Source organism: Ranitomeya variabilis, chromosome 5 (assembly GCF_051348905.1).
Source record: "Ranitomeya variabilis isolate aRanVar5 chromosome 5, aRanVar5.hap1, whole genome shotgun sequence".
Lineage (NCBI taxonomy): Eukaryota > Metazoa > Chordata > Amphibia > Anura > Dendrobatidae > Ranitomeya > Ranitomeya variabilis.
The window spans coordinates 428,536,609-428,608,697 of NC_135236.1; the positions used below are offsets into that span (position 1 = coordinate 428,536,609).

Consider the following 72,089-nt stretch of genomic DNA (forward strand, 5'->3'; position numbering starts at 1 on the left):
AGATGTTTTAGCAAGCAATTTTTTATTTTCACAAGGGTAACAGGAGAATTTGGACCCCAATATTTGTTGCCCAGTTTGTTGTGAGTGTGCTGGTACCCCAAATGTGGGGGTAAACCACTGTTTGGGCACATGTCAGGGCTCGGAAGGGAAGTAGTGACATTTGAAATGCCGACTTTGATGGAATGGTCTGCGGGCGTCACATTGCATTTGCAGAGCCCCTGATGTGCCTAAACAGTAGAAACACCCCACAAGTGACCCCATTTGGAAACTAGACCCCCGAAGGAACTTATCTAGATGTGTGGTGAGCACTTTCAACCCCCAAGTGCTTCACAGAAGTTTATAACGCAGAGCCGTGAAAATAAAAAATAATTGTTCTTTCCTCAAAAATTATGTTTTAGCAAGTAATTTTTTATTTTTGCAAGGGTAACAGGAGAAATTGGACCCCAACAGTTGTTGCCCAGTTTGTCCTGAGTATGCTGGTACCCCAAATGTGGGGGTAAACCACTGTTTGGGCGCACGTCGGGGCTTGGAAGGGCGGGAGCACCATTTGACTTTTTGAACGCAAGATTGGCTGGAATCAATGGTGGCGCCATGTTGCGTTTGGAGACCCCTGATGTGCCCAAACAGTGGAATCCCCTCAATTCTAACTTCAACACTAACCCCAACACACCCCTAATCCTAATCCCAACTGTAGCCATAACCCTAATCACAACCCTAACCCCAACACACCCCTAACCACAACCCTAACCGCAACACACCCGTAACCCTAATTCCAACCCTAACCCTAATCCTAACCCTAATCCCAACCGTAACCACAACTGTAACCCCAACACACCTCTAACCCTATCCGTAACCCTAACCACAAGCCTAATCTTAACCCTATTTCAAACCCTAGCCCTAATTCCAACCCTAACTCTAATTCCAACCCTAACCCTAAGGCTATGTGCCCACGTTGCGGATTCGTGTGAGATTTTTCCGCATGATTTTTGAAAAATCTGCAGGTAAAAGGCACTGCGTTTTACCTGCGGATTTACAGCGGATTTCCAGTGTATTTTTGTGCGGATTTCACCTGCGGATTCCTATTGAGGAACAGGTGTGAAACGCTGCGGAATCCGCACAAAGAATTGACATGCTGCGGAAAATACAACGCAGCGTTTCTGCATGGAATTTTCCGCACCATGGGCACAGCGGATTTGGTTTTCCTTAGGTGTACATGGTACTGTAAACCTGATGGAAAACTGCTTCGAATTCGCAGCGGCCAATCCGCTGCGGATCCGCGGCCAATCCGCTGCGGATCCGCGGCCAATCCGCTGCGGATCCGCGGCCGATCCGCTGCGGATCTGCTGCGGATCCGCGGCCGATCCGCTCTGTGTGCACATGCCATAACCCTACCCCTAACCCTAACCCTACCCGTAACCCTAACCCTACCCCTAACCCTACCCCTAGTTCTAACCCTAGTTCTAACCCTAACCCTAGTGGAAAAAGAAAAAAAAAATATTTTCTTTATTTTATTATTGTCCCTACCTATGGGGGTGATAAAGGGGGGGGTTTATTTATTATTTTTTTATTTTGATCGCTGTGATAGAACCTACCACAGCGATCAAAATGTACTTGTAATGAATCTGCCGGCTGGCAGATTCGGCGGGCGCACTGCGCATGCGCCCGCCATTTTCCAAGATGGCGGCGCCCATGGAGAAGACGGCCGGACACCGGGAGGGACATGGAAGCTAGGTAAGTATGGGGGGGTGGGATCGGAACACGGGGGGGGGATCGGAGGACCGGGGGAGCGGACAGGAGGGAGGAGGGGAGCGGACAGGAGATCGGGGCAGAAAGGACGACTGGGGGGGCGATCGGTGGGGTGGGGTGGGGGGGCAGATCGGGGTCTCCAGCCATGGCAGATGCTATTGCAGCATCGGCCATGGCTGGATTGTAATATTTCACCATTTTCATAGGTGAAATATTACAAATCGCTCTGATTGGCTGTTTCACTTTCAACAGCCAATCAGAGCGATCGTAGCCACGGGGGGGTGAAGCCACCCCCCCCTGGGCTGAAGTATCACTCCCCCTGTCTCTGCAGATCGGGTGAAAATGGAGTTAACCCTTTCACCTGATCTGCAGGGACGCGATCTTTCCATGACGCCACATAGGCGTCATGGGTCGAATTGGCACGGGTTGTCATGACGCCTACGTGGCGTCATGGGTCGGGAAGGGGTTAAACATCCCCTCCCTTACGTTTGAATGCTCGCGTAAGGAGGATGATTGTAATCTAGCACCCGACGTGTTACCAACACTTGTACACAAACAGCATCTATTGCTGTGACTGCCAGTGTGGCACCGTGCGCTATCTCTGCGCTTTCCAAACCCAAGTCTGGGTGGTTAGTGGCGTCCACCAGTGCGGCACCGCATGCACTCTCATGCTACTTTATTTATTACTTCTGTTACGTGCGGTACTGCGGCCCTGTGACGCAACAGGGTTCGCTTCTTTCAGACAGGGTGAATCTAACCCTCATTGTACCACCATATAGTCCATCATTGCTTAGCAGCAGGTTCCATCTCTGCACGGTGGACCCCGGGCTGCGAACGCACCTTATTCCTTTTCTCTAATTATTTGGAGCGTTCCGCTAGCCCTAACAAACAGAATCATCAAAAATGTTCTTTAATAATTGGAATCTTTTTTTGAATCCTAATGTATAAGGTTAGAAATCCACATGAATTTTTGAAAATATAGAGTATGCAGGGTGGAACAGGGTGCACTACGAAAAACGGAAGCATGCCCCATTTTGATTGTGTGGTTTATATTGGATAGTGCCTATCAGGCCTTAGTCATCAAAATGTTATTACAATGAAAATGTATTTGTTGCCTTTAGCAACCAATCAGAGTTCATATTTCTTTTCATCAGACTAGTATCTCTTTGCTGTCAGTATAGTGGTTCAATTTTCCAACAATACAGCAGCAAGATAAAAATGGGATCAATTTCTGCACTGCCACGAATACCAATGGATATTTCAAAGAAAGAATCAGGAACCAAGATAAAGGAATGCAGTTTATTGTCAACATGTTTCAAAGTATAAACAAACTTCTTCCACAGGAAAAAGTTTAAACGAGCTGTGTATTATTAAAAAAAAGAAATCTCTCATTGCAGGAGAATGACTGCAGATAGAAAAAGCAAATCAATTACTTGCTTATTTTCATGCTGTCTACCTAATTAAAGACATTTAAGAACTTGAGAACACTCTTGTAAAGGACTGGGAGAAACAAAATATTGCAAATGGTATGTTGCAACTGGCTACTAAATATGATGATAGATGGAAATTTGGACTTTTACAATGCATAATGTATGATGGAGCATTATTACATTTAAAGGGAATCTGTGAGTAGGCTTATCCTTCATAAACCATCTACATGAACATGTAGGTCATAGGAAGCTGAATAAAACAATACTTTGATATTTGCATTCAAATGTCTTATTTCAGAGAAATCCACTTTTTTATATGCCAATTAGCTGTTAAGATCTGGGGGCCGAACAGAAGACTCCCTGAGAATCTGCCTCCAGAGCTTAATTTAAATGAAAGGGGACGACATTACCAGTGTGACACAAGTAATGACTGACACTTTGCTCTCTTACTGTTCTCTCTTGCTGACCATCTCTACAGTGAGATCTGAACTAATATAGAACAGCAAAACTAGCATTGTAATGAGAAAAAGTTGCACATTTGCACTGCAGGTGTCTTCTCATAGTGCTTCAGTTTCCATCTTACAGGCATCAAGTGGGGTAAGGAGAAGGGCAGTACAGCAGAGCTGACATCACTGCAAATGTGTTTACAATGAGGCAAGGTTCCACTCTGCTGCACTGTGCTGGTTACAATCAGACCCAGCTCTACAGCTGAGCTGCTAGCACAGCAGTAAGAGAGAGCAAGTGCTGCTGCAAATGCTTGTAATGATGCAAAGTTAAATTCTCATGCACTGTGATAGCTCTGATCTTACTGCAGAGCTGAGTGTGATTATAAGAGCAGACTGTCAGTCATTACAGGTCTCACACTGGTAATGCCCCCTTTCATATAAAATAATCTCTGGAGGCAGATTCTCATGCAGATTAGTGTCCTGTCCATAGTTTTTAACAGCTCATTTACATATATGAAAAACATTATTTTTTCAGGAACAAAACATCACATCACAGATAACCTGCATGCCCATGACCTGCATGCCCATATAGATGGATTAGAGTTGATCCTACTGACAGATTCTCTTTAACTGCCTGTGTTCATCCACCAAACAATAGGAACGGGCACTTCGAAAATTCACATGAACTTTACCAACAGCCATTTAGTGATTCAAAAATTGGCAAATTGTGTGAAGCTATGAATATGCAGATGGTGGGTCCAATATAATGAAAACGTACACACAGCGGTGTACATGTAGAACATAACCTACTGTCTTTCCACAATACATTGTATGTAAACCCTCTTTACATGTACAGCACTACTAAATGAATGGTGATTTATGCTTATTAAAAATGATAGTAATAATAATAATGACTTGAAAAAATAACTGATCAGGAGCAAATATTGTTTTTTATCAGCAAGATGAGGAGACATTCCACACAATACACAGATTCCTGTGCCAAGTTTATGCTGCATTCACAGATGAAGATTTGCTGAGCAATGGGTTGTGGATGGCCCATGTGGTTCCCAGACCTAACATAGTGCAACTTTTATCTGTAAGGCATTTTGAAGGGTAAAGTTTATGAAACTAATTTGCACACGGTATCAAAACTTAAACAGCAAATTAAAATTTATGTCTGAACTATCAAAAATGTGATTTTTCAGAACATACTCCTGTACATAATAGGATGAGCATCTCCTATAAAAGTAAGTAAATCATTGTTCAAGTATCCTGTACAAACTACACAAGGTAAGCAGAGTTCACAAGAATGACCCTGACTGGTTAACCCTAAGTTTAAGGGATGGCACCAAAATCTGGGAGACATGCTAGGCTCTTTGACATATGAATAATTGTTAGCTGTAGAGTCTTGAGTGGTAAATTGAGTAAAATTTACAGTAATCAAGCGTGTTTGGGCTTACCTGATTGGAGGGTATGCAGGTTTCATTGAGGGGTGATAGAGGTGTAGTTGTTAGCTCTCTTCAGCAGAAGACAGTTTAATATATCCTACTGTCTTAAAAAAAAGTGCAGGTTATTTTTACTGCAAAATAAATGCCATAAAAATAAAACCCCAATAACATTGGTAGAATTTTATTTTTTCACCATTTCAATCCACTTGGAATTTTTTTTGTTATTTCTCTGTTCATTAAATGCTAAAGTGAATGGTTCAATTAAAAACTATAACTCATTTTGCAACAACCAAGCCTTTGTATGGTTATGTTGTTATAAAAATCAAGTGGCTATGGCTCTTGGAAGAGGGTGATGAAAAAATAAGAAGCATAAAAACAAAAAAATTAGTCAGTCGAGAGAAGATTGCTAATGAATCTGCTATGCCCATTGCAGTGTCGAGTTATTTAACAAGATTTGTGTTTTTTAATAATAGAAATGTAGTAGAGGCCTAAATAGTCAGACATTCAAGTCATGTATTTTGTGGCCCAGCCTATAATCCACCAAATAAATAAGAGAATTAAGTTATCTAATAGGTTTCTAATCAAATAATCCTGTAAAAGCATTTTATTCAAAGAGAACCTTTCACCAGAAAAAAATGCCATTAGCCTGCACAGCATTATTATAGTGCTTTGGAACAAAGCACTATACTGTTATTCCATCGTGGATAACTTCTTCTTATTCTTATTATAGTGCTTTGGAACAAAGCACTATACAGGTCCTTCTCAAAAAATTAGCATATAGTGTTAAATTTCATTATTTACCATAATGTAATGATTACAAATAAACTTTCATATATTATAGATTCATTATCCACCAACTGAAATTTGTCAGGTCTTTTATTGTTTTAATACTGATGATTTTGGCATACAACTCCTGATAACCCAAAAAACCTGTCTCAATAAATTAGCATATTTCACCCGTCCAATCAAATAAAAGTGTTTTTTAATAACAACCAAAAAAATCATCAAATAATAACGTTCAGTTATGCACTCAATACTTGGTCGGGAATCCTTTGGCAGAAATGACTCCTTCAATGCGGCGTGGCATGGAGGCAATCAGCCTGTGACACTGCTGAGATGTTATGGAGGCCCAGGATGCTTCAATAGCGGCCTTAAGCTCATCCAGAGTGTTGGGTCTTGCGTCTCTCAACTTTCTCTTCACAATATCCCACAGATTCTCTATGGGGTTCAGGTCAGGAGAGTTGGCAGGCCAATTGAGCACAGTAATACCATGGTCAGTAAACCATTTACCAGTGGTTTTGGCACTGTGAGCAGGTGCCAGGTCGTGCTGAAAAATGAAATCTTCATCTCCATAAAGCATTTCAGCCGATGGAAGCATGAAGTGCTCCAAAATCTCCTGATAGCTAGCTGCATTGACCCTGCCCTTGATGAAACACAGTGGACCAACACCAGCAGCTGACATGGCATCCCACACCATCACTGACTGTGGGTACTTGACACTGGACTTCAGGCATTTTGGCATTTCCTTCTCCCCAGTCTTCCTCCAGACTCTGGCACCTTGATTTCTGAATGACATGCAAAATTTGCTTTCATCAGAAAAAAGTACTTGGGACCACTTAGCAACAGTCCAGTGCTGCTTCTCTGTAGCCCAGGTCAGGTGCTTCTGCCGCTGTTTATGGTTCAAAAGTGGCTTTACCTGGGGAATGCGGCACCTGTAGCCCATTTCCTGCACACGCCTGTGCACGGTGGCTCTGGATGTTTCCACACCAGACTCAGTCCACAATCTTCCTCAGGGTCCGGTCAACTCTTCTCGTTGTACAGCGTTTTCTGCCACATTGTTTCCTTCCAACAGACTTACCATTGAGGTGCCTTGATACAGCACTCTGGGAACAGCCTATTTGTTGAGAAATTTCTTTCTGGGTCTTACCCTCTTGCTTGAGGGTGTCAATGATGGCCTTCTTGACATCTGTCAGGTCGCTAGTCTTACCCATGATGGGGGTTTTGAGTAATGAACCAGGCAGGGAGTTTTTAAAAGCCTCAGGTATCTTTTGCATGTGTTTAGAGTTAATTAGTTGATTCAGAAGATTAGGGTAATAGGTCGTTTAGAGAACCTTTTCTTGATATGCTAATTTATTGAGACAGGTTTTTTGGGTTATCAGTAGTGTTGAGCATTCCGATGCTGCAAGTATCGGGTATCGGCCGATACTTGCTGTATCGGAATTCCGATACCGGGATTCCGATACTCTTGTGGTATCGGGTATCGGGTATCGCAACAACATTAATGTTAAAATGTGTAAAAGAGAGAATTAAAATAAAAAATATCGCTATACTCACCTGTCCGACGCAGCCGGGACTTCAGCGAGGGAACCGGCAGCGTTGTTTGTTTAAAATTCGCGCTATTACTTGGTTACGTGAATTCCCGGCTTGTGATTGGTCAGGTCGGCCACGTTGCCGGGACGCGGACCAATCACAGCAAGCCGTGACGAAATTACGTCACGGCTTGCTGTGATTGGTCCGCGTCCCGGCAATATGGCCGCCCTGACCAATCACAAGCCGTGATGTCACGGGAGGCTGGACACGCGCCCATTTTAAAATGAGCGCGTCCAGCCTCCCGGCTTGTGATTGGTTGACCGCGGCGCAACCAATCACAAGCCGTGACGTCACGGGAGGCTGGACACGCGCCCATTTTAAAATGAGCGCGTCCAGCCTCCCGGCTTGTGATTGGTTGACCGCGGCGCAACCAATCACAAGCCGTGACGTCACGGGAGGCTGGACACGCGCCCATTTTAAAATGAGCGCGTCCAGCCTCCCGGCTTGTGATTGGTTGACCGCGGCGCAACCAATCACAAGCCGTGACGTCACGGGAGGCTGGACACGCGCCCATTTTAAAATGAGCGCGTGTCCAGCCTCCCGTGACGTCACGGCTTGTGATTGGTCAGGGCGGCCATATTGCCGGGACGCGGACCAATCACAGCAAGCCGTGACGTAATTTTGTCACGGCTTGCTGTGATTGGTCCGCGTCCCGGCAACATGGCCGACCTGACCAATCACAAGCCGGGAATTCACGTAACCAAGTAATAGCGCGAATTTTAAACAAACAACGCTGCCGGTTCCCTCGCTGAAGTCCCGGCTGCGTCGGACAGGTGAGTATAGCGATATTTTTTATTTTAATTCTTTCTTTTACACATTTATATGGTTCCCAGGGCCTGAAGGAGAGTTTCCTCTCCTTCAGACCCTGGGAACCATCAGGAATACCGTCCGATACATGAGTCCCATTGACTTGTATTGGTATCGGGTATCGGTATCGGATTGGATCCGATACTTTGCCGGTATCGGCCGATACTTTCCGATACCGATACTTTCAAGTATCGGACGGTATCGCTCAACACTAGTTATCAGGAGTTGTATGCCAAAATCATCAGTATTAAAACAATAAAAGACCTGACAAATTTCAGTTGGTGGATAATGAATCTATAATATATGAAAGTTTAATTGTAATCATTACATTATGGTAAATAATGAAATTTAACACTATATGCTAATTTTTTGAGAAGGACCTGTACTGTTATTCCATCGTGGTAAACTTCTTCTTATTCTTCTTATTATTATTCAGTCCGCACGTAATGCGGCCCGAACCGCTTCACTCACAGACTCCAGTGAGGTGTCATTTCGAAGCCAGCGTCCCCAAGAGGTGTGCTAAGTATTTTTCGCGTCGATCGGATTTGTAGTTTTGGCGCAATTTGCGTTTGAAAATGTTTTTTCCCCTCATTGTAATGCATTTCAATAGGGAAATTTTCCCATAGGTTATAATGGCCGGGTTTCTGAGGCAATTTGAAATGTACCTGCCACCTGGCTGATTAGCTCATTGATATGCGCAGTCAGGCCCAGTTACTATGCCAACGCCTGCGAACTGTACATGACCACACCAGCACAGTTTTGCCAGATAATATCCGCTCTTAAAGTGATAGCACAGCACAATTTCAAAGCACTATCTGTAGTCTTATTATAATTATTGCCCCGCTCACCAAATCGGACCCAGAGTGGCGCCGCCCGCCAAATCGGACCCAGAGTGGCGCCGCCCGCCAAATCGGACCCAGAGTGGCGCCGAACGCCAAATCGGACCCAGTGTGGCGCCGCCCGCCAAATCGGACCCAGTGTGGCGCCGCCCGCCAAATCGGACCCAGAGTGGCGCCGCCCGCCAAATCGGACCCAGAGTGGCGCCGCCCGCCAAATCAGACCCAGAGTGGCGCTGCCCGCCAAATCGGACCCGGAGTGGCGCCGCCCGCCAAATCGGACCCGGAGTGGCGCCGCCCCCCAAATCGGACCTGGAGTGGCACCGCCCACCAAATCGGACCCGGAGTGGCGCCGCCCGCCAAATCGGACCCGGAGTGGCGCCGCCCGCCAAATCGGACCCGGAGTGGCGCCGCCCACCAGAGTGGCGCCGCCCGCCAAATCGGACCCAGAGTGGCGCCGCCCGCCAAATCGGACCCAGAGTGGCGCCGCCCACCAAATCGGACCCAGAGTGGCGCCGCCCCCCAAATCGGAACCAGAGTGACCCCGCCCCCCAAATCGGACCCAGAGTGACCCCGCCCCCCAAATCGGACCCAGAGTGGCCTCAACCCTGAGGGGCTACAACTACCAAACCAGCGCCTGAGGGGCACCCAAGTGTGAAAGTCTTGCAGGGGCAGCCCGGGCACCATTCCAAAGCACTATCTGTAGTTCCTTCAGGAAATACCCATCTAGTTATTATTATCAACATGCATGGCGCCTGCACTTAGTTGAATGCTGTGGGGAAAAAATAAACTTTATTCCCCCTGGTAGCATTCCGTTTCAGTCATGGGGCGGTGCTGGCATGGGTGCAGGCACCGCTCTGAGTATACAGAGTAGCGACTGTAACTACGCCCCTGGCCTTGACTGACAGCCATTCACAATGCAGAACCAGTGTCAGTCAGGGCCCGGGGTGCAGTAACAGCCGGTTACTCAGAGCCATGACTGAACCTGCTCCGTTGCCGCCCCATGAGTGAAACAGGAAAACAGGGGGGATAAAGTTAACTTTCTTCTTGCAGTATTTGGGTAAGTGCAGGTGCTGGGCAGGGTAATAATGCTATTAACTTCATATTTTCAGGTAAATAGTGCTTTTTTTCTGGTGACAGGTTCCTTTAAATAAGAAAATACCCACCTGTATTGTCTGTAAAATGTCAAGCAATGTCAAGAAAAATGTCCAAATACTATACCTAAGTCTGAGTTGCTTCATTATATCCTGCAAAAGAAAAGTTTCTTAGTCAGTGTAAAGGCTTTAATCATGCCATCTCTTTGCTGCTCATGTCTTTAACAGTGGAAAAGGACATTTCCTGTGGTCAAAAAGTACAGGAATGTAGCAGAAGGTTAAACTGAAAGTTTTGAGATGGTCATTACGGCAGTGGTCTACAATATAAAAGAAGTACTATACATCAAAAATTCAAATGTTAAAAAGGAGGTATAGCGCTACATTGAATGAGGTAATTTTCTTTTGTCAAGGAATGGATTATTAATATAAAAGAGACATTGTGTTCAGCAATTCAAAGCAAAATGAATGCGTCTCGTGGTAAGCGAAAGAGGTGCAATGTCATTTTAACAAGTGAGAGAACAGCAGCTGTCTTAATTGAAAGATTGTGCAATAATAGTTCAGTTCTTACACATTTAAATAATTAAAATTGGACCAATAGATTATTCTACAACCACAGAGAGCATTAGAATCATTATTAATACATTCTGTAGCTCTTTTGTTACAAAGATTTCATATTTCATAAGTGAAAGGTGTGGTTGGGTGAGATTGTGAATCTGGATAATTCTATAAAAAAATAAATAAAAAAAAGGTTCATAACCCCTCTTATAATTAACTTAATTGTCAGGGACTGTTTACTTCCTGTTGGGTATAATAAGTTCCAAAGTACTGTACAGAGATGACTAAAAGATATTTTACCTGTTCCCAATAGGATTCACAATTTAGTTTAGGATTGATGTGAATCGAATGTGAGTAGTTTTCTATATACTTGGCCGATATCGGCAAATTTGAACAATTTATGATTCGATTTGCGCAAATCAACAAAGAATGATCAGCCACCATATTACAGAAGATTGCCTCAGCCACATAAGACTCACTTGACCTCAGGCACACAGATATGCCGTCTTCTGCATAATATCTTGTAGCTATAACATTGCATGTTATATAGAGCAGCAAATCAAGAGTGACTATCATAGTCTGAAGGAGGGAATGCAACATTCATTTTAGGGTGATTTAGAATAGAAATAGGATGTCAGAACTCAGAAATCAGAAATAGAGAAGTCCTATCGCTATGGGTGAGTACATTAAGTCTTGGTTTTGCTAACAAAAAAAGTGACTGAAGCAAGGAAAGGGAGGAGAAGATAAATCGGAGACCACATACAGTTGTGTGAAAAAGTGCTTGACCCCTTTCTGATTTCCTATTCCTTTGTATGCTTGTCACACTTAAATGTTTCAGATCACCAAACAAATTTAAATATTAGACAAAGATAACACAAACACAAAATTCAGTTTTTAAATGAAGGTCTTTATTATTAAGGGAAAAAGAAATCCAAACCTGTGAAAAAGTGTTTGCCCCTCCCTTAAAACATAAATTAACTGTTGATTATCACAACTTTGGGCAGCTGAGTTCAAATTCCCTAGCCACATGCAAGCCTGGTTAGTGACACACTTATTCTCAATCAAGAAATCACTTAAATAAGACCAGCCTGACAAAGTGAAGGAGACCAAAAGCTCCTTAAAAGCTAGGCATCATGCTGCGATCCAAATAAATTCTGGAACAAATGAGAGCGTAACTGAGATCTATCAGTCTCAAAAAGGTAATAAGGCCATTTTTTAAGCTTTCTGACTCTAGTGAACCACAGTCAGAACCATTATCCGCAAGTGGAGAAAATATGGAACAGTGGTGAACCTTCCCAAAAGTGATCAGCTGACTAAAATGACCACAAAAAGCTCAGCAATGACTGATCCAACAACATCCAAAGAACTGCAGGCCTCATTTCCTTCAGGTAAGGTCAGTGTTCATGACTACATCATAAGAAGCACTGGGAAAAAATGGCATGCCTGGCAGAGTTCCAAGAAGAAAACCTCTGTTGAGCAATAAAATCATAAGGGCTCATCTCAGTTTTGCCAGAAAGCATCTTGATGATTCACACGGCTTTTGGAAGAATACTCCGTGGACTGATGAGACAAAAGTTCAACTTTTTGGCAGGTGTATGTCGCATTACATCTGGTTTTGAAGTAACATAGCACTGCAGAAAAGGAACATCACACCAACAGTAAAATATGGTGGTGGTTGTGTGATGGTCTGGGCTGTTTTTCTGCTTCAGGACCTGGAAGACTTGCTGTGGTAAATGGAACCATGAATTCTGCTGTCCTGAAGGGGAATGTCCAGCCAACTGCTCTTGATCTCAAGCTGAAGCACACTTGGGTTATGCAGCTGGACAATGATCCAAAACACACCAGTAAGTCCACCTCTGAATGGCTTAAGAAAAATAAAATTAAGATTTTGGAGAGGCCTCATCAAAGTCCTGACTTTAATCCAATTGAGATGTTGTGGCATTGCTGGCCAATGTAATCTGCAAATGAAATCTGGAGCTTCTCAGGCCTACTTGACTGGATCACCCATTTAATATTGGAATATAGAAAAAAGGGAGAAGCAAGGTGCCAGTTTCCAAATAGATCACATGTTCTGTATGATGCAACTTAAAACATTGATAGTGTACATTTTACTTAGCTAATATACACGGGTATTTGAAATATCGGAGTAATGCCTTAATAATATTGCCATTTATGTATATACAGGTACACTATATATATAGATAAATACTAGGATGTCATTGGTTATAAATCAATTCAAGAAATGTGTCCTATTTAATATTCCATGTTCCAAAGTGAGTGGGATTATTGAAAAGTAGAAAGCATTTAGGAACTTCAACATCTCAGCCACAAAGTAGCAGACTACATAAACTGAATGGCACAATGCATAAAAGTCACCAGCACTCTGCTGTCTTAATAACTGCAGATTTCCAAGCCTCCTCTGGATTTAATATCAGCACAACACCAGTGCACCAGGAGCTTCATGGCATGAGTTTACTTGGCAAAGCATCAGTATACAAGCCTTACATCACCAAGTACAGTGCCAAGATTTATATGAAGGGTTGTTAAGAATGTCACCACTCGACTGTGAAGCAATTCTAATGTGCTCTTTGGTGTGATGACTGATGCGTAGCCATCTGCAGACTGATGGACAATTCAAGATTTGTCAGAAGATATTTACCTGCCTAAGTGCAATGTGCCAACTAGAAAGATTGGTAGAGTAGGGAAAATGCCATGGGATTGTTTTTTAGTGGTTGGCTAATCCATTTAGTTCTATTGAAGGTAAAACCTAATGATTCAATATACCAAAACATTTTGGACAATTGTCAACTTTCAGCTTAGTGAGAACAGTTTGTGGATGGCCCTTTGCTGTCCCAGCATGAATGTGCTCCGCAAAGCAAGGTCCATAAAGACATGTTTGGGTGAGTCTACAGTTACAGAACTTGAATGTTCCTTACATAGTCCTGACCTCTAGTCTATCTGACACCACCTTTGAAATGAAAAAAATATATAGATTGAAGATGGAGATTGCAAGCCAGACTCTCTCATCCAACATCAGTGCCTAACTTCACAATGAATGGACAAAAATTCCAACAGACACTCCAAAATGTTGTAGAAACCCTTCCCAGAAGAATGAAAGCTGTTACATCAGCAGCGGGGGACCAACTCCAAATTAATGCCACTGGATTAAGAATGAGATGTCATAAAAGCTTCTGCATGTGTCTCAAATACTTTTGTACATATAGTGTATATCTTTTGAGGTCAGAAATACCTTCTGGAAGAAAAATAAAAAAAGCTATATTTCAGACAGATTTCCACACAATTATATTTTTGATGCAATTTAGTGATATAATGAATAGTATTGTTTATTTGCAATCATCAATCTGTTATCTTTTCTAGGATTCTGAATGAAAACCAATAGTAATCAAAGTCAGGTTTGTCTAATCTTCTCTACTTTTCTCAGATAGCTGCTTACTTATTTGACCTTCATCCTCCAAGGCATATCGGAAGGGTGAGATAAAGCTTCCCTTGTCAAACATAATTATTGTAACCATAAACCCTGTCATATATAATTATCTTATCTGTAAGCACACTGTTAAAACTGGGAAAATATTATCACTATGCGAACATAAACAAACACACTTTAATTAAAACTATATATTTACATAGCACTATGTGCATAAATGAATTCATGTGGACACAGTTCATGTCCTTCGTGGAATCTTAGAAGCTGCTCTATGGGTCTTAGAGATTTATAGTTGGCAAAGATTATAGGGAAACTTTTATGCTCTCATCTTATGTCTATACTCCAATCACTCCTTGTATTTGGTAACAATAACGTACACGCAGATCTTAAAGCATCAGTAAGCTTACATTTTTTTTACATGCTAATGTGACTTCTTTCTTCCACCAAAAATTCGGTATTCTTGTTAACATTGTTACATAACATATTCATCCCGTTGACTGTTATTTTTGCACATAAAAAAAGTATAAATAAGTATGATAACTTTCTTAAATTTAACTTCACACATTTATATATAAAAGTAGCATTAAGACATTCACTGATACTAACCTGAAACCTAGACTAGGCTTCTTAAATAAATATGTTTCTTCAAAGGACAATAAAGTGACTGCTTTGCTGAACGTGATCCATGTTTTTAAGGAGCACATCTGTTATACCAGGTGTATCCATAAAAAGGAAGGAAAATAACTTTGGTCCTTGCATTTAGCAATGTTTATTAGCTTCCAACAGAGCAAGGAATGCTTAATTTATGCTGTTTAACAGTGAACATCAAAAATGTTTTTTTTATTAGCCAGTGCATAGATAAAAGGGATCAGAGCTCTCTACTTTTGTGTCGATTATTGTTTGTGTGTTATTTCGCCTGTAGTGACCTATGTAAAGAGAAATGTTTGCTCATGGATATCCGGGAAACTTTAGGGAATAATATTGGCAAGAATACAATTTATTATACAAAGTAATATTCATTTAAAGTGTACCTTTCATTTGAGTACAACTATGTAAAGCTTGATTTTGTACGTGGTCTGTCATACAATAAAGCCATGTGTTCCCGTTATGATGTAGCTGAAAACTGAATTCCAAGAATCAATGTAAATACCACAATTTAGGAAAAATGGTTTAATCCCATTGTGTTTGAAAGTTCTTTTAGAGAATTATTTCTAGGAAATTGGTTTGAACTGTTTATACAGAGAACCATGATCTCCGGACTTGGCTCAGAGACAGATTTACCATTTTAGACCATATCTGGTCTTTGTAAAAGGGCACCTGGTCGTGAGGTTAAAATTACTTTATGGGTAATGCAATGGGTCATTGCAAGCAATGTAAGTCTACGCTGTAAATTATATCTTCCTGGAGTCCATTGTATGCTCACTGAATGCTGATGTATATTCCTACTCTGGTCAATATGAACTTTCAAGTATTACATTGATTGCCATTCATTTAAATGGCTGGTAAATAATCCTACATTTCTTGTGTCATTGCACAGTAAATATATGACACCTTAGAGTTTCTTCTAGCAAATTGTTAAGGGATTATTATACTAAATATTATATCATTTTCTGACTGTTTAAACCATGAAAACTCTTCTAAATGATCAATTCCATTAATCCTTTCACAATCTTAAATTGGCAATGAAAATAGAAATAAAAGAGCCAAACAAACCCAAAAACATTAAAAGAAATCTACCAGAAGGTTGCTGGTGTCTGGTGGCAGCATTATGTAGGAGCAGAAACTCTGATTCCATTCTGTGCACATTGTTCATAGTCAACTTGCCAATAACAGGAGGTGTATCACTAATATTTAGCTTGTGATTATGGAGAACTACATGGCAGTTAGTTTACTAGTCCTGTATTGATAATCCCCTGCTGATAAAACAGTGATTTTATCAAAACTAGAGCAAGCAGCCCAGTAAGTAACACATCACTGGCCTCTGTCTCTACATTGTTCTGCTCTCAGACTGGGTGACAAAAGCATGGTGACAGATTTGTTTTAACATCCTCAATGAGCAAAAACATTGGATATTACCATTTACCCCTGTATTACTTTGAATACTATCTGATAAATCGATTTAGGCTACCAGCAGTATTACAGGAATGCAATTAATAAGTCAAATACACATTTACAAAAATGCACATTTACAAAATTCCACCATGCCTATCACCATGTTTAGAAAACACTCTTTACGTATCCAGCATTTGTGTTTGTAGGCATCCTCTGCAAAAACGTAAGTCATATATACAAAATATTATATTTTTTTAATGAAAACCAACAGGTAATTGGCAATAATAGTTGTGAGTCATGCATCAATTGTCTGAAAATCAACATATTGTGAATTATGGGGAAGACAAATGGATATCTTATGTCCAATTAAACATTCAAGTTAAAGTATTGCAACGTGTATGGTCACCTGAAGGGGATTAACTAAGGATAGAAGAAAAGTGTTTTTTTTTCCAGAAATACAGTGTGTCCGTAAAGTCATGGCGCACTTTTATAGTTTACATTTTGGCGCCCTTTCTCTGGCTCAATCATATCAGACCTGTTCATGAAGAGAGATAACAAGAACCAATCAAACAACACAAACTCATTTAAGCTGTTGCTGAGCTCCCAATCAGATTAACCCCTGATAAACTGAACTCTGATTAATACACTGCCAGGTCTGTGACATCATGAAACCACGAGTTTATGCTATCGTTTGGATGCGTGTAGGGCAACAAATGGAGCTCACATCATACTGATAGGTATGAATCTGGGAGAGTTTTTCTTTTATTTGGAGCAGATTTCACATTTCTATCATCTTTCGTTGCTTTCCAGTGACTGGTCAAAAGTGCACCATGACTTTACGGACACACTGTAGAGATATTCATTACTATGAGCTGTGCCTTTTATTGTAGCTCAGCTTTTTTATTGTAGCTCAGTCATTTAAATAGGCCACATTGTTATACATCACCCACGGACAAGAGTGGTGCAATATATGGAAATTTAAAAAAAAACAACTATTTTTTCTAAAACCAGAGAGCTCTTTCCTCAAGGTAACAGCAATTTTTCATAATTTTTCAAGGGTGGAAAACTTAATTTTAAATAGTCTTATCTGAAGACAGTGAAAATACAATCCTAATTCATCACAAACAAAAGCTGGTAATGCATAATTCATCCCTGTTCATGAAACATCAATATATCTAGCAAAGCTTCACAATAAACTGATATAATCAGTGTGGATGTTATTTTTTTCCCTCTGAAATGGCTTCTTTGCAAATTTATAACATAAAATTGAATGACAGTATGTTCTTATAATTAACATTATATATGGTTTATACTAAAATTGAAAAAAAGGATGTAAAAAGTATATATAAAAAAATATGATAATAATAAAGTTTTCAAGATTGCAAAAGTTTTGTCCTTAGGCACACAGTTTATTGAACGTCTAGAGATTTGAACTTAGTAAAGAATGGGAGCTGGCAATATGTTCTTATTTGTTTGTTTGTTTATGTTTTGTCAGAGACATGAGCACATTACATTTCTTTCTGCATACTTCAGGTTGTATTTTGGAAAATCAAATACATGAAAAATAGACAATACACAGTAATCTATTTTTTATTACTAAAAGAGCGTGTGGAAACACTAGAGAAAGATAGTAGATCTGAGAGACAGGCGAATGGTGATAGCTATAAAAGATATTCTTAGAAGTGATATACCCACAATTCAAGTGACTGGCAGTTTTCCAAATCTTTATTTCTAGGTCTTAAAAATGATATGTGCATAGACATCACAGAAAGGGTTTTATGTTGAAAATCACTATAACTAAGGACAGATGTGATTGGAATCTGGAAGGGGACATTCATCTTGACTTAAGTAGAATTGTTACAAGTTGTGTTCTTAGGGTGTTTTGAACTTGGAAAGGTTTAACATAAAGAAAAAAAGTCACCATTATTTCCAGGTATTTTCGGTGTTAGAAAGGTTCATATGACATATTTTCCAAAGAAAAATAGACACGCAAGAAAAGAATGAATATATTTAAGATAACTGCATTTTTGTAAAAAAAAAAAGTGTAATCCCTTGTATTACTGGCATAATAGCGTTCAAGGAAAAAACTATTGAATGCGCTATGGAAGTTTGCTCTAAGGGGCTTATTCAAGATGATTGAACATAAGTTCAAGCAAATCTTAAATAAGCCCTGGCTTTCACAGATTTCATAAAATGTCTCTGGGTTAGATTTATATACAACTTGGAAGATTACCAAATACCTTTCAGTCATTTTTTTCTTCTCACACAATGCAGTTTAGGCATTTTGCTCAGCCTTTGTGTGGACATTTACTATTAGTCATGGCTTTAGGAGATAGAACTTTTAATTTCTACTGTAATTATTGAAGGGATAAAGCAAGATTAGAGTTTTAAAATGCCACTACCTATGCAGAAGCTGTTTAGTTAAAATAGAATTTTTTTCTGTAGTTCTTTGGGATTGTCTCTTACTAGTTAAAAATATCTATCTCCTCCCCCTCAAAAGAAAATACCCCACTAATGGAGTCCTGGAGTCCTTATTCATGAGTTGTTCTCTTTATGGTATATCATCTAATTGATATAGGCAGTGAAATTAGTTATTTGCATATTTATTTCACTATTTATTTCACTATTAATTTAAAGAAATTACTTTACATCTTCTTGCTTTATCTTATATATATCTAATTTTATTGAGAATACAACACTATCACTTATTTGATATCTCCTTTTCCTTTACATTTGTGATTAACTTTCTTTAGTGTATTCAGGGCTGGCTCCAGGTTTTTGAGGGCCCCGGGTGAAAGAGTCTCAGTGGGCCCACCTCTTTAACACATACCACGATTCATGATGCACAGATTCAGCAGAGAAATATAGCACAGCCAAGTAGCGTATAACACAGCCCACGTAGTATATAACACAGCCCACGTAGTATATAGCACAGCCACATAGTATATAACACAGCCATGTAGTATATAGCAGCCACGTAGTATATTGCCCAGCCACGTAGTATATAGCACAGTCCACGTAGTAAATAGCACAGCCACGTAGTATATTGCCGAGCCACGTAGTATATTGCCCAGACACGTAGTATATAGCAGACACGTAGTATATAGCACAGACACGTAGTATATTGCCCAGCCACGTAATATATTGCCCAGACACGTAGTACATAGCAGACACGTAGTATATAGCACAGACACGTAGTATATTGCCCAGCCACGTAATATATTGCACAACCACGTAGTATATTGCCCAGCCATGTAGTATATTGCCCAGCCACGTAGTATATTGCACAGCCACGTAGTATAAAGCACAAAGACATAGTATATAACACTGCCCATGCAGTATATAACACAGGCCACGTAGTATAGAGCACAGTGATGTAGTATATTGCCCAGTCACGTAATATATACCACAGCCACGTAGTATATAGCACAGCCCACATAGTATATAGCAATGTTGGCACCATATCCCTGTTTAAAAAAGAATTAAAATAAAAAATAGTTACATACTCACCCTCCGTTGGCACCCGGATCCAGCCCAGGCGTTTACCGATGCTCCTCGCGACACTCCGGTCCCAAGAGTGCATTGCAGTCTTGTGAGATGATGACGTAGCAGTCTCGCAAGAATTTCAGGAAATTTGACTCAAAGTTTATCCTCTGCTGATTGGTCTGCTCATCTTTACTTATAGTACTAATATTATGTTAATATGTTACTCAGTGCCTGCAAAGAAATGTTTTTCCCCCAGCATTTACGCACTAGCACCAATAACCCACCAGCACCATGAAATATCAGATTTTATGCAAATCAACTGTTGGGACACTAAATTAGTACTTGGGGCTTGTTCTCCACTACTTATACATGCTCACTATCAACAAAGGATATACCTGTTCCCAAGTGAAAATAGCTGTTTACAAGGGTCCATCAAGCACAGCAGTTCTCAATCCGTGGGTCGTGACCCCTTTGGGGGTCGAATGACCCTTTCACATGGATCGTCTAGACCATGGGAAAACACATATTTCCAATGGTCTTAGGAACCGAGACACCACTCCTCTATCTTTCTCTTGGTGGGTCCACCCACATGCAGATAAGTGCACATACGAGTACCCGGCGTGATGACCTCACCATGCCAACCCCATCATATGCACCCCATACAAATACAGGTGTTTGTGACAGGGTTAGCACCATAATGTACATATGTGGACCAGCAACACATGTGTAGAGAGCAGCTGCTGTGTTGAAAGCAGCAGTATTGGAGGTAAAACAACACTTCATGAATTATAATTTCCAGGTAAATGTAAATTCATGTACTGTAAAATCATCAACTACTGCTGAAAAAATATCTCTGCCATGGCAACAATCTGGATGTTGATCGGTCTTTTTATATTCAGCTGTGGTTGATGTGAATACTGCCCCCTTGTGATAGTAACAGGTATGTAAAAAAACAACAGCGAGAATGGTAAAATATGGGAAACTTTAAAGGACTGTATTGACTGAACAATGCCAAGTATTATCTTTTGTATTATTAAAGAAATTGTTATATATTATTTTTATTAGCATACCATCCCATGACAATGGAACTTGTAGAGAAGAACGTTAAGAAAAGAAAATATAGTGAGGACTTTTACAGTATGGTTTTACCTCTATAAATACAACAGGAATTGAGAAATTTCAATGTGTTATTTGTTGTGAAGTTCTATCAGCCGAATCTATGAGGCTGAACAAACTGAAAAGCCATTTTGATTGCCAGTATCCTTGCTTTGCTGGCAAGGAAACCAACTATTTCAGAAGCAAAGCTGATGGACTCAAAAAAGCTGGATTTGACACTGGTGGCAAGTACCACAAACAAATTGTAGCAGCCATTGAAGCTTCTTATTTGGCGGCACTCAGAATCACCAGAGCTATGAAGCCTCACACCATTGCTGAGGATTTACTGTTGTCAGCGGCCAAGACATTGTTTGAGTTATGATCGGAGATTAATTTGTTACGAAATTGAATGCAATTTCCTTATCTAACATAAACAAATGGGGGCACCACGGTCACTGGGACCAAGGCCTGAAAAAAGCCATATATATACTAAGAGAAAAAGGTAGGCCTTATAAACGGGAGTCACCACTAGTATAAATAAATAAATACAGCTTTATTAAACATATATGCAGGAAACAAAACACACTAAAAACATTTAAAACAACAGAGGGATAAACAATACCCCCATGTTAACACAAAGCCTATAATAAGGCAAAGAACCGCACCTCCCACTGCAGGGTATAATTCACATCTTGTGGCATTGATGGTATTGTTTATTCATGGTGCTTAATATGATTATCTTTTGAGACTGGCCAGGTTGCAATTATATATTTGTGCCATTCAGGTATTATTGTACTACTGACATGTGAATTATACCCTGCAGTGGGAGGTGCAGTTCTTTGCCTTATTATAGGCTTTGTGTTAACATGGGGGTATTGTTTATCCCTCTGTTGTTTTAAATGTTTTTAGTGTGTTTTGTTTCCTGCATATATGTTTAATAAAGCTGTATTTATTTATTTATACTAGTGGTGACTCCCGTTTATAAGGCCTACCTTTTTCTCTTAGTATATATATTTCCTTATCTAACAACACTGTCTGCCGAAGAATAGATTACATACCTGCTGATATTCTTGACCAGGTAATCCAGAAAATTAAATCTGCTCTTCTTCCAATATTTAGTATCCAGCTTGATAAATCTATAAATGTTGCAAACTGTTCACAGTTACTGGTTTACGTGATGTATTTTAATGATGGCGACTTTAAAGATGAGTTTTTTTATTTGTAAACATCTTGAAACGACTACTGCAAATGATGTATTTGACACTGTTGGTTCATTTCTGAAAGAGCATAAGATCTTTTGGGAAATGGTATTGTGGTACTTGCACAGATAGTGATCCAACTATGCTAGGATGTTCATCTGGATTTCAACATCTGGTACTGAATAAGTCACCAAAAATCATCGGAACTCACTCTATGATTCATCAACAAAGACGCTTCCACAAGAGTTGCAAGAAGTAATGAAAAGCATCATAAGTTCTGTCAATTTTGTAAAGGTGATCTCCTTAAACGTTCAACTTTTTTCACAACTGTGCATCGAGTTGGATGCGCTGAAAAATGCTCTACTATTTCACACTGAAATTAGATGGTTGTCCAAGGGAAAAGTTTTAAAATGTATTTTTGAGCTTTGCGATGAACACAAAATGTTTATTAATCAGAAAGCAACACCGCATTTCAACGCACTTTTCAACGCTAAAAGTGAAATGCAGAAAATAGCTTACTTGATTGACATCTTTGCCATCTTGAATGAGTTAAATTTATCACTGCAAGGACCAAATGCAACATGCCTCCATTTGTCTGAAAAGATCCGATCATTCCAAATGAAATTTCAGCTTTGTCAAAAATAATTGGAAAAAAAAAAATTTTCATGTTGCCTATCTTACCTACTTTCTTAGATGAACATGACATTGAACCAGACAAAAGGATTATGATGATAATTTCTGCGAAAGAACGCTTGCCCAGGATTGCAGATGAAATTTCATTGTACTTTCCAAATCACACTGACACAACATTTGCACTTGCCTGTAGCCCATTCACAGTCAAAGTTGGAGATGTTCCTGACACAGCACAAGAGGAGTTCATTGAACATATTAACAGCGATTAGTGTTGAGCGATACCTTCCGATATCGGAAAGTATCGGTATCGGAAAGTATCGGCCGATACCGTCAAAGTATCGGATCTAATCCGATACCGATACCCGATCCCAATGCAAGTCAATGGGACGAAAATATCGGAATTAAAATAAACCCTTTCTTTCCTTGTAGGTTAATTCTACATGAAGGAAAACAACTAAGAATAATGTAGGATGTATTGGGGGAGGTGGCGGAGACATTAAAGGCACAGAGGTTTAGCCCAATCAAATAGAATAGCAGGATTTGTATTTTTTTTTATGACGTTCGGCGTTAGAAAGATTTTGACTGTTATTTTTTTTTATTTTATTTTGTCAGATATTGATGTTTCACTACTTCCACGCCCTTCACCTTCTTTTTTACTTCTCCCACACTTTCTTCTTCATTATCCTCATCATCAGCTTCTTTGACATCAACTTCTTCACCTTATTCATCTTCTTCTTCATCTTCTACCTATTATTTTTTTTGTTACATTGTTCATATTCTTTTTATTTTACTATTATCTTCTTCATATTCTACTTCTTCATCATATTCTTATTTGTGACAGGCATTCCCGTAGTTGTTATCTATAAAAGTTTGAAGATTACACCTTCCGTTCTGCCTGTCACAAAACAGTTACATTTGTCCGCGTTCAGTTTGGCCTGCAGCATCAGGCTTTATCCAGGGGCACCACGAGGAGAAACGGACTCACCCCCATACACTGCTTAGTCTTCTTCTGCTTATAACTTAGATAATATCTTTTGCTCTGATATTTAGTCTTATGCTTAATGTTCTTCTGCTCTTTGTTCTGCAGCCTCTTGTTCTTCTGCTTCTCGGTCTTCCAGGTCGTCGTCGTCTCCAGGGTCGTCGTCTCCGGGGTCGTCGTCATCGGGGTGGTCTTCAGGGTCATCGTCTCCAGGGTCGTCGTCATCACGGTGGTTGTCGTCTCCGGGGTCGTCGTCATCGGGGTGGTCTTCAGGGTCATCGTCTCCAGGGTCGTCGTCATCACGGTGGTTGTCGTCTCTGGTGTCGTCGTCATCTTAGGGGTGGTCTTCCGGGTCATCGTGTTTAGTCTCTTGAACTTGGAAATGTAGCAGAAGGTACAAGAAGGCTGAGAAAATGCCGAGAAACAGCTGATGGAACTGGAACTCAGATGGCTACCCGAAGGTCCAAGAGCCAATGGAACTACCGAGGACCAGCTGACGTTACTGGAACCCGGTTACTAAGCAGGAGGTACCCGTGCCTGAAAGCACTACCAAGGACCACCTGACGTTGGTGGAACTCGGATACCCAGAGGGAGGCACCTAAGCCAAAGGCTCTGCCCGGAACCAGCTGACGGTACTGGAACCAGGATGGGGAGCAGAAGGTACAAGAGCAAAAGACACTGCCGAGAACCAGCTGACGGTGCTGGAACCCGGATGGGTAGCCGAAGGTCCAAGAGCCAATGGAACTACCGAGGACCAGCTGACGTTACTGGAACCCGGTTACTAAGCAGGAGGTACCCGTGCCTGAAAGCACTACCAAGGACCACCTGACGTTGGTGGAACTCGGATACCCAGAGGGAGGCACCTAAGCCAAAGGCTCTGCCCGGAACCAGCTGACGGTGCTGGAACCAGGATGGGGACCTATTCAAGCTTGTCTTCCTAGAGCCCCAACTAGCAGTGTTGGAGCCCGGGGTCAGCAGGAGGAGGAGAGGGAGCAGAGTGTAGGCCGAAGCCTGCACTAGCGGCAGCTTTGGGTCTGTTGTGCCGGCGTGGCTGTTGCAGGACACATTGCTGGCTGCACAGCAGGGGAACAGCTGGCGGTGCTGAACCCCACTGACACATTGGCTGGTGTTTGGCTCTGTGCAGCTAGCAGTACCGGGCCCCAACTGGCGGTGTTGGAGCCCGGGCTCTGCAGGGGGAGCAGAGTGTAGGCCGAAGCCTAATCGAACCAATTTCAAAGGTAACCTTTAACCCCCCCCTCAGGGGTTACAAAGTAGAAGAGCCACAGCTTATGCAGCAGTAGTGCTGCACAAGTCAAAGGTTGCTCTTTTAATTTTTCTCCTTGCACACGCTGAATGAAACACGTATAACATTTATCCCTTTATACAGTCAAACTGTGTTGGAGGCGCGAGTTCCCTTTGTAATGAGACGCAGCACAGATGTCAAGAATCCCACCTTGGTGCTGGGTGCAGCCTCCTGAGCGTTGTTATTTGCTGTGCAGGAGTCTGCGCTGTCGTGTTATCCCCTGGCCTAGCGCTGTTAGCGCTGCCCATCTTCTGACATCATTTAATGTCGGCCGGTGCGGTTCGCGATGACCATGAATCCCAGCCCCGCAGTGTCTTAACATTGTTAAAACACTGCGGGTCTGGGATTCATGGCCTGGCGCAGCACATATGTTCGCCTCTCACACTCGGGTCCTTACACCCGCTTCAGACTGTGCAGCGTCAGCTGATCCCTTATCGCATGCCACGGCCATGAAGCCGCACAGTCTGAAGAAGGCGGAAGGAGATGAGGGACAGGCGAACTGATGCACTGATCATGCCCGTCAATCACACCCTCGCAGTCCCAATAAATAAGACACCGAGGGGCGTTGTGTGGGTCAGGGCGGCCGCAGAGGCGCAGGCAGCCAAACAATGATGCCAGAAGACGGGCAGCGCTACCAAGGGGGTTGCAGCGTGTCATTACAAAGGAAAGTCACACCCCCGGGACGGTTAAATGGTCACACAGAGGACACATTTCAGACGTGTTTTCAGTTCCACATGTGCGAGGAGAATACGTTTATGAGCCACCTTGCACACATGCAGCATTACCGCTGTACAAGGTGGCCTTAAAAACGTACAAACGCCTGGGGGAGGGGGGACAGGTTCCCTTCAATTTCAGTTCTTGTGTCTGCGTGGCTTTTGAAAAACCAAAAAAACGTACTATCCTTAAAACGATATTTTATTAAATTGTCTAAAATTCCAATAAAGAAGACTCAAATGTATGCAATCAACATCAGCCAACTGGGTTGGGTAAGCTAGAAAAATAGGGAAGAGATAGCAGATATGCCTGACACAGTCCCTGTAGGTGGCCCTAAAGTATCTTAGACCTACCTACCAGCGGAGGTTGGCACCCTAGATTTCGATATGGCGCCCCCGCTCACCGTCGACTGTCCCTTCTCACCCTAGTAGGGTCCTACTTGCTACCCACACCCAGGTACCCACAGACATACACACACAAATTGACCACTAGGTCACACTAACCAAAAAACGTGAAAAAGTGAAAAAAGAAAAAAGTGAACGAAAAATTCTAAAAACACTGCAGACATTGCTGCATAAATGCACTAAATAGCATGTACCCCACAGTTACCTCAAAGAAATTTTTGAAGAAATATATAAATAGTGCAGAGCTATGGGGTACAGCAGGGCACAGTTGGAGTGTGCTCAGTTGAATATTCAGAGGTCATGAGTAGTGAAGCCTCTAATAGATGTAGCAATAGGTCACTATCTTTGTTAGTGGTTGATGACCTAGAAATCATAGACAGACCAATAAGACTAATGTACAGAGTGGATCCCTAAGCAAAATTGCACCCCTCCGAAAAAGGTTAGCAGATATATGAGTACACTCAATGGATGTAATTATGTTGTTGGGTGATATATATATATTACACCCTAAGTTTGTCCAAAAATAAACAGAACAAAATATTCAACAAAAACCAAAAAACAAAATAAACCCAAATGAAAAAATTATCTGCCTTATAGGGTATCACATATAGTATTTCTCATTTAGTTTAAGGGCTAAATGCACATCAGAATACAGAAACGACTGAGAACCATCCCTCATTACTCTCTCTATATTGGATAATCTGATAAACTTTTATTACTATGAGTAGCATATTAGTCTGCACTCTAGATGCCATACGAGTTCCGCATCTTATACCATAGAAAAAATTAGCAAAACATTAAACAAAGTCAGAAAAAAGAAGGAACACAAAACAAATTGGTATCACATATAGTGTCTCTCAATTGCGTTAGATTAATGCATCTAGAAGCCCAAAATATCTGAGGCCAATCCCTTATAGGATATCACATATAGTATTTCTCATTTAGTTTAAGGGCTAATGCACATCAGAGTACAGAAACGGCTAAGAACCATCCCTCATTACCCTCTCTATAATGAATAATCTGATACACTTTTGTTAGTATAAGTAGCATATTAGTCTGCACTCTAGATGCCATACGAGTTCCGCATCTTATACCAGAGAAAAAATTAGCAAAATATTAAACAAAATCAGAAAAAAGAAAGAAACACAAAACAAATTGGTATAGTGTCTCTCAATAACGTTAGATTAGTGCATCTACAAGCCCAAAATGTCTGAGGCCAATCCCTCATTGCTGTCCTATAAGCAAGTACTGTACTTGGTCTGTCTTGACAGAGAAACATAAGGAAAAAAAACTTATCTGAGTAGGTGACATATTCAGTCCCATCTCGCCATCCCTACGCGTTTCGCCCCTTCCCAGTTTAGGGGCTCATCAGGGGATAAATTCGGGTATAGCAGCAATGGCTTCAGAAATCTAGCAACAATGGCTACAAGAAGTGGATTACAGCGTGCGGAAGTAGCAGATGCTATTCTTAATGACTCAGGTTACCGTAATGCTTAGAAACAAATGTCTTATCTTATTTTTAGCAAGGCGGCATTACCGTAATGCTTAGAAACAAATGTCTTATCTTATTTTTAGCAAGGCGGCATTACAGAGTGTCTGCGCCGCTCTTAGATACAATATGCCTCGTGGCCATAAGTGCCTCCCCACAGAGTCACATTCCAACCCGGGCCTCCCGGGAGCTTGATACGCAGACTGCGTGTCACCAGTTCGACATACGCAGTGCTCAGAAAATGCTCATAGACAATGCGTGTCACCAATAGGTAGTCCCAGCACCACTCAGGCGTGCTAATTCTGCCCAATGCGGCTGGGACCCTACATCACATGCCTTACGGCGCTCCCAGAATAGTGGAACGCAAGTCCGTGTCAGCAGATGCCGACATACGCACTGGCTCACTTCAAATCTTATATGAGCCTATCTGCCAATTTTCGGTATCAACTCATGAAAGTACTGCTGGCCCATATTTTTAGAGCATGTACATTGGCATAGGATGAAGGGGGAAAGATCTAAACATATCTTCCAATAATAAAGAAAGAATTGAGCATATTTCATAATTCCATATCCAATACTTCTAAGTTACAATGCATACTCAATATCAGTAGTCTTCTGTATGCTACCGGCCTTAAATGCCCAGAATAACACCAGATAATGTCATATACATTGCTACCATTACTCCGCACACACCACTGTAGTATGTATATCATGTTTTTTTAAAAAGGCATATAAGCCCACATTAAGAGGCCATCTAACCTCTGCTGATGACAATATCACTGTTGGGGAAAGAGATAACCCACAGTGTCTTTAGACTCACTGTTAGTCAATAAAATGGACCAAAAGGGTTATCTTCCAGACTTTAGATCCTTTACACGAGCAGTCCTAAATGAAGCAGGTATATGTCAGTTGTTCATTGAGCCCACCAGGGCTCATACTCTCCAGCCAAAAGATCCATCTACATTCTCTCTGGAGGATCTTATTGTCCCAGTCTCCTTGTCTGATAGATGGATATATCACCTCAATGATTTTAAACGAGATGCATCAACATCCCCATTATGTACAGAGTTTACATGTCTGGCTAGAGGAGAATCTCGCCCATGTCTTATGTCTCCCAAATGCTCGCCCATTCTGACCCGCAGTTGTCGCTTAGTTTTCCCTACGTAATCCATGGGACAAGAGCACGTACAGACATAGACAACACCCTCCATTTTGCAATTACCAAATTGTCTGTTTTTATATATCCTTTTAGTCACTGAGCTCTGAAACGTAGTGGAAGGTGCAATATGATTGCAGAAGCTACAGTGGCCACATCTGAAGGTCCCTACAGATCTATTCGCCAGCCATGTCTCTTTAGTTTTTGGTGGATTATAGTGGCTATCAACCACCATATCTCGAATGGACCTACCCCTCCTGTAGGTGACAGACGGATAGGGGGAGATCCATCTATTAAGATCTGGGTCTGTTCTTAAAATCCCCCAGTATTTCCTTAATATATTCATCACCCTTTCCTGTTGATCATCAAAGGTACCGATCAGTCTTGTTATAGGGGTCTCATTATCTTTATTACGGGGATGAAGCAATGTTGTCCTTTCTCTATTTTCAGCATGTTTATTTGCTTCCTTAAGTAATGTCCTGGGATATCCACGATCCGTGAATCTTTTTTCCAGATCCCTTGCTTTGTTATGATAGTCCCCATTTTCGGAGCAGTTTCTCCTTAATCTCAGGAACTGCCCTTTTGGTATCCCTCTTTTCAATGAGGTAGGGTGATAACTTTCCCACCTTAATAGGCCATTAGCCGCCGTTGGCTTACGGAAAAGGGTAGTTCTTATTGAGCCATTGTCTTCAATGGACAATTTCACATCGAGAAATGAAATCTCTCTTCCTCCCACCTCATACGTGAACCTGAGACCTAACTGGTTCTCATTTAGAGATTTCATGAAGAGTTGGAAGGTTGGTATATCTCCAGTCCAGAGGACGAGGATGTCGTCTATGTAGCGGCCCCAAAATTGTATATGGGGTCCCCAGACGACATCCCCGTCCCCAAAGACCACCGTGTCCTCCCACCAGCCCAGGAGCAAATTCGCATAAGTGGGCGCACAAGGGCTGCCCATAGCGGTGCCCCTGAGCTGGTGGTAGAACTTCCCATTGAACAAGAAAAAGTTATGACACAAAACATACTCCAATAGAGTCATCACAAAATCATTGTGTGAAGCCAGATGATTACCTCGAGTATTCAAAAAATATTTAACTGCCTTGAGACCCGCCTCATGATGTATACTCGAGTATTGGGCCTCTACATCTATTGAGATGAGTATTGTCCCTGCTTCCACAGAGACCCCTTCCAATTTGGTCAACAAGTCAGTTGTGTCTCTTGTGTAGGATGGCAGGGCTACAACAAAAGGCCTCAACACCTGATCAAGGTAGACGCTACTGTTCTGCCCCAGAGCGTCTATCCCCGACACTATTGGTCTACCTTTAAGCGGGGGGGTACCCCTTGTGAATTTTTGGAATTGCATAAAATGTCGCAATTACCGGATTTTTAGGTAGGAGAAAGTTCAATTCACTCTTTGAGATCAAATGGGCTTCCAATGCTCTGCTTAGAATGTCATTTAGGCCATTTTTATATTCGGGAGATGGATCACGGCGTAATACTTCATATGTCGTTTTATCGGCAAGAACGTCCATACACATCTTGACATAGTCTACCCTATTCATCAGTACTGTGTTTCCCCCTTTGTCCGATGGCTTTATAATCAAAGAGGCATCAGATTGGAGGCATTGTAGTGCATCTTTTTCCTCCCTAGATATATTGGGGTTAACTGACCTATATTTAGGGTTAATTCTCTTTATTTCATCCACAACAAGTTTTTCAAAAACATCAATAGTGCCATGGTCACCAGAGGGTGGCATTTTAGTACTTTTCCGTTTGAGGTCAGTAAACGGACCTTCTCCCGGATTTCTACCGCCCTCTTCTGCCAGGTCAGCCAAAAGGCATACATCTCCAAGATCCTCTGGCAGGATGCCAAGTTGTTGACACTTATTACGGTCACTATTTGCAAAGAACTTTTTCCACCTTAATTTCCTCAGGAATAGATTTATATCCTTAACCCATAAAAAGGGATCAAAGTTAGTCGTGGGAACAAAGGAAAGCCCCGCCTGTAGAATGGTTTTCTCGGGTTCTGTCAAAGTATGATTAGATAAATTTATAATGTCATTCTTGCCTTCGCCATTCATATGACGTCTCATAATGGTATCAAAAGTGCTATCTGTTCTCAATGCATCACTGTCCGTCCCCTTAAATGATACCTTATGTCTCGATTCTCTAAAAAAGACGGCACTACAGAAGAGGCACCAGAGGAGGACGGGATATTTGTATCCCCACGTGCTGGTCCTCGCCATCTTGTAGAGTTGCCTCTTTTGTTTTTTGCCTTAAACCGCCTATAGGATCTAAATGCGTCTCTCGGTTGGTAATCAGAGTCAGATGTCTCTACGTCTGAAGAGGAAATATCAGTCCTAGTAGATGGCCTGCCGTTACCGGCGTTAGTCTCAGTGAACAAATAGGCCCTTTTTTCTTTAAACTCAGTGAGATCTCTAAGAAATTTTTTATGTTTTCTTTCTTTAAGTGCAGTTTTATATTTATCCACCGCTATTTTAAGATTTTCTTCCTTATTAGCAAAATCACCCACTGATTTATGTTTAAGGGTCTCATCAATTTGTTCTTTTAGTTTTTTAGACGAGGCTTCAAACGTGCTTTTCTCTTCCTCAAGTAGAATTTGCATAAATCTTAGGGAAGAAGCGATGGATTCCTTTTCCCACCTTTCCAGCAATCTATCAGACCTCACTCTCTGGGCTGGAGTGATGTTAATTCGTAGGCCACGTGGTACAATACCCTGCTTAATATAATTATCCAAAGATTGGATCTCCCACCATGATTTTATATTCTCTTTATAGGTAATTTGGAGATCCGAAAAGAGAGTTTTCAAACTTGGGCTACCAGTAGCACCCGTCTCTCCCTCTGCCTCTGAGAACACTTCCCTAGCTTCATCCAACCAACTACTCGTATTTAAGGATCCCGATAGAAACCCTGCCATATCACTTAGTGTAGAAAACCGGCTAGAATATTGAAAGGATATATTAAATTGAAAAACCAAAAAAACGTACTATCCTTAAAACGATATTTTATTAAATTGTCTAAAATTCCAATAAAGAAGACTCAAATGTATGCAATCAACATCAGCCAACTGGGTTGGGTAAGCTAGAAAAATAGGGAAGAGATAGCAGATATGCCTGACACAGTCCCTGTAGGTGGCCCTAAAGTATCTTAGACCTACCTACCAGCGGAGGTTGGCACCCTAGATTTCGATATGACGCCCCCGCTCACCGTCGACTGTCCCTTCTCACCCTAGTAGGGTCCTACTTGCTACCCACACCCAGGTACCCACAGACATACACACACAAATTGACCACTAGGTCACACTAACCAAAAAACGTGAAAAAGTGAAAAAAGAAAAAAGTGAACGAAAAATTCTAAAAACACTGCAGACATTGCTGCATAAATGCACTAAATAGCATGTACCCCACAGTTACCTCAAAGAAATTTTTGAAGAAATATATAAATAGTGCAGAGCTATGGGGTACAGCAGGGCACAGTTGGAGTGTGCTCAGTTGAATATTCAGAGGTCATGAGTAGTGAAGCCTCTAATAGATGTAGCAATAGGTCACTATCTTTGTTAGTGGTTGATGACCTAGAAATCATAGACAGACCAATACGACTAATGTACAGAGTGGATCCCTAGGCAAGATAGCACCCCTCCGAAAAAGGTTAGCAGATATATGAGTACACTCAATGGATGTAATTATGTTGTTGGGTGATATATATATATTACACCCTAAGTTTGTCCAAAAATAAACGGAACAAAATATTCAACAAAAACCAAAAAACAAAATAAACCCAAATGAAAAAATTATCTGCCTTATAGGGTATCACATATAGTATTTCTCATTTAGTTTAAGGGCTAAATGCACATCAGAATACAGAAACGACTGAGAACCATCCCTCATTACTCTCTCTATATTGGATAATCTGATAAACTTTTATTACTATGAGTAGCATATTAGTCTGCACTCTAGATGCCATACGAGTTCCGCATCTTATACCATAGAAAAAATTAGCAAAACATTAAACAAAGTCAGAAAAAAGAAGGAACACAAAACAAATTGGTATCACATATAGTGTCTCTCAATTGCGTTAGATTAATGCATCTAGAAGCCCAAAATATCTGAGGCCAATCCCTTATAGGATATCACATATAGTATTTCTCATTTAGTTTAAGGGCTAATGCACATCAGAGTACAGAAACGGCTAAGAACCATCCCTCATTACCCTCTCTATAATGAATAATCTGATACACTTTTGTTAGTATAAGTAGCATATTAGTCTGCACTCTAGATGCCATACGAGTTCCGCATCTTATACCAGAGAAAAAATTAGCAAAATATTAAACAAAATCAGAAAAAAGAAAGAAACACAAAACAAATTGGTATAGTGTCTCTCAATAACGTTAGATTAGTGCATCTACAAGCCCAAAATGTCTGAGGCCAATCCCTCATTGCTGTCCTATAAGCAAGTACTGTACTTGGTCTGTCTTGACAGAGAAACATAAGGAAAAAAAACTTATCTGAGTAGGTGACATATTCAGTCCCATCTCGCCATCCCTACGCGTTTCGCCCCTTCCCAGTTTAGGGGCTCATCAGGGGATAAATTCGGGTATAGCAGCAATGGCTTCAGAAATCTAGCAACAATGGCTACAAGAAGTGGATTACAGCGTGCGGAAGTAGCAGATGCTATTCTTAATGACTCAGGTTACCGTAATGCTTAGAAACAAATGTCTTATCTTATTTTTAGCAAGGCGGCATTACCGTAATGCTTAGAAACAAATGTCTTATCTTATTTTTAGCAAGGCGGCATTACAGAGTGTCTGCGCCGCTCTTAGATACAATATGCCTCGTGGCCATAAGTGCCTCCCCACAGAGTCACATTCCAACCCGGGCCTCCCGGGAGCTTGATACGCAGACTGCGTGTCACCAGTTCGACATACGCAGTGCTCAGAAAATGCTCATAGACAATGCGTGTCACCAATAGGTAGTCCCAGCACCACTCAGGCGTGCTAATTCTGCCCAATGCGGCTGGGACCCTACATCACATGCCTTACGGCGCTCCCAGAATAGTGGAACGCAAGTCCGTGTCAGCAGATGCCGACATACGCACTGGCTCACTTCAAATCTTATATGAGCCTATCTGCCAATTTTCGGTATCAACTCATGAAAGTACTGCTGGCCCATATTTTTAGAGCATGTACATTGGCATAGGATGAAGGGGGAAAGATCTAAACATATCTTCCAATAATAAAGAAAGAATTGAGCATATTTCATAATTCCATATCCAATACTTCTAAGTTACAATGCATACTCAATATCAGTAGTCTTCTGTATGCTACCGGCCTTAAATGCCCAGAATAACACCAGATAATGTCATATACATTGCTACCATTACTCCGCACACACCACTGTAGTATGTATATCATGTTTTTTTAAAAAGGCATATAAGCCCACATTAAGAGGCCATCTAACCTCTGCTGATGACAATATCACTGTTGGGGAAAGAGATAACCCACAGTGTCTTTAGACTCACTGTTAGTCAATAAAATGGACCAAAAGGGTTATCTTCCAGACTTTAGATCCTTTACACGAGCAGTCCTAAATGAAGCAGGTATATGTCAGTTGTTCATTGAGCCCACCAGGGCTCATACTCTCCAGCCAAAAGATCCATCTACATTCTCTCTGGAGGATCTTATTGTCCCAGTCTCCTTGTCTGATAGATGGATATATCACCTCAATGATTTTAAACGAGATGCATCAACATCCCCATTATGTACAGAGTTTACATGTCTGGCTAGAGGAGAATCTCGCCCATGTCTTATGTCTCCCAAATGCTCGCCCATTCTGACCCGCAGTTGTCGCTTAGTTTTCCCTACGTAATCCATGGGACAAGAGCACGTACAGACATAGACAACACCCTCCATTTTGCAATTACCAAATTGTCTGTTTTTATATATCCTTTTAGTCACTGAGCTCTGAAACGTAGTGGAAGGTGCAATATGATTGCAGAAGCTACAGTGGCCACATCTGAAGGTCCCTACAGATCTATTCGCCAGCCATGTCTCTTTAGTTTTTGGTTGATTATAGTGGCTATCAACCACCATATCTCGAATGGACCTACCCCTCCTGTAGGTGACAGACGGATAGGGGGAGATCCATCTATTAAGATCTGGGTCTGTTCTTAAAATCCCCCAGTATTTCCTTAATATATTCATCACCCTTTCCTGTTGATCATCAAAGGTACCGATCAGTCTTGTTATAGGGGTCTCATTATCTTTATTACGGGGATGAAGCAATGTTGTCCTTTCTCTATTTTCAGCATGTTTATTTGCTTCCTTAAGTAATGTCCTGGGATATCCACGATCCGTGAATCTTTTTTCCAGATCCCTTGCTTTGTTATGATAGTCCCCATTTTCGGAGCAGTTTCTCCTTAATCTCAGGAACTGCCCTTTCGGTATCCCTCTTTTCAATGAGGTAGGGTGATAACTTTCCCACCTTAATAGGCCATTAGCCGCCGTTGGCTTATGGAAAAGGGTAGTTCTTATTGAGCCATTGTCTTCAATGGACAATTTCACATCGAGAAATGAAATCTCTCTTCCTCCCACCTCATACGTGAACCTGAGACCTAACTGGTTCTCATTTAGAGATTTCATGAAGAGTTGGAAGGTTGGTATATCTCCAGTCCAGAGGACGAGGATGTCGTCTATGTAGCGGCCCCAAAATTGTATATGGGGTCCCCAGACGACATCCCCGTCCCCAAAGACCACCGTGTCCTCCCACCAGCCCAGGAGCAAATTCGCATAAGTGGGCGCACAAGGGCTGCCCATAGCGGTGCCCCTGAGCTGGTGGTAGAACTTCCCATTAAACAAGAAAAAGTTATGACACAAAACATACTCCAATAGAGTCATCACAAAATCATTGTGTGAAGCCAGATGATTACCTAGAGTATTCAAAAAATATTTAACTGCCTTGAGACCCGCCTCATGATGTATACTCGAGTATAGGGCCTCTACATCTATTGAGATGAGTATTGTCCCTGCTTCCACAGAGACCCCTTCCAATTTGGTCAACAAGTCAGTTGTGTCTCTTGTGTAGGATGGCAGGGCTACAACAAAAGGCCTCAACACCTGATCAAGGTAGACGCTACTGTTCTGCCCCAGAGCGTCTATCCCCGACACTATTGGTCTACCTTTAAGCGGGGGGTACCCCTTGTGAATTTTTGGAATTGCATAAAATGTCGCAATTACCGGATTTTTAGGTAGGAGAAAGTTCAATTCACTCTTTGAGATCAAATGGGCTTCCAATGCTCTGCTTAGAATGTCATTTAGGCCATTTTTATATTCGGGAGATGGATCACGGCGTAATACTTCATATGTCGTTTTATCGGCAAGAACGTCCATACACATCTTGACATAGTCTACCCTATTCATCAGTACTGTGTTTCCCCCTTTGTCCGATGGCTTTATAATCAAAGAGGCATCAGATTGGAGGCATTGTAGTGCATATTTTTCCTCCCTAGATATATTGGGGTTAACTGACCTATATTTAGGGTTAATTCTCTTTATTTCATCCACAACAAGTTTTTCAAAAACATCAATAGTGCCATGGTCACCAGAGGGTGGCATTTTAGTACTTTTCCATTTGAGGTCAGTAAACGGACCTTCTCCCGGATTTCTACCGCCCTCTTCTGCCAGGTCAGCCAAAAGGCATACATCTCCAAGATCCTCTGGCAGGATGCCAAGTTGTTGACACTTATTACGGTCACTATTTGCAAAGAACTTTTTCCACCTTAATTTCCTCAGGAATAGATTTATATCCTTAACCCATAAAAAGGGATCAAAGTTAGTCGTGGGAACAAAGGAAAGCCCCGCCTGTAGAATGGTTTTCTCGGGTTCTGTCAAAGTATGATTAGATAAATTTATAATGTCATTCTTGCCTTCGCCATTCATATGACGTCTCATAATGGTATCAAAAGTGCTATCTGTTCTCAATGCATCACTGTCCGTCCCCTTAAATGATACCTTATGTCTCGATTCTCTAAAAAAGACGGCACTACAGAAGAGGCACCAGAGGAGGACGGGATATTTGTATCCCCACGTGCTGGTCCTCGCCATCTTGTAGAGTTGCCTCTTTTGTTTTTTGCCTTAAACCGCCTATAGGATCTAAATGCGTCTCTCGGTTGGTAATCAGAGTCAGATGTCTCTACGTCTGAAGAGGAAATATCAGTCCTAGTAGATGGCCTGCCGTTACCGGCGTTAGTCTCAGTGAACAAATAGGCCCTTTTTTCTTTAAACTCAGTGAGATCTCTAAGAAATTTTTTATGTTTTCTTTCTTTAAGTGCAGTTTTATATTTATCCACCGCTATTTTAAGATTTTCTTCCTTATTAGCAAAATCACCCACTGATTTATGTTTAAGGGTCTCATCAGATTGTTCTTTTAGTTTTTTAGACGAGGCTTCAAACGTGCTTTTCTCTTCCTCAAGTAGAATTTGCATAAATCTTAGGGAAGAAGCGATGGATTCCTTTTCCCACCTTTCCAGCAATCTATCAGACCTCACTCTCTGGGCTGGAGTGATGTTAATTCGTAGGCCACGTGGTACAATACCCTGCTTAATATAATTATCCAAAGATTGGATCTCCCACCATGATTTTATATTCTCTTTATAGGTAATTTGGAGATCCGAAAAGAGAGTTTTCAAACTTGGGCTACCAGTAGCACCCGTCTCTCCCTCTGCCTCTGAGAACACTTCCCTAGCTTCATCCAACCAACTACTCGTATTTAAGGATCCCGATAGAAACCCTGCCATATCACTTAGTGTAGAAAACCGGCTAGAATATTGAAAGGATATATTAAATTGAAAAACCAAAAAAACGTACTATCCTTAAAACGATATTTTATTAAATTGTCTAAAATTCCAATAAAGAAGACTCAAATGTATGCAATCAACATCAGCCAACTGGGTTGGGTAAGCTAGAAAAATAGGGAAGAGATAGCAGATATGCCTGACACAGTCCCTGTAGGTGGCCCTAAAGTATCTTAGACCTACCTACCAGCGGAGGTTGGCACCCTAGATTTCGATATGGCGCCCCCGCTCACCGTCGACTGTCCCTTCTCACCCTAGTAGGGTCCTACTTGCTACCCACACCCAGGTACCCACAGACATACACACACAAATTGACCACTAGGTCACACTAACCAAAAAACGTGAAAAAGTGAAAAAAGAAAAAAGTGAACGAAAAATTCTAAAAACACTGCAGACATTGCTGCATAAATGCACTAAATAGCATGTACCCCACAGTTACCTCAAAGAAATTTTTGAAGAAATATATAAATAGTGCAGAGCTATGGGGTACAGCAGGGCACAGTTGGAGTGTGCTCAGTTGAATATTCAGAGGTCATGAGTAGTGAAGCCTCTAATAGATGTAGCAATAGGTCACTATCTTTGTTAGTGGTTGATAACCTAGAAATCATAGACAGACCAATAAGACTAATGTACAGAGTGGATCCCTAAGCAAAATTGCACCCCTCCGAAAAAGGTTAGCAGATATATGAGTACACTCAATGGATGTAAATATGTTGTTGGGTGATATATATATATTACACCCTAAGTTTGTCCAAAAATAAACGGAATAAAATATTCAACAAAAACCAAAAAACAAAATAAACCCAAATGAAAAAATTATCTGCCTTATAGGGTATCACATATAGTATTTCTCATTTAGTTTAAGGGCTAAATGCACATCAGAATACAGAAACGACTGAGAACCATCCCTCATTACTCTCTCTATATTGGATAATCTGATAAACTTTTATTACTATGAGTAGCATATTAGTCTGCACTCTAGATGCCATACGAGTTCCGCATCTTATACCATAGAAAAAATTAGCAAAACATTAAACAAAGTCAGAAAAAAGAAGGAACACAAAACAAATTGGTATCACATATAGTGTCTCTCAATTGCGTTAGATTAATGCATCTAGAAGCCCAAAATATCTGAGGCCAATCCCTTATAGGATATCACATATAGTATTTCTCATTTAGTTTAAGGGCTAATGCACATCAGAGTACGGAAACGGCTAAGAACCATCCCTCATTACCCTCTCTATAATGAATAATCTGATACACTTTTGTTAGTATAAGTAGCATATTAGTCTGCACTCTAGATGCCATACGAGTTCCGCATCTTATACCAGAGAAAAAATTAGCAAAATATTAAACAAAATCAGAAAAAAGAAAGAAACACAAAACAAATTGGTATAGTGTCTCTCAATAACGTTAGATTAGTGCATCTACAAGCCCAAAATGTCTGAGGCCAATCCCTCATTGCTGTCCTATAAGCAAGTACTGTACTTGGTCTGTCTTGACAGAGAAACATAAGGAAAAAAAACTTATCTGAGTAGGTGACATATTCAGTCCCATCTCGCCATCCCTACGCGTTTCGCCCCTTCCCAGTTTAGGGGCTCATCAGGGGATAAATTCGGGTATAGCAGCAATGGCTTCAGAAATCTAGCAACAATGGCTACAAGAAGTGGATTACAGCGTGCGGAAGTAGCAGATGCTATTCTTAATGACTCAGGTTACCGTAATGCTTAGAAACAAATGTCTTATCTTATTTTTAGCAAGGCGGCATTACAGAGTGTCTGCGCCGCTCTTAGATACAATATGCCTCGTGGCCATAAGTGCCTCCCCACAGAGTCACATTCCAACCCGGGCCTCCCGGGAGCTTGATACGCAGACTGCGTGTCACCAGTTCGACATACGCAGTGCTCAGAAAATGCTCATAGACAATGCGTGTCACCAATAGGTAGTCCCAGCACCACTCAGGCGTGCTAATTCTGCCCAATGCGGCTGGGACCCTACATCACATGCCTTACGGCGCTCCCAGAATAGTGGAACGCAAGTCCGTGTCAGCAGATGCCGACATACGCACTGGCTCACTTCAAATCTTATATGAGCCTATCTGCCAATTTTCGGTATCAACTCATGAAAGTACTGCTGGCCCATATTTTTAGAGCATGTACATTGGCATAGGATGAAGGGGGAAAGATCTAAACATATCTTCCAATAATAAAGAAAGAATTGAGCATATTTCATAATTCCATATCCAATACTTCTAAGTTACAATGCATACTCAATATCAGTAGTCTTCTGTATGCTACCGGCCTTAAATGCCCAGAATAACACCAGATAATGTCATATACATTGCTACCATTACTCCGCACACACCACTGTAGTATGTATATCATGTTTTTTTAAAAAGGCATATAAGCCCACATTAAGAGGCCATCTAACCTCTGCTGATGACAATATCACTGTTGGGGAAAGAGATAACCCACAGTGTCTTTAGACTCACTGTTAGTCAATAAAATGGACCAAAAGGGTTATCTTCCAGACTTTAGATCCTTTACACGAGCAGTCCTAAATGAAGCAGGTATATGTCAGTTGTTCATTGAGCCCACCAGGGCTCATACTCTCCAGCCAAAAGATCCATCTACATTCTCTCTGGAGGATCTTATTGTCCCAGTCTCCTTGTCTGATAGATGGATATATCACCTCAATGATTTTAAACGAGATGCAATCAACATCCCCATTATGTACAGAGTTTACATGTCTGGCTAGAGGAGAATCTCGCCCATGTCTTATGTCTCCCAAATGCTCGCCCATTCTGACCCGCAGTTGTCGCTTAGTTTTCCCTACGTAATCCATGGGACAAGAGCACGTACAGACATAGACAACACCCTCCGTTTTGCAATTACCAAATTGTCTGTTTTTATATATCCTTTTAGTCACTGAGCTCTGAAACGTAGTGGAAGGTGCAATATGATTGCAGAAGCTACAGTGGCCACATCTGAAGGTCCCTACAGATCTATTCGCCAGCCATGTCTCATTAGTTTTTGGTGGATTATAGTGGCTATCAACCACCATATCTCAAATGGACCTACCCCTCCTGTAGGTGACAGACGGATAGGGGGAGATCCATCTATTAAGATCTGGGTCTGTTCTTAAAATCCCCCAGTATTTCCTTAATATATTCATCACCCTTTCCTGTTGATCATCAAAGGTACCGATCAGTCTTGTTATAGGGGTCTCATTATCTTTATTACGGGGATGAAGCAATGTTGTCCTTTCTCTATTTTCAGCATGTTTATTTGCTTCCTTAAGTAATGTCCTGGGATATCCACGATCCGTGAATCTTTTTTCCAGATCCCTTGCTTTGTTATGATAGTCCCCATTTTCGGAGCAGTTTCTCCTTAATCTCAGGAACTGCCCTTTCGGTATCCCTCTTTTCAATGAGGTAGGGTGATAACTTTCCCACCTTAATAGGCCATTAGCCGCCGTTGGCTTACGGAAAAGGGTAGTTCTTATTGAGCCATTGTCTTCAATGGACAATTTCACATCGAGAAATGAAATCTCTCTTCCTCCCACCTCATACGTGAACCTGAGACCTAACTGGTTCTCATTTAGAGATTTCATGAAGAGTTGGAAGGTTGGTATATCTCCAGTCCAGAGGACGAGGATGTCGTCTATGTAGCGGCCCCAAAATTGTATATGGGGTCCCCAGACGACATCCCCGTCCCCAAAGACCACCGTGTCCTCCCACCAGCCCAGGAGCAAATTCGCATAAGTGGGCGCACAAGGGCTGCCCATAGCGGTGCCCCTGAGCTGGTGGTAGAACTTCCCATTAAACAAGAAAAAGTTATGACACAAAACATACTCCAATAGAGTCATCACAAAATCATTGTGTGAAGCCAGATGATTACCTCGAGTATTCAAAAAATATTTAACTGCCTTGAGACCCGCCTCATGATGTATACTCGAGTATAGGGCCTCTACATCTATTGAGATGAGTATTGTCCCTGCTTCCACAGAGACCCCTTCCAATTTGGTCAACAAGTCAGTTGTGTCTCTTGTGTAGGATGGCAGGGCTACAACAAAAGGCCTCAACACCTGATCAAGGTAGACGCTACTGTTCTGCCCCAGAGCGTCTATCCCCGACACTATTGGTCTACCTTTAAGCGGGGGGTACCCCTTGTGAATTTTTGGAATTGCATAAAATGTCGCAATTACCGGATTTTTAGGTAGGAGAAAGTTCAATTCACTCTTTGAGATCAAATGGGCTTCCAATGCTCTGCTTAGAATGTCATTTAGGCCATTTTTATATTCGGGAGATGGATCACGGCGTAATACTTCATATGTCGTTTTATCGGCAAGAACGTCCATACACATCTTGACATAGTCTACCCTATTCATCAGTACTGTGTTTCCCCCTTTGTCCGATGGCTTTATAATCAAAGAGGCATCAGATTGGAGGCATTGTAGTGCATCTTTTTCCTCCCTAGATATATTGGGGTTAACTGACCTATATTTAGGGTTAATTCTCTTTATTTCATCCACAACAAGTTTTTCAAAAACATCAATAGTGCCATGGTCACCAGAGGGTGGCATTTTAGTACTTTTCCGTTTGAGGTCAGTAAACGGACCTTCTCCCGGATTTCTACCGCCCTCTTCTGCCAGGTCAGCCAAAAGGCATACATCTCCAAGATCCTCTGGCAGGATGCCAAGTTGTTGACACTTATTACGGTCACTATTTGCAAAGAACTTTTTCCACCTTAATTTCCTCAGGAATAGATTTATATCCTTAACCCATAAAAAGGGATCAAAGTTAGTCGTGGGAACAAAGGAAAGCCCCGCCTGTAGAATGGTTTTCTCGGGTTCTGTCAAAGTATGATTAGATAAATTTATAATGTCATTCTTGCCTTCGCCATTCATATGACGTCTCATAATGGTATCAAAAGTGCTATCTGTTCTCAATGCATCACTGTCCGTCCCCTTAAATGATACCTTATGTCTCGATTCTCTAAAAAAGACGGCACTACAGAAGAGGCACCAGAGGAGGACGGGATATTTGTATCCCCACGTGCTGGTCCTCGCCATCTTGTAGAGTTGCCTCTTTTGTTTTTTGCCTTAAACCGCCTATAGGATCTAAATGCGTCTCTCGGTTGGTAATCAGAGTCAGATGTCTCTACGTCTGAAGAGGAAATATCAGTCCTAGTAGATGGCCTGCCGTTACCGGCGTTAGTCTCAGTGAACAAATAGGCCCTTTTTTCTTTAAACTCAGTGAGATCTCTAAGAAATTTTTTATGTTTTCTTTCTTTAAGTGCAGTTTTATATTTATCCACCGCTATTTTAAGATTTTCTTCCTTATTAGCAAAATCACCCACTGATTTATGTTTAAGGGTCTCATCAATTTGTTCTTTTAGTTTTTTAGACGAGGCTTCAAACGTGCTTTTCTCTTCCTCAAGTAGAATTTGCATAAATCTTAGGGAAGAGGCGATGGATTCCTTTTCCCACCTTTCCAGCAATCTATCAGACCTCACTCTCTGGGCTGGAGTGATGTTAATTCGTAGGCCACGTGGTACAATACCCTGCTTAATATAATTATCCAAAGATTGGATCTCCCACCATGATTTTATATTCTCTTTATAGGTAATTTGGAGATCCGAAAAGAGAGTTTTCAAACTTGGGCTACCAGTAGCACCCGTCTCTCCCTCTGCCTCTGAGAACACTTCCCTAGCTTCATCCAACCAACTACTCGTATTTAAGGATCCCGATAGAAACCCTGCCATATCACTTAGTGTAGAAAACCGGCTAGAATATTGAAAGGATATATTAAATTGAAAAACCAAAAAAACGTACTATCCTTAAAACGATATTTTATTAAATTGTCTAAAATTCCAATAAAGAAGACTCAAATGTATGCAATCAACATCAGCCAACTGGGTTGGGTAAGCTAGAAAAATAGGGAAGAGATAGCAGATATGCCTGACACAGTCCCTGTAGGTGGCCCTAAAGTATCTTAGACCTACCTACCAGCGGAGGTTGGCACCCTAGATTTCGATATGGCGCCCCCGCTCACCGTCGACTGTCCCTTCTCACCCTAGTAGGGTCCTACTTGCTACCCACACCCAGGTACCCACAGACATACACACACAAATTGACCACTAGGTCACACTAACCAAAAAACGTGAAAAAGTGAAAAAAGAAAAAAGTGAACGAAAAATTCTAAAAACACTGCAGACATTGCTGCATAAATGCACTAAATAGCATGTACCCCACAGTTACCTCAAATAAATTTTTGAAGAAATATATAAATAGTGCAGAGCTATGGGGTACAGCAGGGCACAGTTGGAGTGTGCTCAGTTGAATATTCAGAGGTCATGAGTAGTGAAGCCTCTAATAGATGTAGCAATAGGTCACTATCTTTGTTAGTGGTTGATGACCTAGAAATCATAGACAGACCAATAAGACTAATGTACAGAGTGGATCCCTAAGCAAAATTGCACCCCTCCGAAAAAGGTTAGCAGATATATGAGTACACTCAATGGATGTAAATATGTTGTTGGGTGATATATATATATTACACCCTAAGTTTGTCCAAAAATAAACGGAACAAAATATTCAACAAAAACCAAAAAACAAAATAAACCCAAATGAAAAAATTATCTGCCTTATAGGGTATCACATATAGTATTTCTCATTTAGTTTAAGGGCTAAATGCACATCAGAATACAGAAACGACTGAGAACCATCCCTCATTACTCTCTCTATATTGGATAATCTGATAAACTTTTATTACTATGAGTAGCATATTAGTCTGCACTCTAGATGCCATACGAGTTCCGCATCTTATACCATAGAAAAAATTAGCAAAACATTAAACAAAGTCAGAAAAAAGAAGGAACACAAAACAAATTGGTATCACATATAGTGTCTCTCAATTGCGTTAGATTAATGCATCTAGAAGCCCAAAATATCTGAGGCCAATCCCTTATAGGATATCACATATAGTATTTCTCATTTAGTTTAGGGGCTAATGCACATCAGAGTACAGAAACGGCTAAGAACCATCCCTCATTACCCTCTCTATAATGAATAATCTGATACACTTTTGTTAGTATAAGTAGCATATTAGTCTGCACTCTAGATGCCATACAAGTTCCGCATCTTATACCAGAGAAAAAATTAGCAAAATATTAAACAAAATCAGAAAAAAGAAAGAAACACAAAACAAATTGGTATAGTGTCTCTCAATAACGTTAGATTAGTGCATCTACAAGCCCAAAATGTCTGAGGCCAATCCCTCATTGCTGTCCTATAAGCAAGTACTGTACTTGGTCTGTCTTGACAGAGAAACATAAGGAAAAAAAACTTATCTGAGTAGGTGACATATTCAGTCCCATCTCGCCATCCCTACGCGTTTCGCCCCTTCCCAGTTTAGGGGCTCATCAGGGGATAAATTCGGGTATAGCAGCAATGGCTTCAGAAATCTAGCAACAATGGCTACAAGAAGTGGATTACAGCGTGCGGAAGTAGCAGATGCTATTCTTAATGACTCAGGTTACCGTAATGCTTAGAAACAAATGTCTTATCTTATTTTTAGCAAGGCGGCATTACCGTAATGCTTAGAAACAAATGTCTTATCTTATTTTTAGCAAGGCGGCATTACAGAGTGTCTGCGCCGCTCTTAGATACAATATGCCTCGTGGCCATAAGTGCCTCCCCACAGAGTCACATTCCAACCCGGGCCTCCCGGGAGCTTGATACGCAGACTGCGTGTCACCAGTTCGACATACGCAGTGCTCAGAAAATGCTCATAGACAATGCGTGTCACCAATAGGTAGTCCCAGCACCACTCAGGCGTGCTAATTCTGCCCAATGCGGCTGGGACCCTACATCACATGCCTTACGGCGCTCCCAGAATAGTGGAACGCAAGTCCGTGTCAGCAGATGCCGACATACGCACTGGCTCACTTCAAATCTTATATGAGCCTATCTGCCAATTTTCGGTATCAACTCATGAAAGTACTGCTGGCCCATATTTTTAGAGCATGTACATTGGCATAGGATGAAGGGGGAAAGATCTAAACATATCTTCCAATAATAAAGAAAGAATTGAGCATATTTCATAATTCCATATCCAATACTTCTAAGTTACAATGCATACTCAATATCAGTAGTCTTCTGTATGCTACCGGCCTTAAATGCCCAGAATAACACCAGATAATGTCATATACATTGCTACCATTACTCCGCACACACCACTGTAGTATGTATATCATGTTTTTTTAAAAAGGCATATAAGCCCACATTAAGAGGCCATCTAACCTCTGCTGATGACAATATCACTGTTGGGGAAAGAGATAACCCACAGTGTCTTTAGACTCACTGTTAGTCAATAAAATGGACCAAAAGGGTTATCTTCCAGACTTTAGATCCTTTACACGAGCAGTCCTAAATGAAGCAGGTATATGTCAGTTGTTCATTGAGCCCACCAGGGCTCATACTCTCCAGCCAAAAGATCCATCTACATTCTCTCTGGAGGATCTTATTGTCCCAGTCTCCTTGTCTGATAGATGGATATATCACCTCAATGATTTTAAACGAGATGCAATCAACATCCCCATTATGTACAGAGTTTACATGTCTGGCTAGAGGAGAATCTTGCCCATGTCTTATGTCTCCCAAATGCTCGCCCATTCTGACCCGCAGTTGTCGCTTAGTTTTCCCTACGTAATCCATGGGACAAGAGCACGTACAGACATAGACAACACCCTCCGTTTTGCAATTACCAAATTGTCTGTTTTTATATATCCTTTTAGTCACTGAGCTCTGAAACGTAGTGGAAGGTGCAATATGATTGCAGAAGCTACAGTGGCCACATCTGAAGGTCCCTACAGATCTATTCGCCAGCCATGTCTCTTTAGTTTTTGGTGGATTATAGTGGCTATCAACCACCATATCTCGAATGGACCTACCCCTCCTGTAGGTGACAGACGGATAGGGGGAGATCCATCTATTAAGATCTGGGTCTGTTCTTAAAATCCCCCAGTATTTCCTTAATATATTCATCACCCTTTTCTGTTGATCATCAAAGGTACCGATCAGTCTTGTTATAGGGGTCTCATTATCTTTATTACGGGGATGAAGCAATGTTGTCCTTTCTCTATTTTCAGCATGTTTATTTGCTTCCTTAAGTAATGTCCTGGGATATCCACGATCCGTGAATCTTTTTTCCAGATCCCTTGCTTTGTTATGATAGTCCCCATTTTCGGAGCAGTTTCTCCTTAATCTCAGGAACTGCCCTTTCGGTATCCCTCTTTTCAATGAGGTAGGGTGATAACTTTCCCACCTTAATAGGCCATTAGCCGCCTTTGGCTTACGGAAAAGGGTAGTTCTTATTGAGCCATTGTCTTCAATGGACAATTTCACATCGAGAAATGAAATCTCTCTTCCTCCCACCTCATACGTGAACCTGAGACCTAACTGGTTCTCATTTAGAGATTTCATGAAGAGTTGGAAGGTTGGTATATCTCCAGTCCAGAGGACGAGGATGTCGTCTATGTAGCGGCCCCAAAATTGTATATGGGGTCCCCAGATGCCTGGGGGAGGGGGGACAGGTTCCCTTCAATTTCAGTTCTTGTGTCTGCATGGCTTTTGCAGGACACGATGCCGGCTACACAGCAGGGGAACAGCTGGCGGTGCTGAACCCCACTGACACATTGGCTGGTGTTTTTCTCTGTGCAGCTAGCAGTACCGGGCCCCAACTGGCGGTGTTGGAGCCTGGGGTCAGCAGGAGGAGGAGAGGGAGCAGAGTGTAGGCCGAAGCCTGCACTGGCGGCAGCTTTGGGTCTGTTGTGCCTGCGTGGCTGTTGCAGGACACGTTGCCGGCTGCACAGCAGGGGAACAGCTGGCGGTGCTGAACCCCACTGACACATTGGCTGGTGTTTGGCTCTGTGCAGCTAGCAGTACCGGGCCCCAACTGGCGGTGTTGGAGCCCGGGCTCTGCAGGGGGAGCAGAGTGTAGGCCGAAGCCTAATTGAACCAATTTCAAAGGTAACCTTTAACCCCCCCTCAGGGGTTACAAAGTAGAAGAGCCACAGCTTATGCAGCAGTAGTGGTGCACAAGTCAAAGGTTGCTCTTTTAATTTGGCTCCTTGCACACGCTGAATGGAACACGTATAATATTTAGCCCTTTATACAGTCAAACTGTGTTGGAGGCGCGAGTTCCCTTTGTAATGAGACGCAGCACAGATGTCAAGAATCCCACCTTGGTGCTGGGTGCAGCCTCCTGAGCGTTGTTATTTGCTGTACAGGAGTCTGCGCTGTCGTGTTATCCCCTGGCCTAGCGCTGTTAGTGCTGCCCATCTTCTGACATCATTTAATGTCGGCCGGTGCGGTTCGCGATGACCATGAATCCCAGCCCCGCAGTGTCTTAACATTGTTAAAACACTGCGGGTCTGGGATTCATGGCCTGGCGCAGCACATATGTTCGCCTCTCACACTCGGGTCCTTACACCCGCTTCAGACTGTGCGGCGTCAGCTGATCCCTTATCGCATGCCACGGCCATGAAGCCGCACAGTCTGAAGAAGGCGGAAGGAGATGAGGGACAGGCGAACTGATGCACTGCTCATGCCCATCAATCACACCCTCGCAGTCCCAATAAATAAGACACCGAGGGGCGTTGTGTGGGTCAGGGCGGCCGCAGAGGCGCAGGCAGCCAAACAATGATGCCAGAAGACGGGCAGCGCTACCAAGGGGGTTGCAGCGTGTCATTACAAAGGAAAGTCACACCACCGGGACGGTTAAATGGTCACACAGAGGACACATTTTAGACGTGTTTTCAGTTCCACATGTGCGAGGAGAATATGTTTATGAGCCACCTTGCACACATGCAGCATTACCGCTGTACAAGGTGGCTGTAAAACGTACAAACGCCTGGTGGAGGGGGGACAGGTTCCCTTCAATTTCAGTTCTTGTGTCTGCGTGGCTTTTGCAGGACACGATGCCGGCTACACAGCAGGGGAACAGCTGGCGGTGCTGAACCCCACTGACACATTGGCTGGTGTTTTTCTCTGTGCAGCTAGCAGTACCGAGCCCCAACTGGCGGTGTTGGAGCCCGGGGTCAGCAGGAGGAGGAGAGGGAGCAGAGTGTAGGCCGAAGCCTGTACTGGCGGCAGCTTTGGGTCTGTTGTGCCTGCGTGGCTGTTGCAGGACACGTTGCCGGCTGCACAGCAGGGGAACAGCTGGCGGTGCTGAACCCCACTAACACATTGGCGAGGTGTTTGGCTCTGTGCGGACAGCACTTCTGGACGGCAACTAGCGGTGTTGGAACCCAGGGACAGGTGGAGGAGGAGGAGGTGGAGGAGGTAGGAGGGATTGCCACACACACAGCTGGGGAACAGCAGACGTTACTGAACCCCAATAACAGAGGAGGGACTGTTGGGACTGTGCGGACAGCACTTCTGGATGGCAACTAGCGGTGTTGGATCCCAGGGACAGGTGGAGGAGGAGGAGGTGGAGGAGGTAGGAGGGATTGCCACACACACAGCTGGGGAACAGCAGATGTTACTGAACCCCAATAACAGAGGAGGGACTGTTGGGACTGTGCGGACAGCACTTCTGGACGGCAACTAGCGGTGTTGGAGCCCAGGGACACGTGGAGGAGGAGGAGGTGGAGGAGGTAGGAGGGATTGCCACACACACAGCTGGGGAACAGCAGACGTTACTGAACCCCAATAACAGAGGAGGGACTGTTGGGACTGTGCGGACAGCACTTCTGGACGGCAACTAGCGGTGTTGGAGCCCAGGGACAGGTGGAGGAGGAGGAGGTGGAGGAGGTAGGAGGGATTGCCACACACACAGCTGGGGAACAGCAGACGTTACTGAACCCCAATAACAGAGGAGGGACTGTTGTGACTGTGCGGACAGCACTTCTGGACGGCAACTAGCGGTGTTGGAGCCCAGGGACAGGTGGAGGAGGAGGAGGTGGAGGAGGTAGGAGGGATTGCCACACACACAGCTGGGGAACAGCAGACGTTACTGAACCCCAATAACAGAGGAGGGACTGTTGGGACTGTGCGGACAGCACTTCTGGACGGCAACTAGCGGTGTTGGAGCCCAGGGACAGGTGGAGGAGGAGGAGGTGGAGGAGGTAGGAGGGATTGCCACACACACAGCTGGGGAACAGCAGACGTTACTGAACCCCAATAACAGAGGAGGGACTGTTGGGACTGTGCGGACAGCACTTCTGGACGGCAACTAGCGGTGTTGGAGCCCAGGGACAGGAGGGGGAGGTGGAGGTGGAGGAGATAGGAGGGATTGCCACACACACAGCAGGGGAACAGCTGACGTTACTGAACCCCAATAACAGAGGAGGGACTGTTGGGACTGTGCGTACAGCACTACCAGGCAACAACTAGCGGTGTTGGAGCCCAGGGAAAGGAGGGGGAGGTGGAGGTGGAGGAGATAGGAGGGATTGCCACACACACAGCAGGGGAACAGCTGACGTTACTGAACCCCAATAACAGAGGAGGGACTGTTGACTGTGCGTACAGCACTACTGGACGGCAACTAGCGGTGTTGGAGCCCAGGGACAGGAGGGGGAGGTGGAGGTGGAGGAGATAGGAGGGATTGCCACACACACAGCAGGGGAACAGCTGACGTTACTGAACCCCAATAACAGAGGAGGGACTGTTGACTGTGCGTACAGCACTACTGGACGGCAACTAGCGGTGTTGGAGCCCAGGGACAGGAGGGGGAGGTGGAGGTGGAGGAGATAGGAGGGATTGCCACACACACAGCAGGGGAACAGCTGATGTTACTGGACCCCAATAACAGAGGAGGGACTGTTGACTGTGCGTACAGCACTACCAGGCAACAACTAGCGGTGTTGGAGCCCAGGGACAGGAGGAGAAGCAGAGGAACACAATGTAGGCCGAAGCCTGATTGGAGAAAGTCGAAAGGGAACCTTTAACCCCCCCCAAGGCGTTTGTAGCTGAAAGAGCCAGCTTGTGCAGCAAAAAAGATGCAAAAGGAAAAGGTGGCTCTTTTCATGATGCTCCTTGCAAACACAGAACTAAACACTTATAAAATGTGTCCCCTGATACCGTGAGACCGTCCCGGAGGTGGGACTTTCCTTCGTAATATGACGCAGCACAGCCGTCATTCCTACCTCCTTGGCGCCGTTCCCTGGCTCCTCAGCGTTGTTTGATTCCGTCCTGGAGCCTGCGCTGTTATGTTATCCCTTGGCCAGGCACACTTAGCGCTGCCCATCTTCTGACATCATTTGGTGTCAGGCTGGCTGCGCCTGTGCGGCCGCGCTGGCCGAGAGCCCGCCTCGCAGTGTCGTCTAATGTAATCCCACCGCGGGCCTGGGATCCGTGGCCATGCGCAGTGTATATCCTCGCCTCTCACTCCCCTCCCTACGGCTTCTTCAGACTGTGCGGTGTCACGGCCGTGGCATGCTATTAGGGACCAGCTGACACCGCACAGTCTGAAGAAGCCGTAGGGAGATGAGTGAGAGGTGGAGGTTCAGATATGCACTGCGCATGTCCATGGATCTCAGGCCCCCAGTGGGATTAAATCAGAAGACACTGCGAGGCGGGCTCTCGGCCAGCGCGGCCGCACAGGCGCAGCCATCCTGACACCAAATGATGTCAGAAGACGGGCAGCGCTAAGTGTGCCTGGCCAAGGGATAACATAACAGCGCAGGCTCCGGGACGGAATCAAACAACGCTGAGGAGCTGGGGCACGGCGCCAAGGGGGTAGGAATGACGGCTGTGCTGCGTCATATTACGAAGGAAAGTCCCACCTCCGGGACGGTTTTACGGTATCAGTGGACACATTTTATAAGTGTTAAGTTCTGCGTGTGCAAGGAGCTAAACAAAAATAGCTACCTTTTCGTTGTGCAGCATTACTGCTGTACAAGGTGGCTCTTTCAGTAACAAAAGCCTTGGGGGGGGGGGGACAGGTTCCCTTACATTTCAGTTGTTGTGTCAGCGTGGCGGTCGCAGGACACATTGCTGGCTACACAGCTGGGGATCAGCTGACGTTACTGAAACCCAATAACACTGGGTCGTATGTTTTGATTGTGCAGACGGCACTTCTGAGCCTCAACTGGCGGTGTTGGAGCCCAGGAATTAAAGTTCAGGTGGTAGAAAGATGAACACAACAGGAGACCTGGATACTGTAGACAGTCACCTAATTATTTAATCAGGAAGAGGAGTGGCAAATTCCTGCGAGATCCAGGCCTTGTTCATTCTCAGGAAAGTAAGCCGGTCAACGTTATCGGAGGATAGTCGCATGCGACGGTCAGTTAGTACACCACCTGCAGCACTAAAGACACGTTCCGATAATACACTGGCCGCAGGGCAAGACAGCACCTCCAATGCATACTGGCTTAGCTCTGGCCATGTATCCAGCTTTGAGACCCAAAACTTGAAAGGGGAAGAGCCGTCTGGGAGTACAGCAAGAGGGCAAGACATGTAGTCTGTCACCATCTGACGGAACCGTTGCCTCCTGCTGACTGGAGCCGTCTGTGATGGTGTAGACTTTTGTGGCGGGCACAGAAAACTGAGCCACAGTTGGGCCATACTGGTCTTGCCTTGGGCAGAGGCACTGCTTCTGCTCCCTCTTTGTGCAGGGCCTCCACCACTGCCTGGACGCACTGAGCTGCTTTGGAATGCACTAGCAGCACTTCTCTCAGTTGGAATGGAGAAGATGATGGAATTTACCAGTGTGTCTTGGTACTCCCGCATTTTTCGCTCCCAGTTCAACGGTGTGATGAGGCTTTCTACATTGTCCCGGTAGCGAGGATCGAGGAGGGTGAACACCCAATAATCAGACATGTTGAGAATGTGGGCGATGCGGCGGTCGTTTCTCAGGCACTGCAGCATGTAATCCACCATGTGCTGCAGACTGCCAACTGCCCAAGAAACGCTGTCCCCTGCTGGAGGCGTGATCTCTGCCCGCTCGTCATCACCCCACCCTCGCTGGACACACTGAGTACTGGACAATTGTGTAACTCCCTCCTCTGGATGGATGTCTTCCTCCTCCATTGACTCCTCCTCATCCTCCTCACAAACTGTCCCCTGCCTACGCGTTTGTGAGGAACCACGTGGCGCTGACTGTCCAGAAGATGATGGAAATGCTGAATCCTCATCCTCCACCTCTTCCACAACATCATCCCTTAGCGCTTGCAGTGATTTTTCAAGCAGGCAGATAAGGGGGACAGTCATGCTGACTAGTGCATCATCTGCACTCGCCATCCGCGTGGAATAATCAAAGGGACGCAAAACCTGGCAGACGTCATTCATAGTGGCCCACTCTGTGGTTGTGAAGTCTGTACGGCGCTGACTGCGACTTCTTTGCGCCTGAAGCAGCTGGTACTCCATTACAGCTTGCTGCTGCTCACACAACCGCTCCAACATATGTAACGTGGAATTCCACCTGGTAGGTAGGTCACATATGATGCGATGTTCCGGCAGGCGGTGTCGGCGCTGCAGAGCCGCAATGCGCGCTTTTGCCGTGCTGGAACGCCGCAAGTGAGCACACTCTAGGCGGACCTTGTGCAGCAGTGCATCAAGATCCGGATAGTCCCTCAGAAAACTCTGCACGACCAAATTGAGCACATGTGCCAGACATGGGATGTGAGTGAGGTTGCCGAGGCCCAGAGCTGCCACCAGATTTCGGCCATTATCACACACTACCATGCCTGGCTGGAGATTCGCTGGCACAAACCACACATCGCTCTCCTGCTTGATGGCATTCCAGAGCTCCTGCGCTGTGTGGCTTCGATTCCCCAAATAAATTAATTTCAAGACGGCCTGTTGACGTTTGGCCACGGCTGTGCTCATGTCGGTCGTAACAGGTACACGTTCATCACGGGTCCATGTGGAGGTGGACTGTGACGGCTCCTGCAGCGATGATTCTGAGGAACTGGTGTAGGAGGAGGAGTCAATGCGTACAGAATGGATTCCTGCAATCCTTGGAGTGGGCAGGACACGTCCTGCACCACTCGCACGGTCTGTACCCGGCTCACCGACATTAACCCAATGGGCAGTGAGGGAAAGGTATCGCCCCTGTCCATGTTGACTGGTCCACGCATCGGTGGTGAGGTGGACCTTGCTACTGACGGCGTTCAGTAGCGCGTGTTTTATGTGTCCCTCCACATGCTTGTGCAGGGCAGGGACGGCTTGCCTGCTGAAGTAAAAGCAGCTGGGCACATTGTACTGTGGGACTGCCAATGACATCAAGTCACGGAAGCTGTCAGTCTCCACCAGCCTGAATGACAGCATTTCCAGTGACAGAAGTTTGGCAATGCCTGCAGTCAGAGCCTGTGCTCGTGGGTGGTTTGATGAGAAAGGCCGCCTTTTCTCCCATGCCTGTACTACCGATGGCTGTAGACTGGGCTGGGAGTGTGTGGATGACTGGGAAAGTGGTGCTGCGGGTGGAGTTACAGCGGGTCTCTGGACAACAGGGCCAGAGGTTCTTCCACGGCGATCCTGGGAGGAAGCCGAACCAGCTGCGTGTGAGCTGGAGGAAGAGGCAACACGAGCTGAAGAGGTGGTAGCTGCCGCTGTTGGTTGGCCTAGCTCTTCAGTGTGTTTTTCTAACTCCGCCGGGTGCCTGGTGCGCACATGTTTCCACATGTTGGAGGTATTGAGGTTGCTGACATTTTTCCCTCTTTTGACTTTGTGATGACACAGCTTGCATTTGACATAGCAAATGTCATCTGCAACTGTGTCAAAAAAGGACCAGGCACTGCAAGTCTTGGGAGCGCCCTTTTTGGCTTTTGGAAGAGACATGCTCCTAATGGGTGCCAAAGCGGAGGCTGCAGGATCCGCAGTCTTCCCCCTCCCTCTCCCTCTTTGGGCCGTACGGGGAATCTCTTCCTCAGAGCTGCTCCCACCACCTTCCTGTCCCTCACGCCAAGATGGGTCAAGGACCTCATCATCTACAGTACCCTCTGCCCCCAACTGCTCCTCCTGGGTAGTCTCAGCAGCAGAGCACGCACCAGTAAGTGGCACCTGAGTGTCATCATCAGCTGATGCGGCCTGCGATGTGGTGAACGGAGCCACTGGCCCACCCGCCTCTTCAGAGGAAGAGAGAAAAAGCTGTTGGGCATCACTGCACCCTGCCTCTTCTTCCATTTCTCCAATGCTGCTTGGCTGGCCCCCTGTTTCCAAGCCAAGAGATTCAGAGAACAGAAGTAGAGACGGCTCCTGTCCTGGGCTCTCTGTCTGCCTGGGCAATTTGGCAGGTGGTGAAGAGACAGATGGCTGCTCTCCAGTGCTCTGTGTCTGAGAGGATGTGGCACTAATTGAAGTTGATGCATTAGCTGCCATCCATCCGACAACGGCTTCAATTTGTTCTTCACGCAGCAGCAGTGTACGGCACTCTGCGACAAAGCTGCGCATGAATGACTGTTCCCTTGTGAAAGTGGGTGCTGATGAGTCACCGGTGCCCGCAGCAGGCACAGAATCCCCACGTCCCCTCCCTGCTCCGCGCCCACGCCCACGCCCACGTGCCTTACTCACTGCCTTCTTCATCTTGGTTGACTGATAAAGATAAGCAGAAAAGTACTAACGGCTTTGTGTGCTTATTCCTGAACAACTCCTCCTAACAGGTATAAGAAACACTAATTTTCTAAAGTGTGGACTAGACTTTAATATGAGCTAATGTGGCCTACAGAAATGTAAAGTGGTGTCACTGGTGTGTTTGGTGAACTTTATTATTTATTTATTTTTTTGGGGCTGAACTGACAACAGATAGAGCTGCAGTCACACGGAGACCGTGCAGACAGCCGTAAACGGCGCTGCAAGGCCCAAAAACCCTCCTCTACGTTATCCTATGTAGTGTTTTTCCACAAGTTAGCTGGAGACGGGTGGAAAGACACTAATAGGAATTTTTTGAAAAAATGTGCAGCAGCCTGCACTACTTAAAACAAAATAAAAATTGATTTTGCGGTATGACGCAGTGAAGAACCCTGAGCTGGAGACAACCAGGCTATGGTTGCTCACAGACTACAGGGCGAGCTGCAGTCACACGGAGACCGTAAAGACAGCCGTAAACGGCGCTGCAAGGCCCAAAAACCCTCCTCTACGTTATCCTATGTAGTGTTTTTCCACAAATTAGCTGGAGATGGGTGGAAAGACACTAATAGGAATTTTTTTAAAAAATGTGCAGCAGCCTGCACTACTTAAAACAAAATGAAAATTGATTTTGTGGTATGACGCAGTGAAGAACCCTGAGCTGGAGACAACCAGGCTATGGCTGCTCACAGACTACAGGGCGAGCTGCAGTCACATGGAGACCATGCAGACAGCCGTAAACGGCGCTGCAAGGCCCAAAAACCCTCCTCTACGTTATCCTATGTAGTGTTTTTCCACAAATTAGCTGGAGACGGGTGGAAAGACACTAATAGAATTTTTTTGAAAAAATTAGCAGCAGACTACACTACTTGGAAAAAAAAAAAAAAAGAACAGTATGAGGCAATGAACCACCTTCCCTGAACTGAATACAACCAGCTATGGATGGCCTATGTGGCTGCACTCAGACTAGAGAGTGGGCTGCACTCACACACACACACACACACAGACCTTGCAGATCGCTGTGAAAACAGCGCTACAAGGCAAAAGCAAGGTGATTAGTAGGTGAACACAGCGGTTGCTAAATTAGCCTTTGGAAAGCACAAAGAAGCAAATCGCTATCTCTAAACTGGCCCTCAGTCAGCAAACAGCATCCTGTCACTAACTGAATTCACAGCAGAGTGATCGCAAAATGGCGCCAGCGACTTTTAAACTGCATCATGACATCATTTCAGCAGCCAATCACAGCCATGCCAGTAGCTTCATGCCCTCCATGCTGAACAGGATGTGCCCACACTTGGAATCATTCTCATTGGCTGAATTTGTGCATTTTGAATCTGGGAACTTCTGATTCCGGTATCCGATACGCGGCAAGTATCGGAATCCCGGTATCGGAATTCCGATACCGCAAGTATCGGCCGATACCCGATACTTGCGGTATCGGAATGCTCAACACTAACAGCGATGCAACGGGAACTTATTTCTCTACAATGCCAGTTACAAAATTCTGGATCAGGTGTTTGCAGTCATATCCTGTTCTGTCCGAGACTGTGTTGCACCTTTTCTCCCATTTCCAACAACATTTTTGTGCAACAGGGTTTTCCAGTTTATTGGTTATCAAGTCTAATTACAGAAGTAGATTTGCTGTGGAAGATGATCTTCACTGTGCTCTTGCAAAGACTACCCAAAAATGTTTGATCTGGTGGGAAAGAAGCAATCTCAACCTTCGCTCTGATGTTGGCTTCATACGCATGCTGTCACAAACTGTAGCAATGTAGTTTACTGTTGTTATATTAAAACTGTTACCCATGCTACACCATGCTTCAAGTAAAAAAAAACATTTATTAGTAATTAGAAATACATATTTCACAATGTATTATTACATATTGTTTTTGTGATAAATCATTATGCTTTAACTTTGTTAAGTTTTCAACAATGAAAAAGCATCTTGCATATCAGATATTTACATCACGATTAGTGTTGAGCGATACTTTACGATATCGGAAAGTATCGGTATCGGAAAGTATCGGCCGATACCGTCAAAATATCGGATCTAATCCGATACCGATACCCGATCCCAATGCAAGTCAATGGGACGAAAATATCGGAATTAAAATAAACCCTTTATAAACTTGTAGGTTCATTCTACATGAAGGAAAACAACTAAGAATAATGTAGGATGTATTGGGGGACGTGGCGGAGACATTAAAGGCACAGAGGTTTAGCCCAATGTAATAGAATAGCAGTTTTTTTTTTTTTTTTTTATGACGTTCGGCGTTAGAAAGATTTTGACTATGTAAATTTTTTTTTAATTTTGTCAGATATTGATGTTTCACTACTTCCACGCCCTTCACCTTCTTTTTTACTTCTCCCACACTTTCTTCTTCATTATCCTCATCATCAGCTTCTTTGACATCAACTTCTTCACCTTATTCATCTTCTTCTTCATCTTCTACCTATTATTTTTTTGGTTACATTGTTCATATTCTTTTTATTTTACTATTATCTTCATCATATTCTACTTCTTCATCATATTCTTATTTGTGACAGGCATTCCCGTAGTTGTTATCTATAAAAGTTTGAAGATTACACCTTCCGTTCTGCCTGTCACAAAAGAGTTACATTTGTCCGCGTTCAGTTTGGCCTGCAGCATCAGGCTTTATCCAGGGGCACCACGAGGAGGAACGGACTCACCCCCATACACTGCTTAGTCTTCTTCTGCTTATAATTTAGATAATATTTTTTGCTCTGATATTTAGTGTTATGCTTAATGTTCTTCTGCTCTTTGTTCTGCAGCCTCTTGTTCTTCTGCTTCTCGGTCTTCCAGGTCGTCGTCGTCTCCAGGGTCGTCGTCTCCGGGGTCGTCGTCATCGGGGTGGTCTTCAGGGTCGTCGTCTCCGGGGTCGTCGTCATCGGGGTGGTCTTCGGGGTCATCGTCTCCAGGGTCGTCATCATCACGGTGGTTGTCGTCTCTGGTGTCGTCGTCATCTTAGGGGTGGTCTTCCGGGTCATCGTGTTTAGTCTCTTGAACTTGGAAATGTAGCAGAAGGTACAAGAAGGCTGAGAAAATGCCGAGAACCAGCTGATGGAACTGGAACTCGGATGGCTACCCGAAGGTCCAAGAGCCAATGGAAGTACCGAGGACCAGCTGACGTTACTGGAACCCGGTTACTAAGCAGGAGGTACCCGTGCCTGAAAGCACTACCAAGGACCACCTGACGTTGGTGGAACTCGGATACCCAGAGGGAGGCACCTAAGCCAAAGGCTCTGCCCGGAACCAGCTGACGGTACTGGAACCAGGATGGGGAGCAGAAGGTACAAGAGCAAAAGACACTGCCGAGAACCAGCTGACGGTGCTGGAACCCGGATGGGTAGCCGAAGGTCCAAGAGCCAATGGAACTACCGAAGACCAGCTGACGTTACTGGAACCCGGTAACTAAGCAGGAGGTACCCGTGCCTGAAAGCACTACCAAGGACCACCTGACGTTGGTGGAACTCGGATACCCAGAGGGAGGCACCTAAGCCAAAGGCTCTGCCCGGAACCAGCTGACGGTACTGGAACCAGGATGGGGAGCAGAAGGTACAAGAGCAAGTGTCTGCGTGGCTTTTGCAGGACACGATGCCGGCTGCACAGCAGGGGAACAGCTGGCGGTGCTGAACCCCACTGACACATTGGCTGGTGTTTTTCTCTGTGCAGCTAGCAGTACCGGGCCCCAACTGGCGGTGTTAGAGCCCGGGGTCAGCAGGAGGAGGAGATGGAGCAGAGTGTAGGCCGAAGCCTGCACTGGCGGCAGCTTTGGGTCTGTTGTGCCTGCGTGGCTGTTGCAGGACACGTTGCCGGCTGCACAGCAGGGGAACAGCTGGCGGTGCTGAACCCCACTGACACATTGGCTGGTGTTTGGCTCTGTGCAGCTAGCAGTACCGGGCCCCAACTGGCGGTGTTGGAGCCCGGGCTCTGCAGGGGGAGCAGAGTGTAGGCCGAAGCCTACTTGAACCAATTTCAAAGGTAACCTTTAACCCCCCCTCAGGGGTTACAAAGTAGAAGAGCCACAGCTTATGCAGCAGTAGTGCTGCACAAGTCAAAGGTTGCTCTTTTAATTTTTCTCCTTGCACACGCTGAATGAAACACGTATAACATTTAGCCCTTTATACAGTCAAACTGTGTTGGAGGCGCGAGTTCCCTTTGTAATGAGACGCAGCACAGATGTCAAGAATCCCACCTTGGTGCTGGGTGCAGCCTCCTGAGCGTTGTTATTTGCTGTACAGGAGTCTGCGCTGTCGTGTTATCCCCTGGCCTAGCGCTGTTAGCGCTGCCCATCTTCTGATCTCATTTAATGTCGGCCGCTGCGGTTCGCGATGACCATGAATCCCAGCCCTGCGATGTCTTAACATTGTTAAAACACTGCGGGGCTGTGATTCATGGCCTGGCGCAGCACATATGTTCGCCTCTCGCACTCGGGTCCTTACACCCGCTGCAGACTGTGCGGCGTCAGCTGATCCCTTATCGCATGCCACGGCCATGAAGCCGCACAGTCTGAAGAAGGCGGAAGGAGATGAGGGACAGGCGAACTGATGCACTGCTCATGCCCATCAATCACACCCTCGCAGTCCCAAGAAATAAGACACCGAGGGGCGTTGTGTGGGTCAGGGCGGCCGCAGAGGCGCAGGCAGCCAAACAATGATGCCAGAAGACGGGCAGCGCTACCAAGGGGGTTGCAGCATGTCATTACAAAGGAAAGTCACACCACCGGGACGGTTAAATAGTCACACAGAGGACACATTTTAGACGTGTTTTCAGTTCCACATGTGCGAGGAGAATACGTTTATGAGCCACCTTGCACACATGCAGCATTACCGCTGTACAAGGTGGCCTTAAAAACGTACAAACGCCTGGGGGAGGGGGGACAGGTTCCCTTCAATTTCAGTTCTTGTGTCTGCGTGGCTTTTGCAGGACACGATGCCGGCTGCACAGCAGGGGAACAGCTGGCGGTGCTGAACCCCACTGACACATTGGCTGGTGTTTTTCTCTGTGCAGCTAGCAGTACCGGGCCCCAACTGGCGGTGTTAGAGCTCAGGGTCAGCAGGAGGAGGAGATGGAGCAGAGTGTAGGCCGAAGCCTGCACTGGCGGCAGCTTTGGGTCTGTTGTGCCTGCGTGGCTGTTGCAGGACACGTTGCCGGCTGCACAGCAGGGGAACAGCTGGCGGTGCTGAACCCCACTGACACATTGGCTGGAGTTTGGCTCTGTGCAGCTAGCACATCTGGGCCCCAACTGGCGGTGTTAGAGCCCAGGGTCAGCAGGAGGAGGAGAGGGAGCAGAGTGTAGGCCGAAGCCTGCACTGGAGCAAGTTGAAAGGGAAACTTTAACCCCCCCCCCAGGCGTTTGTAGCTGAAAGAGCCATCGTGTACAGCACTAATGCTGGAAAAGGTAAACTTAGCTCTTTTAATTATGGTCCTTGCACATGCTGAACCTAACACTTATAAAAAGTGTCCCCTCCTACCGTGATACCGTCCGGTAGGTGGAACTTTCCTTTGTGATGTGACACAGCACAGCCGTCATTCTTACCCCCTTGGCGCCGTGCGCCGCCTCCTCAGCGTTGTTTGAATCAGTCCCGGAGCCTGCGCTGTTAGGTTAGCCCTTGGCCATGCACACATTTTGCGCTGCCCGTCTTCTGACATCATTTGGTGTCAGGCTGGCTGTGCCTGTGCGGCCGCGCTGGCCGAGAGCCCGCCTCGTACTGTCTTCTGATTTAATCCCACTGGGGGGCCTGAGATCCATGGACATGCGCAGTGCATATCTGAACCTCCACCTCTCACTCATCTCCCTACGGCTTCTTCTGACTGTGCGGTGTCACGGCCGTGGCATGCTATTAGGGACCAGCTGACACCGCACAGTTTGAATAAGCCGTAGGGAGATGAGTGAGAGGTGGAGGTTCAGATATGCACTGCGCATGTCCATGGATCTCTGGCCCCCAGTGGGATTAAATCAGAAGACAGTACGAGGCGGGCTCTCGGCCAGCGCGGCCGCACAGGCGCAGCCAGCCTGACACCAAATGATGTCAGAAGACGGGCAGCGCAAAATGTGTGCATGGCCAAGGGCTAACCTAACAGCGCAGGCTCCGGGACTGATTCAAACAATGCTGAGGAGGCGGCGCACGGCGCCAAGGGGGTAAGAATGACGGCTGTGCTGCGTCACATCACAAAGGAAAGTTCCACCAACCGGACGGTATCACGGTAGGAGGGGACACTTTTCATAAGTGTTAGGATCAGCATGTGCAAGGAGCACCACGAAAAGAGGCACTTTTTCCCTTTGCATCATTACTGCTGCACAAGGTGGCTCCTTCAGTAACAAACGCCTGGGGGGGACAGGTTCCCTTAAATTTAACTTGTTGTGCCTGCGTGGCGGTCGCAGTACACGTTGCCGGCTGCACAGCAGGGGAACAGCTGGCGGTGCTGAACCCCACTAACACATTGGCGAGGTGTTTGGCTCTGTGCGGACAGCACTTCTGGATGGCAACTGGCGGTGTTGGAGCCCAGGGACAGGTGGAGGAGGAGGAGGTAGGAGGGATTGCCACACACACAGCAGGGGAACAGCTGACGTTACTGAACCCCAATAACAGAGGAGGGACTGTTGACTGTGCGTACAGCACTTCTGGATGGCAACTGGCGGTGTTGGAGCCCAGGGACAGGTGGAGGAGGAGGAGGTAGGAGGGATTGCCACACACAGCAGGGGAACAGCTGACGTTACTGAACCCCAATAACAGAGGAGGGACTGTTGACTGTGCGTACAGCACTTCTGGACGGCAACTGGCGGTGTTGGAGCCCAGGGACAGGTGGAGGAGGAGGAGGTAGGAGGGATTGCCACACACACAGCAGGGGAACAACTGACGTTACTGAACTCCAATAACAGAGGAGGGACTGTTGACTGTGCGTACAGCACTTCTGGATGGCAACTGGCGGTGTTGGAGCCCAGGGACAGGTGGAGGAGGAGGAGGTAGGAGGAGGTAGGAGGGATTGCCACACACACAGCAGGGGAACAGCTGACGTTACTGAACCCCAATAACAGAGGAGGGACTGTTGACTGTGCGTACAGCACTTCTGGACGGCAACTGGCGGTGTTGGAGCCCAGGGACAGGTGGAGGAGGAGGAGGTAGGAGGGATTGCCACACACACAGCAGGGGAACAGCTGACGTTACTGAACCCCAATAACAGAGGAGGGACTGTTGACTGTGCGTACAGCACTTCTGGACGGCAACTGGCGGTGTTGGAGCCCAGGGACAGGTGGAGGAGGAGGAGGTAGGAGGGATTGCCACACACACAGCAGGGGAACAGCTGACGTTACTGAACCCCAATAACAGAGGAGGGACTATTGACTGTGCGTACAGCACTTCTGGACGGCAACTGGCGGTGTTGGAGCCCAGGGACAGGTGGAGGAGGAGGAGGTAGGAGGGATTGCCACACACACAGCAGGGGAACAGCTGACGTTACTGAACCCCAATAACAGAGGAGGGACTGTTGACTGTGCGTAAAGCACTTCTGGACGGCAACTGGCGGTGTTGGAGCCCAGGGACAGGTGGAGGAGGAGGAGGTAGGAGGAGGTAGGAGGGATTGCCACACACACAGCAGGGGAACAGCTGACGTTACTGAACCCCAATAACAGAGGAGGGACTGTTGACTGTGCGTACAGCACTTCTGGACGGCAACTGGCGGTGTTGGAGCCCAGGGACAGGTGGAGGAGGAGGAGGTAGGAGGGATTGCCACACACACAGCAGGGGAACAGCTGACGTTACTGAACCTGTTATGACCCCAGTGGACAGGGTCTCAGAGGAACGTGTAAGTCTGCGAGATTCAAAAATCCAGCTCATAGGGCTGTGGTAACTGGGTTGACCAAATAGCTACTCCTAATGCCAACACTAGAAGTAGCCGGGGATCATGCCTACGGTGATCGCTAGATGACTCGCGCCAGCCAGAGAATCTAACTACCCCTAGGAGAAGAAAACAAAGACCTCTCTTGCCTCCAGAGAAAGGGACCCCAAAGCAAGATACAAGCCCCCCACAAATAATAACGGTGAGGTAAGAGGAAATGACAAACACAGAAATGAACCAGGTTCAGCAAAGAGAGGCCAGCTTACTAATAGCAGAATATAGCAAGATAACTTATCTGGTCAACAAAAACCCTATAAAAATCCACGCTGGAGATTCAAGAACCCCCGAACCGTCTAACGGTCCGGGGGGAGAACACCAGCCCCCTAGAGCTTCCAGAAAAGGTCAGGATACAGATTGGAACAAGCTGGACAAAAATACCAAACAAAACAAAAGCAAAAAGCAAGGAAGCAGACTTAGCTTGAAATACAGGAACCAGGATCATAGGACAAGAGAACAACAGATTAGCTCTGATTTCAATGATGCCAGGCATTGAACTGAAGGTCCAGGGAGCTTATATAGCAACGCCCCTGAACTAACGGCCCAGGTGAGGATATAGGAAAAGACAGAAGCTCCAGAGTCAAATCACTAATAACCACTAGAGGGAGCAAAAAGCAAAATCACAACAGTACCCCCCCCTTAGTGAGGGGTCACCGAACCCTCACCACGACCACCAGGGCGATCAGGACGAGCGGCGTGAAAGGCACGAACTAAATCGGCCGCATGAACATCAGAGGCGACCACCCAGGAATTATCTTCCTGACCATAGCCCTTCCACTTGACCAGGTACTGAAGCCTCCGCCTGGAGAGACGAGAATCCAAGATCTTCTCCACCACGTACTCCAACTCGCCCTCAACCAACACCGGAGCAGGAGGCTCAGCAGAAGGAACCACAGGCACAACGTACCGCCGCAAAAAGGACCTATGAAACACGTTGTGGATAGCAAACGACACAGGAAGATCCAGGCGAAAGGATACAGGATTAAGGATTTCCAATATCTTGTAAGGACCAATAAAACGAGGTTTAAATTTGGGAGAGGAAACCTTCATAGGAACAAAGCGGGAAGAAAGCCACACCAAATCCCCAACACGTAGTCGGGGACCCACACCGCGGCGGCGGTTGGCAAAGCGCTGAGCCCTCTCCTGTGACAACTTCAAGTTGTCCACCACAAGATTCCAGATCCGCTGCAACCTATCCACCACAGAATCCACCCCAGGGCAGTCAGAAGGTTCCACATGACCCGAAGAAAAACGAGGGTGGAAACCAGAGTTGCAGAAAAACGGCGAAACCAAGGTGGCGGAACTAGCCCGATTATTAAGGGCAAACTCAGCCAACGGCAAGAAGGTCACCCAATCGTCCTGATCAGCAGAGACAAAACACCTCAAATAAGCCTCCAAAGTCTGATTAGTTTGCTCCGTCTGTCCATTAGTCTGAGGATGGAAAGAAGACGAAAACGACAAGTCAATGCCCATCCAACTACAAAAGGATCGCCAGAATCTGGAAACGAACTGGGATCCTCTGTCTGACACAATATTCTCAGGGATGCCGTGCAAACGAACCACGTTCTGGAAAAACACAGGAACCAGATCGGAAGAGGAAGGCAGCTTAGGCAAAGGAACCAAATGGACCATCTTGGAGAAGCGATCACATATCACCCAGATAACAGACATGCCTTGAGACACCGGAAGATCAGAAATGAAATCCATGGAGATATGTGTCCAAGGTCTCTTAGGGACAGGCAAGGGCAAGAGCAACCCGCTGGCACGAGAACAGCAAGGCTTAGCTCGAGCACAAGTCCCACAGGACTGTACAAATGACCGCACATCCCTAGACAAGGAAGGCCACCAAAAGGATCTGGCCACCAGATCTCTGGTGCCAAAAATTCCTGGGTGACCTGCCAACACCGAGGAATGAACCTCGGAAATGACTCTGCTGGTCCACTTATCAGGCACAAACAGTCTGTCAGGTGGACAAGAATCAAGCCTATCAGCCTGAAATCTCTGCAACACACGTCGCAGATCTGGAGAAATAGCTGACAAGATAATACCATCCTTAAGAATACCAACAGGTTCAGCGACTCCAGGAGCATCAGGCACAAAGCTCCTGGAAAGAGCATCGGCCTTCACATTTTTTGAACCTGGTAAATACGAGACAACAAAGTCAAAACGGGAGAAAAACAATGACCAGCGGGCCTGTCTAGGATTCAGGCGTTTAGCAGACTCGAGATACATCAGATTTTTGTGATCAGTCAAGACCACCACACGATGCTTAGCACCCTCGAGCCAATGACGCCACTCCTCAAATGCCCATTTCATGGCCAACAACTCCCGATTGCCCACATCATAATTTCGCTCCGCAGGCGAAAACTTCCTAGAGAAAAAGGCACAAGGTCTCATAACAGAGCAACCAGGGCCTCTCTGCGACAAAACGGCCCCTGCTCCAATCTCTGAAGCATCCACCTCAACCTGAAAGGGAAGCGAGACATCAGGCTGGCACAAAACAGGCGCCGAAGTAAACCGACGTTTCAACTCCTGGAAAGCCTCCACGGCAGCAGGAGCCCAATTAACCACATCGGAGCCCTTCTTGGTCATATCCGTCAAAGGTTTCACAATGCTAGAAAAATTAGCGATAAAACGACGGTAGAAGTTAGCGAAACCCAAGAACTTCTGAAGACTCTTAACTGACGAGGGCTGAGTCCAATCAAGAATAGCTCGGACCTTGACTGGGTCCATCTCCACAGCAGAAGGGGAAAAAATGAACCCCAAAAAGGGAACCTTCTGTACACCAAAAAGACACTTTGAGCCCTTGACAAACAAAGAATTTTCACGCAAAATTTTAAAGACCATCCTGACCTGCTCCACATGCGAGTCCCAATTATCAGAAAAAAACAGAATATCATCCAGATAAACGATCAAAAATTTATCCAGATAGTTCCGGAAAATGTCATGCATAAAGGACTGAAAAACTGAAGGGGCATTAGAGAGCCCAAAAGGCATCACCAAGTACTCAAAATGACCTTCGGGCGTATTGAATGCGGTTTTCCATTCATCCCCTTGCTTAATGCGCACAAGGTTGTACGCACCACGAAGGTCTATCTTGGTAAACCACTTGGCACCTTTAATCCGGGCAAACAAGTCAGACAACAGCGGCAAAGGATACTGAAATTTGACAGTGATCTTATTTAAAAGCCGATAGTCAATACAAGGCCTCAAAGATCCGTCCTTTTTAGCCACAAAAAAGAATCCCGCACCAAGAGGGGAAGAAGACGGACGGATGTGTCCTTTCTCCAGAGACTCCTTGATATATGAACGCATAGCGGTATGTTCAGGTATCGACAGATTAAACAGTCTTCCCTTAGGAAATTTACTGCCTGGAATCAAATCTATTGCACAGTCACATTCCCTATGAGGAGGCAATGCACTGGACCTGGACTCGCTAAAGACATCCTGATAATCAGACAAATACTCAGGAACTTCCGAAGGCGTAGAAGAAGCAATAGACACAGGCAGGGAATCCTCATGAATACCACGACAGCCCCAACTAGACACTGACATAGCCTTCCAGTCAAGGACTGGATTATGGGTCTGTAACCATGGCAGCCCCAAAACAACCAAATCATGCATTTTATGTAGAACGAGAAAACGTATCACCTCGCGGTGTTCAGGAGTCATGCACATGGTAACCTGTGTCCAATACTGCGGTTTATTTTCTGCTAATGGCGTAGCATCAATACCCCTAAGAGGGATAGGATTTTCTAATGGTTCAAGAATAAAACCACAGCGCTTAGCAAATGAGAGATCCATAAGACTCAGGGCAGCACCTGAATCTACAAACGCCATGACAGGATAAGATGACAGTGAGCAAATCAAAGTTACAGACAGAATAAACTTAGGATGCAAATTACCAACGGTGACAGGACTAACAACCTTAGATATACATTTAGAGCATGCTGAGATAACATGTGTAGAATCACCACAGTAGTAGCACAAGCCATTCCGGCGTCTATGAATTTTCCTCTCATTTCTAGTCAGGATTCTATCACATTGCATCAAATCAGGTGTCCGTTCAGACAACACCATGAGGGAATTTGCGGTTTTTCTATCACATTGCATCACATCAGGTGTCTGTTCAGACAACAACATGAGGGAATTTGCGGTTTTGCGCTCCCGCAACCGCCGGTCAATTTGAATAGCCAGGGACATGGTATCATTCAGACCTGTGGGAATGGGAAAACCCACCATAACATTCTTAATGGCCTCAGAAAGGCCATTTCTAAAATTAGCGGCCAGTGCACACTCGTTCCAATGTGTCAGCACGGACCATTTCCGAAATTTTTGGCAATACACCTCAGCCTCGTCCTGGCCCTGAGACATAGCCAGCAAGGCTTTCTCTGCCTGAGTCTCAAGATTGGGTTCCTCATAAAGTAAACCGAGCGCCAGAAAAAACGCATCAATATCAGCCAATGCCGGATCTCCTGGCGCCAACGAAAAAGCCCAATCTTGAGGGTCACCCCGTAAGAATGAAATAACAATTTTTACTTGTTGAGCAGAGTCTCCAGACGAACAAGGTTTCAGGGACAAAAACAATTTACAATTATTCCTGAAATTCCTAAACTTAAATCGGTCTCCTGAAAACAGTTCAGGAATCGGAATCTTGGGTTCAGACCTAGGATTTCTGGTAACATAATCTTGTATACCCTGCACACGAGCGGCAAGCTGGTCCACACTTGTAATCAAGGTCTGGACATTCATGTCTGCAGCAAGCTTAAGCCACTCTGAGGTAAAGGGGAAAAGAAAAAAAAAAAAAAAAAAAAAATGAGAGAGGGAAAAAAAAAAAAAACTCAAAATTTTCTTTCTTATAATCCCACTTCTGCAATGCATTAAACATTTAATACTGGCCTGGCATACTGTTATGACCCCAGTGGACAGGGTCTCAGAGGAACGTGTAAGTCTGCGAGATTCAAAAATCCAGCTCATAGGGCTGTGGTAACTGGGTTGACCAAATAGCTACTCCTAACGCCAACACTAGAAGTAGCCGGGGATCATGCCTACGGTGATCGCTAGATGACTCGCGCCAGCCGGAGAATCTAACTACCCCTAGGAGAAGAAAACAAAGACCTCTCTTGCCTCCAGAGAAAGGGACCCCAAAGCAAGATACAAGCCCCCCACAAATAATAACGGTGAGGTAAGAGGAAATGACAAACACAGAAATGAACCAGGTTCAGCAAAGAGAGGCCAGCTTACTAATAGCAGAATATAGCAAGATAACTTATCTGGTCAACAAAAACCCTATAAAAATCCACGCTGGAGATTCAAGAACCCCCGAACCGTCTAACGGTCCGGGGGGAGAACACCAGCCCCCTAGAGCTTCCAGAAAAGGTCAGGATACAGATTGGAACAAGCTGGACAAAAATACCAAACAAAACAAAAGCAAAAAGCAAGGAAGCAGACTTAGCTTGAAATACAGGAACCAGGATCATAGGACAAGAGCACAACAGATTAGCTCTGATTTCAACGATGCCAGGCATTGAACTGAAGGTCCAGGGAGCTTATATAGCAACGCCCCTGAACTAACGGCCCAGGTGAGGATATAGGAAAAGACAGAAGCTCCAGAGTCAAATCACTAATAACCACTAGAGGGAGCAAAAAGCAAAATCACAACATGAACCCCAATAACAGAGGAGGGACTGTTGACTGTGCGTACAGCACTTCTGGACGGCAACTGGCGGTGTTGGAGCCCAGGGACAGGTGGAGGAGGAGGAGGTAGGAGGGATTGCCACACACACAGCAGGGGAACAGCTGACGTTACTGAACCCCAATAACAGAGGAGGGACTGTTGACTGTGCGTACAGCACTTCTGGACGGCAACTGGCGGTGTTGGAGCCCAGGGACAGGTGGAGGAGGAGGAGGTAGGAGGAGGTAGGAGGGATTGCCACACACACAGCAGGGGAACAGCTGACGTTACTGAACCCCAATAACAGAGGAGGGACTGTTGACTGTGCGTACAGCACTTCTGGACGGCAACTGGCGGTGTTGGAGCCCAGGGACAGGTGGAGGAGGAGGAGGTAGGAGGGATTGCCACACACACAGCAGGGGAACAGCTGACGTTACTGAACCCCAATAACAGAGGAGGGACTGTTGACTGTGCGTACAGCACTTCTGGACGGCAACTGGCGGTGTTGGAGCCCAGGGACAGGTGGAGGAGGAGGAGGTAGGAGGGATTGCCACACACACAGCAGGGGAACAGCTGACGTTACTGAACCCCAATAACAGAGGAGGGACTGTTGACTGTGCGTACAGCACTTCTGGACAGCAACTGGCGGTGTTGGAGCCCAGGGACAGGTGGAGGAGGAGGAGGTAGGAGGAGGTAGGAGGGATTGCCACACACACAGCTGGGGAACAGCTGACGTTACTGAACCCCAATAACAGAGGAGCGACTGTTGGGACTGTGCGGACAGCACTTCTGGACGGCAACTAGCGGTGTTGGAGCCCAGGGACAGGTGGAAAAGCAGAGGAACACAATGTAGGCCGAAGCCTGAGAAAGTCGAAAGGGAACCTTTAACCCCCCCCAAGGCGTTTGTAGCTGAAAGAGCCAGCTTGTGCAGCACAAAAGATGCAAAAGGAAAAGGTGGCTCTTTTCATCACGCTCCTTGCAAACACAGAACTAAACACTTATAAAATGTGTCCCCTGAAACCGTGAAACCGTCCCGGAGGTGGGACTTTCCTTCGTAATATGACGCAGCACAGCCGTCATTCCTACCCCCCCGGCGCCGCGCCCCGGCTCCTCAGCGTTGTTTGATTCCGTCCCGGAGCCTGCGCTGTTATGTTATCCCTTGGCCAGGCACACTTAGCGCTGCCCATCTTCTGACATCATTTGGTGTCAGGCTGGCTGCGCCTGTGTGGCCGCGCTGGCCGAGAGCCCGCCTCGCAGTGTCTTCTGATTTTATCCCACTGGGGGCCTGGGATCCATGGCCATGCACAGTGCATATCCTCGCCTCTCACTCCCCTCCCTACGGCTTCTTAAGACTGTGCGGTGTCACGGCTGTGGCATGCTATTAGGGACCAGCTGACACCGAACAGTCTGAAGAAGCCATAGGGAGATGAGTGAGAGGTGGAGGTTCAGATATGCACTGCGCATGTCCATGGATCCCAGGCCCCCAGTGGGATTAAATCAGAAGACACTGCGAGGCGGGCTCTCGGCCAGCGCGGCCGCACAGGCGCAGCCATCCTGACACCAAATGATGCCAGAAGACGGGCAGCGCTAAGTTTGCCTGGCCACGGGATAACATAACAGCGCAGGCTCCGGGACGGAATCAAACAACGCTGAGGAGCCGGGGCCCGGCGCCGGGGGGGTAGGAATGACAGCTGTGCTGCATCATATTACGAAGGAAAGTCCCACCTCCGGGACGGTTTTACGGTATCAGTGGACACATTTTATAAGTGTTAAGTTCTGCGTGTGCAAGGAGCTAAACCAAAATAGCTACCTTTTCCTTGTGCAGCATTACTGCTGCACAAGGTGGCTCTTTCAGTAACAAACGCCTTGGGGGGGGGGACAGATTCCCTTACATTTCAGTTGTTGTGTCAGCGTGGCGGTCGCATGACACATTGCCGGCTACACAGCTGGGGATCAGCTGACGTTACTGAAACCCAATAACACTGGGTCGTATGTTTTGACTGTGCAGACGGCACTTCTGAGCCTCAACTGGCGGTGTTGGAGCCCAGGAATTTAAGTTCAGGTGGTAGAAAGATGAACACAACAGGAGACCTGGATAACGTATACAGTGACCTAATTATTTAATCAGGAGGAGGAGTGGCAAATTCCTGCGAGATCCAGGCCTTGTTCATTCTCAGGAAAGTAAGCCGGTCAACGTTATCGGAGGATAGTCGCATGCGACGGTCAGTTAGTACACCACCTGCAGCACTAAAGACACGTTCCGATAATACACTGGCCGCAGGGCAAGACAGCACCTCCAATGCATACTGGCTTAGCTCTGGCCATGTATCCAGCTTTGAGACCCAAAACTTGAAAGGGGAAGAGCCGTCTGGGAGTACAGCAAGAGGGCAAGACATGTAGTCTGTCACCATCTGACGGAACCGTTGCCTCCTGCTGACTGGAGCCGTCTGTGATGGTGTAGACTTTTGTGGGGGGCACAGAAAACTGTGCCACAGTTGGGCCATACTGGTCTTGCCTTGGGCAGAGGCACTGCTTCTGCACCCTCTTTGTGCAGAGCCTCCACCACTGCCTGGACGCACTGAGCTGCTTTGGAATGCACTAGCAGCACTTCTCTCAGTTGGAATGGAGAAGATGATGGAATTCACCAGTGTGTCTTGGTACTCCCGCATTTTTCGCTCCCGGTTCAACGGTGTGATGAGGCTTTCTACGTTGTCCCGGTAGCGAGGATCGAGGAGGGTGTACACCCAATAATCAGACATGTTGAGAATGTGGGCGATGCGGCGGTCGTTTCTCAGGCACTGCAGCATGTAATCCACCATGTGCTGCAGACTGCCAACTGCCCAAGAAACGCTGTCCCCTGCTGGAGGCGTGATCTCTGCCTGCTCGTCATCACCCCACCCTCGCTGTACACACTGAGTACTGGACAATTCGGTAACTCCCTCCTCTGGTCGGATGTCTTCCTCCTCCATTGACTCCTCCTCATCCTCCTCACAAACTGTCCCCTGCCTACGCGTTTGTGAGGAACCACGTGGCGCTGACTGTCCAGAAGATGATGGAAATGGTGAATCCTCATCCTCCACCTCTTCCACAACATCATCCCTTAGCGCTTGCAGTGATTTTTCAAGCAGGCAGATAAGGGGGACAGTCATGCTGACTAGTGCATCATCTGCACTCGCCATCCGCGTGGAATAATCAAAGGGACGCAAAACCTGGCAGACGTCATTCATAGTGGCCCACTCTGTGGTTGTGAAGTCTGTACGGCGCTGACTGCGACTTCTTTGCGCATGAAGCAGCTGGTACTCCATTACAGCTTGCTGCTGCTCACACAACCGCTCCAACATATGTAACGTGGAATTCCACCTGGTAGGTAG

At 45.1% G+C, this 72,089-nt stretch overlaps 1 pseudogene; it reads left to right on the forward strand.

Annotated features, from left to right (window-relative positions):
* The first annotated feature begins 12,050 nt into the window (after positions 1-12,050).
* LOC143775043 (protein FAM200C-like) lies at positions 12,051-56,858 on the forward strand (annotated as a pseudogene).
* Positions 56,859-72,089: the final 15,231 nt, after the last annotated feature.